Source organism: Hetaerina americana, unplaced genomic scaffold (genome assembly GCF_022747635.1).
Source record: "Hetaerina americana unplaced genomic scaffold, ioHetAmer1.1.p SCAF_45, whole genome shotgun sequence".
Classification (NCBI taxonomy): Eukaryota; Metazoa; Arthropoda; class Insecta; order Odonata; family Calopterygidae; genus Hetaerina; species Hetaerina americana.
Genome location: NW_027287041.1, coordinates 2,867,906 through 2,939,994, shown reverse-complemented (window position 1 = coordinate 2,939,994; position 72,089 = coordinate 2,867,906). Strand labels below are relative to the sequence as shown.

The following is a 72,089-nucleotide window of genomic DNA, read 5'->3' as shown; positions in this document are numbered from 1 at the left end:
GAAACCAGATGACCTCTGAGCAAAAGACTCTAAAAGGTCAAATTAGTTAGAATAGGAACTTGGAATCTTAGGACAATGTAGAGGACAGGAAAATTGGAGAATATTAAGCGAGAGATTCTTGGAGTAATCTTTACAGAGTAATACACAGCGCACAGGACAAGAGCACACAACGGGTGGCCATGATATTGAATAGGCAGGACTAAGCTTAGTCTAAGCAAGATGTCCATGCAATTGCTTTGGTTGAGTGATGTCTTGGGTTGCGGGATCCTGGGTTGACTGGGTTGGAATATTCAAATGCCTGAAGCTGGTGTATCTCCTGTCTCCTTTCAATATTGTCTGTCCACATGCTCTGACAAAGAGTGAGACTATATCATAGCAAAGCTCTAGGTCTTGCTCCCGTACTCCAGCGCTTCCCCATTCCAGCTCTCCCAACCAGATACCAGAACCAGGGCCCCAAACATCAGTTACTTCTTCCCCTCCGTGACCACCGGATTGGGCCTCAGGTGATGCTTCAGTAGCTAGCATCCCTAGCAGTTCCCTTAATCGCAGCTGCAACCGTCAACCAGTCAAACCTTCCACACCTCACCTCACTCAAGAGGAGCAATCATGGAAATCCATGAATATTAGAAACCAATAATCCCTCCGAATGAAACCCTGGAAAGACTTGCCTTTAGAATGCTAAGGCTTATTTTAAACAACTGAAATCACATCATTCGAAAGACAGAACAATGGCTTTCCACGCAACCTCCTCAGTACAACAATGAATGCCTGCGAAAGGTAAACGAACACTCTTGAGAAATGTTTACCTCACTCTTGCAACTGAAGTTCCATCGCTACCACATTTCAACGCAGATTTCAAGGAGATGTAGGTGTACATTGGTGGAAAAGAGGATGTAACATCAACGTAAGTAAGCTTCCAGCAATTAGATCAATTAGGATTTCAGTTATTATGACATTAAGGATATACTTCACCCAAATTTGAACTTCCAGGATTAAACAGAACATGACAGCCAACTTCGTTACCCACCCATACACTATTCCTGCTGTTCATTTAAACTTCAATGATACTGCTGGAATTGCCTGACACTCCAAGGCGTTTACTGATTATTTCCTAATTGGATTGACAACAGTGGAAACAAACTTATATGCTGACCAGTGCATAGAATCCTCTGTTTTGAAACAAATTTTCAAGGTGTACAGACTGTTAGCCTGTCAATACCAATGAAATTAGAGTGTTTCTCTGCTTTAATTCATTCTTCAGGGAAGGATAGGCAAACCAGTGGAAGGAATGGTATTGCCCAAAGAGGCAGACCATTCTTACTCCATTCTTTTCAAATATTACGTCATACCGTTGATTTGTATTCATCAAACGCTATCTGCATTTCGCAGACAATACTGTCTTTGTGCGAGATACACATCCTTGGGTCAAGCTAAAAAAAATTTGTCCCACAGTTAAATTGAACCTGAACAAAAAGTTCTCAAATTTGCTGACACCGCAGAGGGATATTTCTCTTGATGAAAGACTCACGCTCTTTAGGTGTAGGCTGCTTACCGGGCAGAATGTTCACCTGAAAAGAGCTAGATTTGGTGGTAACCACCTTTACCCTCTGTGAGTCTAAGTCTGCATATATATATATGATCATCTATTATTTATACAATATAACTCTGCAATTAAATCCTGGTCTAATTGAATCTTGCCACACTTGGGATTGCTGGCCACGCAAAGAGTAATTAATATCAGAAACCGATCGTCCCTCCGCAACTTAACTGGAAACAAGTCGCCTTGGGAATGTTCACGGCTCCCCTACACACCCTCTATGCCAAACCACAACTTGAATGAACTGCACACACACCAAAGTGACTCAACCATGTCCCGGGGAAATGATTGATAGAGGAGACATGCCGTCAGTACCTCCAAGACAAGGAAGAGGATCAATTGAACAACCACCCCACGTCACTGTCGCTCTGAAACAAGGTCCCTGATCTTGATCCCCGGCAGCTTACAGACACAGGACCCCCGAAGTGGGCCCCTACTCGGTTGCCACTCCTCGTCCAGAACTCTGCCATTGTCCTCCAGAGGAGGGTTATGCCCTTAACGCAGTCACAAGCATCACTCCACTCCCAGTCTCTGCATCTCCCACTGACGCCTCCATGATGTCTCATACCTCGCCTGCAGATCATAGCGCCACTGGCCCATTCTCCTCTGGGGTCACCAAGGGCAAGGAAGGGCCTCCTCGCTGGTATATAGGTGGGACGAGGCCTGAGTTGGTCAGTCGGTCGAGAACTCTCAGAAGGGAAGGTAGTCCCAGATCTCCTGGCGACCTCAACGCCAGAACAGGACAGTAAATCTGGGACAGCAGATATCTTTCCGGGACAGCAGAACCACCAGCAAAGGTCAAGCACTTGAAAAATTAATACAGAAACACGACATCATTCGTCTGGATATTCCCACACCAACATTTGTGGGCAATGGCACTTCCTTTCCTGATCATCCACCAGTTTCACCGGACAAGGTACACCTCCTGGGCGACGTCACGGTCGATGATTGCCTCACATTCAACCACATACCATTCTCCTTTCCGTTCCGCCTTACCACATGGACACACGACGGATCTTACACACAAATAGATTACCTCGACGTCAGAACAGGACAGTAAATCTGGGACAGCAGATATCTTTCCGGGACAGCAGAACCACCAGCAAAGGTCAAGCACTTGAAAAATTAATACAGAAACACGACATCATTCGTCTGGATATTCCCACACCAACATTTGTGGGCAATGGCACTTCCTTTCCTGATCATCCACCAGTTTCACCGGACAAGGTACACCTCCTGGGCGACGTCACGGTCGATGATTGCCTCACATTCAACCACATACCATTCTCCTTTCCGTTCCGCCTTACCACATGGACACACGACGGATCTTACACACAAATAGATTACGCTAGGGTAGACTGGAATTCCTTCAATACAAAAATTGACCACACAACTGTAAACATTGACCCGAAAGCATTGACCTCCTCTCTCACTCCCAGCCAACACATTTATAAACCTTTCTCCGACACATCTCTCTCGAAAGAACTAGCACAACCTCTCCTTTCACTCCCACATCCCGGTTTTGTTGCTTTCTTTCACTGTTTTTGTTATTTCTATGAAAATTTATCTCTGATAACTGCTAATTACAGTCTTGTTGATGTTTGTGTCCGTATATGTTGCTGTTATACGTGTCACTATAAATTGGCAATCCTGCTGTATGTGCACAATTTTTTACTAAATAAAATAAATAAATAAATAAAACATTCCCAATCCAACATCAACCCTAGACATAGATAAAGCCATGCAAAAAAGTTCAAAGAAAAGCAGCAAGATATGTTTACTCGGAAGGTACAAAAGAACAGATAGTGTCACAGAAATGTTAGATATTCTGAAATGGGAGAGTTCGAATAAAATAGAAGGAAAAGGAGTAGGTTAGGCGCGATGTATAGAATTGTTAAAAATGACGAAAGGTGGGAAGATTTATGGGGAAAGAGATAGGAAAGCCTAACTTTAAAATGGGAATAAACGACCATAGTTTCAAAATAAAAATAAGAACGCATTAAAAACAAATAAGAAAAAATACTCTTTTTTTAAATAGAACTATAATTGATTGGAACCAGCTTCCTGGTGATCTATTTCAGCCCTTTCCATCCAATTTCAGAAGTTTTGAGTTGAAATGTAAAGCATCCATTGGGTAATAAACTTCATTGTAGTTATTAAAATATTGTTTGCATGTGATGTGGAAGTGTCATTGCATGTAAGACTATTTTGTCTCCTATCTAGTGCGTGTACGTATGTATTTTTCGCTGTAAGAGTGATCATTGACCATTGTCACCAGGACAATTACCCAATTGCAACAATATATTCTTATATAAATTAATTCCCCTCTTTGCCACCGCCTGCCATACTCCTCCCCCCTTCCTCAAAGAGGCATAAACATGAAGTAACACAAGTAGAATCTTGTCTCCTACCTGACGCTTGTTCCATAAACTGAAACACGTTGTACGTTACAAATAAATCAATGGAAAAGTGCACATTTTGCTTCTTTCCTAAGGATGCAATGTCCATCCTTACCGTCAAGTGTCCCTTGTCAACAAACAGTTTCCCTGGACACTAGATCCACAAGTATGACACAATATGTTTTGAAAACATTATACTATGGTTTATTCTACTCAAGTATGTCATATAGTATTGTAATATGGGGGGTCTTCCTCCCTTCTTAATAAAGTGTTCATCATCCAAAAGAAGCCAGTGAGAAGCATGGGCAAATTAAAGTATAGTGCTCATTGCCTAGCACACAACACATACCATTCTGGTAAACTAAACAACGCACATTATGTAATATTAAAAACACTCTCCCCTCTAACTAGGGCCAGGAAATTGATTATAAATCCTACAACATCAATCCATGGGGCATCAATTCACGTCTTGAACACACAGAGTGAGGAATACAAGACTGCCCTGCTAGAGAAATCAGCTCATCCGCCAGATATATCTCCCAAGTCCTTATCTGTCCCAGCTGGACACTCACTCTTTGGAAAGCCGACGGAAAAAGTAGCACGGCAACGATCTAGTTCGCGTTCTCCTCTTATGGTTACCAGCAGCTCATTGACCATCTATCTTGGAAGCAAGAACTTCATCTGGCCTGGCTAACACACACCTCCATCAGATATTCTGCAATGGGCACCAGCACTACAGCGACAGATGGCTGCTTTGACGTAATCCCAGTCCCAAGCAGAGCAATTTGTCCATACACCTCCAGTTTCCCCGCCAAAAACCTCGCCTTCCTGCAATTTGTGATCCTGGCTGCCATGACAATCGCATCCAATGGACGATCTGGAAGCCTGGTGCTTCCAGATTGACCGCCCAGATCCCCAAAGATATTATTATGTCTGGATCGCCCAGAGTAACCCTCCTGATGTCATTAACATCAGAAATTAGGCCCTGGAATCTATCCCCAACTAGACTCTGTGGAACTATTTCAAAATTATTCATCTAAAAATTATCAATAAGAAGTTAAAAGATGTTATTTGACCCCCAGCCTTTCAGAAAGATTTCCACAGAAAATAGAGTTCCTTGAGGAGAATTTATTTAGTGTGTAAAAGGAGGTGTTACGTTTGAATATTATCCAAAATCACATCACATCCTTTCCAGAAAGTCTGTAGCCAGAATAAGCAAGGCATCCTGTCCACAGATAAACCTCTTCCCTTCTTAAAGAATACAAGACGAATTGAAGGCCATTTACATTGAATGATCACTAGAATAGCATGTCATTACATACATAAATAACTGAGCAGCAATTTTACATACTATTAAATACATTTGGGTATTACAATCACTATTTCCACATTTCCTAATGATTAATCCCATTGTTTCTCCACTTCTTCTTCCAATGGATCTCCCGCCACGCACAGAGTAATTAATCTCAGAAACCGATCGTCCCTCCGCGACTTAACTGGAAACAAGTCGCCTTGGGAATGTTCACGGCTCCCCTCCCACACTCAATGCCAAACCACAACTCAAAGAAACCATACATACACACCAAAGGCACAACACCACTCAATGGGGAAACAACTGCTACTTCCTTGGACACTGATAATCAATGTTCACCTCAAGTAATGCAGAGTATCACCCTATTAGTTGCAATTGCTCTTGCACAATTCTGTATATATCAGATAACTAAACCATGCCAGATTGTAACATTTAAATGCTGGCATTAATTGTCCAAAATCACAATAATGGTTGCGTGAATGGAAGTCATACATTCAATTCCTTCTCCTCCAGAGAAACAGAAGCAATTTCTTCCTGCATGCTCACGGATTTCCAGGAAATGAAGTAGCATTTCGAAGGAATGAATGCCCGAGGGGACAAAGAGCAAACTGGTCAGCATTAAATCACTTCTGACGCTAGGTATTTCCATGGATGACTCCCATCACAGAACTTATTAAAACCTATTTCCAACTCCCAGTACAGAATAATATCTCCAATGGCCACGCACAGAGTAATTAATCTCAGAAACCAATCTTCCCTCCGCAACTTAACTGGAAACAAGTCACCTCGGGAATGTTCACGGCTTCAATGAGATCACACTCACTCTAATGCAGATTTATATGCAGGAGACGAAGGTGTATATTGAGGGAAAGGAGGATTTGCCATTAAAGTAAGCAGCCGGCAATTGGATCATTTCGGAATCCAGTCATTGCCAACGATGTACTTCAACATCTTCCAGACTCCCAGGACTAAGGAGAATCTGGTAAACTTTGAAACCAACCGTCTCCCCTCCCACCCTCAACGACGAGTGAGGGTCCCAGCTGGGACTTAAGGAGGTTTTGATGATGTACAGCCATCTTAAAGATTGTTCAGCTAATTTCTGTTTCGTTTTTGCTGATTCCTGCAATTATTATGCAAACTTTCCTATCAAAACTAAGAGTGGACTGAGATATGTCGATACTTTATTACAGGAGAGGTACACCAGAGACTCATATAGCAATTCGTCATAAACGAAGGGTGCCTCACAAAAGGTAACGTAATTTATTCAATTTTCACCTTGACCTTACTTTAAATTAATCAAGTTGCGGGATTTCAATCAAAATTATTAAACTATAATAAGCACCGCGATAAAAAAAGTATAAATAATTAGCAATTACAAGAATACCTTCTAGTATTTATTCACATCCATGTGAACAAATCTATATCGATACATTCATAATCTAATAATACAAGGAACAGTGATAAAATAGACATTCCCTATTTCAGATTAGCCAAGAACAGCAATTCTTTCAATATTCTAAAAATTCGTTTGTTTAATAGATTGCCCTCTGAGGCTAAAGTTGTGAGTGTGCCCGAGTTTAAGAAAGTTATCCGGAACTGGCTGACTAATAAAGCATTCTACTCAGTAAATGAGTTTTTTGATTCAAAAATTGTGTTTCCATGATAGACATACAATCATTTGTCTCACCAAATGTATTTTGAGAATTTTGATATTATTATATTAATATTTTGTATCTAAATATGTGTTTATGTAACCATAATCTCTAAACTATGTATCTCTATGACGAAGACTATTGCAAAACTATTTTGTTTAATGTCCAATAAAATTATTATTATTTTTTATTATTATTCATTAATATTACTACCATCCTTAGTTTTGTTTTTAAAAAGGGTAGAAGCTGATTCGAAATCATAGTTTTTTCCTTTTTCTAAATCTATTATTGAATAAGAGAGTTAACTTGGTTGACTAGCGAAGCTATGAAATTTAAATCCTGCACGAGAGGTGGAAAAACATACGGTGCGCAATGAATATCAAGCGCGAATCTTCAAATGGACATAAAAATAATAATAATGACATCGATCGACAAAAATCAGTCATTTACTACAATCAAGAGCGATCAACCTGTGCTTTCTAATGGAAATATTTCTTCATTGCAATCTTCGGAATACGTTCATTGAGTTCTTTCCTTCATGGTGGCGAGACATGTAATTTGACAGAAGCAAGAAGGATTCCCTATATTACTGCCCTTGCAAGAGGACTCAGCTCATCAGCCAGATATATCTCCCAAGTCGGTATATGTCCCGGCTGGACCCTCACTCTTCGGAAAGCGGACGGAAAAAGTAGACCGGAACCGATCTAATTCACGTTCTCCTCTTAAGGTTACCAGCTGCTCATTGACCATCTATCTTGGAAGCAAGAACATCATCTGGCCTGGCTAACACACACCTCCATCAGATATTCTGCAATGGGCACCAGCACTACAGCGACAGATGGCTGCGTTGACGTAATCCCAGTCCCAAGCGCAGCAATTTATCCGTACAAGTCCAGTTTCCCAACCAAAAACCTCGCCTTACTGCAATTTGTGATCCTGGCTGCCATGACAATTGCATCCGATGGACGATCTGGAAGCCTGGTGCTTCCAGATCGTCCATAACTATTTAGAAATAACAGTGAATATTAAGAAAAGCGTGTTATCACCATCCTGTCACATGCAATACCTAGGCGTGCATATTGACACCAACACAATGCAATTAAGGCTAACAAAATACGCGCTCAAACGTATACGAAATATTATAGACATTATAACCCGAATCAGAGCCCGGGACATCCCTGAAGGAACGGGATACATGGCATGGGTGATGTATATCCTGAAGTTGCCCCTATTCTTAATACAAGACACGGTAAGAAGAGAGACCAAGTGGCTACAGAGACTGTGGGAAGATGGAGTGTGGGCAGCACCTAGACAATTCTCTAATTTCAGATACATTCTCGACTTTTACTGGGACGCATAGTGGATATATAAGTGGGATGCCTGAGTTGGCCAGTCGGTCGAAAACGGTCAAGCAGGGAGTGTGCCTCCAGATCTCTCCAGAGCAGGAGACCGCCCAGATCCCCAAAGATATTATTATGTCTGGATCGCCCAGAGTAACCCTCCTGAATGTGATTAACATCAGAAATGGGAATGTTTAAGGCTCCCCTCCCACACTCAATGCCAAACCACAACACAAATAAACCGCACACACACCAAAAGCACTCGACCACCACCAACATAGAGGCGAGAACTCAAGAATTGACATTTACATTGGCTTTCCGATCTTTCAAAATTCCCACCCTTAACCGCCATCTTTAATTTCCCTCCCAGCATTCCCTGCATTTCACCTCCCCTCCCCTGCCAAAGGCCCTTACCGCTCTCCAGTAAATTTTCAGTCTTACTTGAAGAAGGCCAAAAGCTTAAACAATTTACCATGAGATTGTCCTTTTAAGCGTTGCTATTTCATTTGTGTTCTATTGTGCCGTCCTAATATTATATGTATTCATAAACATACATGTCCTCTGTCTCCTTCAGTTCTACAGTTTCCTCCTCCTAAATCACCTTCCTGGATGTAAATTTAACATTAATAGACCAAATATTTCACACTTCTGTACATATAAAACACACTAATAAACAGCAATACTTATATTATGATAGTCCCCACCCATATCACACCACACGCTCCATTCCTTATTCCCTGTCCATAAGAGGACACAGAATTTGCAATGACCCTGACTGCCTTGATAATTTCCTTTCAATTCTACACTGTTCCCTCCTCAAACGAGGTTATCCCGAATCCCTCCTGAACAAAAGGATCCAAAAACATGCCTACACTTCCAAACTTTCCTCCACCGCGGAACTCCACCCTCTCTCAATTTGCACAACATACTTCCCGGGCTTAGAATCTCTGCGATCAATCCTAAAAGACCTCTACCCTATCCTCAGAAGTCATAATGCCACTGCCAACCTTTTTCCCAAATGTCCCTCTGTTACTTTCAAATGCCCCAGCCAACCTATCCGATCTCCTCAAATCAACCAATCCACTCCTTAAATTCCCACCCCGTCCCAAAACCACTCCCACGCTATGCAATAAACCCAGATGCAAAACATTCCCTATTTTCAAAACCAAAATCCCATCCCTCTCCCACCCGCTTCTGAACTCTCTCCCACCAATTCCCTCCTTTACTTGCACGTTTATCGATGCAGTATACCAGCTGAAGTGACAACTTTGCCCTACCTATTATATTGGGCAACATACCACACCCCTTAACATTAGAATTAACAACCACCGGGCCTCATCCAAGAATTCTTCCCTGATTGATATGCTCCCTATCCCCAAACACGCCTCCGAACACAACACTCCCTTTGATAAATGCTATAGTGTGTCCATCTGAGCATCCCTCCCACCCTCTGATCCTCCACTCAAAACAATAGAGCAGGCATTTATCTGGCTCCTTAATACCTGGTAAGAACCAGGTATTAATATTAGGTATTAATTACCCTGCTCCAAACATATTTTCACTTCCCCTCCAAACACAACGCTCCCTTTGATAAATGCTATGGTGTATCCATCATAGCATCCCTCCCGCCCTTCTTGATCCTCCACTGAAACTGAAAACATTAGAGCAATCCTTCATCTGGTTCTTGGAGTCCTGGAATTGGCCAAGATTCAATATTAGGCATTAATTTCCCTGCTCCAAACATATTTTCATCCCCCCTCAACCCCCATCACCTTCTACATCTTCCCCACCCTTCTAATGCTTCCCCTCATAACTCTGCCCTTTGGAAACCTGTCCCACCTTCCACTTCCATCCATTGTTCCAGCCATTATCTTTGTTGGCTGTTTTTACCGTCCCCCAAGCAGTGATATCTCGGTTCTCGAAAACTGTCTTGATTCTGTGTTTAAAACTATTAATCTTGGTGCAATTATTTTAGTTGGTGACTTTAATTTATCCATTCAATGGGACACCCCAACGCATGGTACCCCTCTCAATGGTCACGACGAATTCTTCATTGAACATTTTATAAGTGCTCTACAACTTTCGCAATACTGCACCCAACGCACCCGAAACCTGGCAACCCTGGACCTTCTCCTCTCGTCCGTTCCCCCTGAGGCTCTTACCCCGGGAAGGAATATTTTCAACTCTGACCACGAGTCTCTGGATGCAGTTTTCCGCATTAGAGGTTCCCGGAAACTCCGCGGGGATTCCCCCTGCCCCTATGAAGCCTGTCCCTGCCTGGTCGAAGGTCCGCTGGGAGGACGTTAATCGCTGCCTCGACCTTCTCCCCTGGGGTGTGCTTACCGCTTTGTCTCCTGAAGAAGGGGTGGACTTCCTTTACCTTGTTATTGAAAGTGTGATAAAAGATTTCGTCCCTCTTGTGAAACCCAAGTCAAAGAAATTCCCGTCGTGGCTTAAGCCGGACACTGTGCACCTTCTGGGTAACAAAAATCGCGCTTGGTACCTGTATAAATATTTTCCAAACGAGAACACTCAGCGTTCTTTCATCGAATTACGTCGCTTTTCCATATCTCTCATCCGTCGCGGAAACAGGAAACTCCAGCGGACCCATTACTCCTGGGCGAATGGCATCATTTACGAATGTTTACTGCTATCGTTTCCCCACTTTTCCTTCCAATGGATCTCTCGCCATACTGGGGGATAGCTGGCCACGCACAGAGTAATTAATCTTAGAAACCGACCGTCCCTCCGCAACTTAACTGGAAACAAGTCACCTTGGGAATGTTCACGGCTCCCCTACACACCCTCAACACCAAACCACAACTCAGGGCAACCACACACACACCAAAGGCACTCAAACACAGAACAGGAAAACATTTAAATACTCCCTTGAACGCTGGTAATTGGAGTTGGCCACCAAGTATTCAGAACTAGTCCTCCGAGGAAGAGATTTAACTTTTATAATCGCGTATTAATATAACAAATGCCACATTAATCACTGATTAATCACAGTGTCTCAATTCTTCTACAACTTTTCCTCCTTCAATTCTACCATCAAGTATCTATGACATTTCTCAATAATTATAGCAATTACATATATTCCATTAATTACTTCTCAAAATACTGTGTCACCCTGAGGATTACTGGCCCCACATGGAGTAAATAAACTTAGAAACCGATCCGCCCTCTGCTACTTAGCTGGAAACAATTCGCCTTGGGAATGTTCAAGGCTCCCTTACACACCCTCTATGCCAAATCACAACCCATTATATATAAATACTATAATTATTGATTCAGGAGATGTGCTCGGAGTAATTTAAGGGTATTATTACATTAAGCAGTCCCATGGAAGCTAATAATTTGGATGGACCAGAAAAGTTTGAGACAGAGGTCACTTATTCAGTGGGCACTGTTCTGAATTGGATGGCTCTCAGGGATGCCTCGGGCAGCGTTAAGAGTAGATCCATGTTTCAGAGGATTGGGACAGATTAGGGAGCGGTCTTTCCGATGATGAAAATGCATGTAGCATTTCCAGTACCCAGCCTTTCAAAATCTTTGAGTGTCCTTTCGTTCGGCTCCAAAACAGTAAATAATGGTTTTTATACCAAGCGTAATAACACCGAGAGCAAATGAAGGGAAATACGTTTCTCAAAACATTAAAGCCCCTTATCACGTAATTCAAATCGATCCATATGCATAGGAATTTATAGATATATTTGTAAACCCAATGCACCTGTAAAATTGATAGAGGAAGTGGATTCAATACCTCAACTTCCTTGCTGAACGTTTAATGGGAAATCGACAAGAAGGCATGTTTCAGATTATTCTCTTCAATCGTACAGCAATCAAATGTATGCAATAATGAGTCATCATAATATATCTATTATTTATTAATAATTAAACTAACTCCAAATGATGCTGGAACCACTGACATGTTCAGGGAAATGTGGGAGGAAGAGGCTATATGGGCTGATTCGTAGTATCTATGAGGAAGGAATCTGGCATTGGAAGACCAGTTTTGTGAGATCAGTTTTAGTTCCTATTCCGAAAAAGGTAAAGGCTACATCATGTGAGGACTACAGAACGATAATTTTGATATCCCACGCAGCTTAAGTCGTTCTCAGGATCATCAACAAAAGGTTAGAGAGTAGGGCAAATGATTAATCCTTAGGAGATGATCAGTTTGGGTTCAGGAAGGGGAGAGACACAAAAGCAGGGGTTTGGGCTCATCGAAGGAATGTTTCCATAATGACATGGCACGTTTACATGTGTCACAAGTGTAATGTGTGTGAAAACGATCTTTGAGGACCCATTCCTAGCATTGATGACAAAGGAATCTGGCTGGAAGACTCGTGAGACAAGCATTGACCCCAAAAGAAGACCTCCGATCAACATTCCATTCTGCTCAACTTCAATATAACATCACAATATGACTCCTTCAGTCGTTGAGGGATTACCGCACGTCTGATGCCTCAACCGTTGCCCCACAGATGACACACTTCCAACACCTACATGGTGGGATTGCTTGACCAGATGACCCCTTTGTCATCACGGAACTCCCGCCACTCTGGGGATAGCTGGCCACGAACAGAGTAATTAATCTCAGAAACCGATCGTCCCTCCGCAACTTAACTGGAAACGAGTTGCCTTGGGAATGCTCACGGCTCCCCTCCCACCCTCAATGCCAAACCACAACACAACAAAACCACACACACAACAAAGGCACTCGACCACATAATGGGGAAATGATTGCTAGAGATATGCCCTCAATGCCTCTTAGATACCAACAGGGATAAATTGAACAAGCACCCCACACCACCATCACTCTCAAACAAGGTCCCTGATCTTGATCCCCAGTAGCTCGCAGACAGAGGACCCTCCTCGGGGCCCTTCCTCGGTTGCCGCTTCTCGTCCAGAACGGTGCCATTGTCATCCAGAAGCAGTCTATGCCCTTAACGCAGTCACAAGCATCACTCCAATCCTAGTCTCCCCATCTTCCACTGATGCCTCCATGGCATCTCATGCTTCCCCTGCAGATCATAGCACCACTGGCCCAGGGCCTCTTCCTCTGGGAAGGGTCTCCTGGCAGCCTGCCCCTTCCTGATCACCACCGATGTTGACAGAGTTTCACCTGTTTATAAGCCATGTTTTTCATTTCTAAATTTGCCCTTTCAAGCGGTAAATACTTGGGAATGAGATAATCAAAAATAACAGCGATCTTCCTCGTGTATGTCTCTGTGATCGGAATGTCCAAGTGTACGGTGGACATCCGCAAACAAACGACTGTGAAAAGTGTGGATTATAACTACCAATCAAGGAGGAGTATTCCCACAAGCTGGAGAGGCAAGGGTTCCACAATCGTCATCTCACGAAATGCCTTGCAAAAGGAAATCTAACGATATCTGAGCAAAAGACACTAAAAGGTCAAATTAGTTAGAATAGGAACTTGGAATCTTAGGACAATGTAGAGGACAGGAAAATTGGAGAATATTAAGCGAGAGATTCTTGGAGTAATCTTTACAGAGTAATACACAGCGCACAGGACAAGAGCACACAACGGGTGGCCATGATATTGAATAGGCAGGACTAAGCTTAGTCTAAGCAAGATGTCCATGCAATTGCTTTGGTTGAGTGATGTCTTGGGTTGCAGGATCCTGGGTTGACTGGTTTGGAATATTCAAATGTCTGAAGCTGCTGTATCTCCAGTCTCCTTTCAATATTGTCCGTCCACATGCTCTGCCAAAGAGTGAGACTAAATCAGAGCAAAGCTCTAGGTCTCACTGCCGTAGCTCAGAGCTCCCCCATTTCAGTTCTCACAACCAGATACCAGAACCGGGGCCCCAAACATCAGTTACTTCTTCCCCTCCGTGACCACCCAATTGGGCCTTGGGTGATGCTGCAGCAGCTAGAATCCCTAGCAGTTCCCCTAATCGCAGCTGCAACCGTCAACCAGTCAAACCATGCACACCTCACCTCACTAAAGAGGAGCAATCATGGAAATCCATGAAAATTCGAAACCATTAATCCCTCCGAATGAAACCCTGGAAAGACTTGCCTTCAGAATGCTTAGGCTTATTTTAAACAACAGAAATCACATCATTCGAAAGACAGAACAATGGCTTTCAATGCAACCTCCTCAGTACAACAATGAATGCCTGCGAAAGGTAAACGAACACTCTTGAGAAATGTTTATCTCACTCTTGCAACTGAAGTTCCATCGCTACCACATTTCAACGCAGATTTCAAGGAGATGTATGCCTACATTGATGGAAAAGATGACGTAACATCAACGTAAGTAAGCTTCCAGCAATTAGATCAATTAGGATTTCAGTTATTACGACATTAAGGATATACTTCACCCTAATTTGAACTTCCAGGATTAAACAGAACATGGCCAACCTCATTACCCACCCTTACACCATTCCTCCTGTTTCATTTAAACTTCAATGATACTGCTGGAATTCTTCGACACTCCAAGGCATTTATTGATTATTACCTAATTGGATTCATAACCGTGGAACCAACTTATATGCTGACCAGTGCATAGAATCCCGTTTTGAAACAAATTTTCAAGGTGTAAAGACAGTTAGCCTGGCAATACCAATGAAATTAAAGTGTTTTTCTGCTTTAAAACGTTCTTCAGGAAATTATAGGAAAACCAGTGGAAGAATGGTTTTGGTCAAAGAGGAAGACCGTTCTTTTCAAATATTATGACAAACCGTTGATTTGTAATCATCAAACACTATCTGCATTTCGCGGACAATACTGTCTTTGTGCGAGATACACATCCTTGGGTCAAGCTAAAAAAAATTTGTCCCACAGTTAAATTGAACCTGAACAAAAAGTTCTCAAATTTGCTGACACCGCAGAGGGATATTTCTATTGATGAAAGTCTCACGCTCTTTAGGTGTAGGCTGCTTACCGGACAGAATATTCGCCTGAAAAGAGCTAGATTTGGTGGTAACCACCTTTACCCTCTGTGAGTCTAAGTCTGCATATATATATATGATCATCTATTATTTATACAATATAACTCTGCAATTAAATCCTGGTCTAATTGAATCTTGCCACACTTGGGATTGCTGGCCACGCAAAGAGTAATTAATATCAGAAACCGATCGTCCCTCCGCAACTTAACTGGAAACAAGTCGCCTTGGGAATGTTCACGGCTTCCCTCCCAACCCCAACACCACACGCCCACTCAAAGCAACCGCAAAAACCATATTCAAGTACAAAAGATTGTGTAGACATAAATATCTTCCATAAACGGCTTGCCTCCCACCCGCAACGCCAAACCGTAACTCCAAGCAAACGAACAACACCATAATTACCTCACCACGGTCAGGGGGAAACCATTCATACGTCCCCAAAAATGTATTAACCAATGTTTATCTATATGAATTAACAACCACCAGTGGTCACCATTTTAAGAGTGTCATATTAATAGGCTTGAAAAGGTTCAAAGACGCTTTATTAGGCTATGCATGCGCAAACTTGGTGTTGACATGTACAATATTTCGTACCCGGATGCATACAAGGACCTGGGGATCTCAGTTTTATCTTCATCACGGCAGACATGATGTTCCAACACAAATTGTTGAATAATAATAGCGTGTCCAGTCCTGAACTTTTGAAATTGGTCTCTTTACAAACGCCTTCTTATGCTACCAGAAGCAAGTTATTATTTCAAAGAGAATTTTATAGACGCAACTATATGTACCACAGCCCAATAGCTAGGATTCTGAGGGAAGGAAATGAACTACCTCCCGAAATTGATTTCTTTGCTATGAATGCTATGCAGTTTAAGCGATGTTTGAGATGCAATTTGTAATTGTGAAGATATTTCTTTTTCTTTTTATATATATATATTCTTAAATTTCAATTTGGTAATTGCCCGTGTATGTGCAATACATGTATTTATGTATGTTGTGTTGCGCAATAAATAAATAAATCTATTTTGGGTGGCATGGAAATAAGAAAAATAGGTAACCCAAGAAAATAAATGAGGTAATTTCCCACACGGGAGAATCCCTGCAACAACGGACAGCATCCCCATACATTCATCCTTGACCTGAGGACGCCAGCAGGATAACTGGCGAAACTGTTGTACATTTAAACGACATACGCGGACGCAGCCCGAAAAATGTGGAAATCTCCCCATACATTAGTTTCGTTACCTTCCCAAATTATGGACAGTTTCATGAAGAGATTCCTTGAAACCAGATTCATCTCTCACCATATCATTGGCCCTGTTTTACAAACAGCCAAGGAGTATTTAAGAATCAGAGACACAACAGCCAACATCTTCAAATTCTTATCAAGAATTCATCCTTAGAATGGAATTAGAATTAATCAGCTCACATCAATCCAACACTAAAATTAAATCTTGGTCTTATTGAATCCTGCCAAACTGGGAATAGCTGGCCACGCACAGAATAATTAATCTCAGAAACTGATCGTCCCTCCGCAACTTAACTGGAAACAAGTCACCTTGGGAATGTTCACGGCTCCCATCCCACACTCCATGCCATACCACAACAGAAAACAACCGGCCACATGCCATAGACTCAGCATCACAAAACAATGAGAACAATTGCTACTCCCTCCAACACCGTAAATTGTAGTTTCCCACTACACATTCATAACTAATCCAAAGGGCAAATGGCAATATTTGTACCTTGGCTTTATTCCACTGTAAATTAACCAATTAGGAAATCAGGTGCATAATTTAGGGTAATTTCTGGGTAATTCTACGTTAAGTATTCCCACGTAAGCTGATAATTTGGTGGCAAGAGCAACAGTTGAGATGGAGTCTCCTTATTCAGTGGGAAATGGCCTGAATTGGATGGCCGCTAATAATTACAACTAATTGGAGATTCACGACACAACATGGCGCGATTGATTGACCTGATAATCTCTTTGTTATTACTGATCACACTGGGGATAGCCGACTGTAATTATTCTTAGGAACCGATCGTCCCTCCGCAACTTAACTGGAAACAAGTCGCCTTGGGAATGTTCACGGCCCCCCTCCCAACACCACCGCCAAACTACAACACAGAACAACCGCACAAACCACGTTGAAGAATAAAAGATTTTGTAGAAATTATAAATCTCTGTCATAAAAGCGGCTTCCCTCCCACCCGCAACGCCAAACCGTAACTCCAAGTAAACAAACTATCACCATAGTTACCTCACCACGGTCAGGGGAAAGCAATCCTACATCTCCAAAACTGTTTTAATAAATGTTTATCTATACGAATTAACCACACCCTATTGGCCATAGCCTTTTAAGCACACTTCAGAATATCACCCTAACCTAACACCCTCCGCCACACGCCTTGCGGGGTATTAAGTAGGTATAGATACCCTCGACCGACAATTCTCCTTGAGATCGTGGTGTTCCGGGAGCACCAACAGAGCCTATTCCGCCACTCGAAGCAAGCGCAAACGCACCAAAGGCACTCAACCACGCAACGGGGATACAATTGCTAATTCCTGAGTAAATTATAAATGGTATTGGATGACTGCTAATAATTACAACAAATCGGAGATTCACAGATGTCACGCATTTCGTCAAAGCACCTTTACATCGACTATGACACTGCTAATTAACGTTTGTCTCAACGAATTAATAACAGCACCCTATTGTTCTTAGCAGATTCGGCACAATTCAGAATATCGGATACCTCTTCCAATAAAAACAACTTCAGATTAATACATTCCAATCGTGGTATTCTGATGACCACGTTGGCTATACCGGTGGAATGCATTGATATCCTACAATGGGGAGGACAAATAAACGCATTACAAGTAAACCTTTTAAAACCCTTACATACGTAGACTGGTGGGTCTTCTACAAAGATGAGCTGTTTGACTTCACACAATCATACTTGACACCCAATCCTCCTGTGGCCTCGCAAGCTTAAATCACCACATATATCCTCAAACCGGCGACACTAGACTTCTTGTTGGTCCCAGGAATAATAAGGAGCTTGAAAAGCAAAAATTCTGGACCCTTGGGGCATAATTTTCAAAAAAGCTCTTGACACGATGTTCCTATCGTAAGGTTTTAACTATTAAAATGAAAACCAACCATGACAATTAGCTTGTATCGTAGTGCTAATGCGCGAGGGTGCTATTATGTCTACATGGTGCAAACGTAATAATCTGGTTCTCAATGTTGAAAAAACTCATGCAGTGGTCTTCTCATCTCTGCACAGCACAATTGATAACTCTTTTTCAACATATGGTAGTAATTTAAATTTTGTAAGTAATTTTAAGTTCCTAGGACTTCATGTAGACTGTAACCTCAAATGGAATTTCCACGTTTTGAACTTAATTAAAAAGTTAAATTCTGTGTACTACTTACTCTCCATAATAAGACACACTGTAAGTCAAAATGTGTTGATTATGTTGTACTATGGATTATTTCATTCAAGAATTTCATATGGAATTGTATTGTGGGGACTGCCATCTCACCTTCTCAGTGTTCTAAAGATACAGAAAAAGATGGTGAGAATTATGTGTAATGAAAATTATTATGCACACTGTCGACCTCTCTTTAGAAAGTTAAAATTGTTAACTGCTCCCTGTGTATATATCTATCAATCTATAATGCTTGTTAAAAATTATAGTGCAGATTTTGAAACGAACAATAGCATTCACCTGTACAATACAAGACAATGCAACAACCTGCATGTAAAATCAACAAACTTAACCATGACTGCAAATGGTCCTAAGTCAATGTGTATAAAATTATATAATAATCTACCTATATGTATTAAAAAAGAAGAGCGTGAACCAGTATTCAAGAAAATGGTCCGAGAATACCTCTCTGATAAGTGTTTTTACAGCATCAAAGAATACCTGAGACCTAATTCATAAATGTTCATTCCTTCCTTTTATCCTTGTAACACTTGTTTCTTGTAATACTTTCTATTTTTGTAAACCATGGCATGTCCTATACACTTGCTAGAGCTAGTACTATGCACTGTGTCTCTTGGATGAATAAATATTATTATTATTATTATTTGAAGGTTTTTAGTAATTTTTGGCCCTATCTCCATAGAATATCTCTTCATGAACTTTTGGACCTCTCCGGCTTAATTCTCAGACATATCTGGTACATTATTTCGAAATGAGATTAGCGGCGCAATGTAAATTTCTGTTGCCATGCAGTTGGTTCGCGCCAATATTTCAACTGTTCCACGTTCAGGAAATCACCACAAGAGGTCACGGCTTCCAAGCAGAAGTGATCATGGGCGGCAATTTCCTCAGTCCACAACAAGCCGGTCACAAAGTCTTTCCGATCAACTGAATTCTATGCAATAAATACCTTTTGGGAAACTGGTTTGTAATTCCAGAAAGGGGATTTACTACACTGCTAACAAGCTTGGGGGGATTTACCCCCTCGCAAGAAACGCCTCATCGTATTAAATATCATTTTTTCGTTTTACGAATGTTACCCTTGAAGACGATTTGAAGACCTCATTATAACAAGGTTGCACAGGCATTGACTGTTCATACCTTACACATAAAATCGTCTCCAATCGCACACCATTACGCGTGTGCAACTCCTTTTCTTCTCCGATCGATGGCCTCGTTTTGCTGGTGACACGCAAATGAGCGGCCACATGCTTCCTCTTGTTTGGCATTAACATGTACCAAACCTTGTGTCCCACGCAAAAACGGTGGTATCCCCTGTATCCGTGCTTGGAAATTGCACTGCTGCTGAACAGGTGATCCGAATTTCGGCCCTCTCCCATCTCCGTAATAGTCGCCTTGATGCTACCGTTCACGGACTTCGCAGCCTATTCAGAGGTGACAAGGAAAAACTTTTAATTTACACACAAAAAACAGACAACAACGAAGTATTATCAACTCACTCACTCAAGTTTAACTCTTCAATTATCCACGGATTGTCCATGCCATAATCTTCCCCGCAACTGAAAATTAAAATCTTAAAGATAATTAAAAGCTTTAAAAACTTGGGTTGCACATTTGAAAAGAATACGAGTTTGAAAAATCTCGGCTTCCTCGTTAAGTTTTCGCTTTTGATGCCAGATATCACACTTCATCAATAGCATTTAATATTACATTTTTGTGCCATCTGTCCCTTCCAATAATTCTTTCCATCAATCATCGATTGTAACAGGCTATCTGCAGAATTAATAGAGCCCTTCCCAAACAATGCAAATATACATTTAATTAAAAGACGCAAACAATTTACGTGATCATTGGATGACTGTGTGAAATTAAGCATAAAATTACGCTGAATGTATGTCAACGCCTGGAAAACTTTCAACTTGTAACATGCGGTTATACTTAATAGTGCACAGATAAAGCAATAATATCTCCATTAAATGTACTTTAAGAGCATTTAAAATTATTTGAGTAGTTTTATAGTTCCTGTGATGCAAGTCATTAATTTGTAAATTTGACCTACGAAATATTTCTTCAAGGAAAGAGGAAAATCACATGAGACCTGACATGATAGCAAACAGGGAATACTTATTGAAAAAAAGTAATGATTACTCAAATTATTGTCTAATATGAAGCTTCCAGTAGCTATCAACAATGCAAGTTATCAGAATTTTTGTACCTATATGAACTCCAGCTACCGCCGACAGTCAGAAGTTCTCGTAAGATCTCTTGTCATCTGCCTCAACTGAAATAAAAATAGTAATTAAGAACTCAGGCGCATTTTCTGCTATCATTATGACTATCTTCGCCACATTTAAACAAATCTACCCACAGAATGCAAAAAGACTTATTTTCCTGCAAGGTTCCAAATTACGTAATTTATCTCGAGCAAATCGCAGCAACGACACTCTAAGTCGTATTCAATCTCCCCTACGTTGAAAACAACTACACAATTCATTGGATTCAAACTTTAACGGACTCAAACAATATTAAATACTGCTTACAATCACGGCACATAAGCCAAGACATTAATCACATGTCCTTCGGAAAGCATGGCGTCTAGTTGATGGGTGGCGCGCAAACAAAGGAAGTCAGATATGCTTGGAGCGAACCCTTGGACTTATTTGAAACGGAAAATTATTTTTGTAAACCGCTATGAATGTAACCTTCCATTATTACAACCTTATTAATCCAATATTTTCCATGCAATGACAAGATTGACGGGTCTCTACAAATTCGTTCATATATATGATAAATTCTGCCTGGAATTGCACTTTGAAATATCTGCGATCATGTTGAAGGCCCTGAATCTGATCATTGCTTCTTTGTATCGCTCCCCAAATGCTGTATTTGAACATTTATGCAATCAACTGGAACAAGCACTATCCCTATTCTTGACTCTGAAAGACAATATCTTAATTTGTAGAGATCTCAACATTGACATAACACTAAAACTATTTGGTTAATGACATACGAAATAACGCCGACTTTAATACCACAAAAGTAAGTGACCAATATATACTAACATCCTATTAATTTTCCTGAAAAGTTAAGCCAGTGATGAAAAAGGCTATGCATATGGACTTGAAATCATTAAAATCTCTCTAGTATTGATAGCATATTGTCGGAAAAAGGTCATAGTCTCTAATTACCTAAAGAAAAAAAGTCCTAAATGATTATGTACATATACAAGAGACATCATAGCATTAATATATACCGTTAAGTCCTCCATTTACTCTAAGAGCAATTAAAACTATGATAAGTTTAATACTTTTACTGATATGCGTCGTGCAAAACAGTGAACTTTTATATTGGACCTCGGAATATTTCTTCAAAATAGAAAAAGCCGATGCCCTCTACGTTGATAGTTAACAGGGAATATGCATAAAGAAATGAAAGTGAATATCACCAAAATCAATGCCTAAAATAAAACTTCCAAAGCGACCCTACGATAAAAGGTCTCAGGATTTCATCTGTATTAACACCTGAAAAATTCGAAAACCTAGAAGTCACTGGAACTTGGAAAATGTTTCATTTAGGAAATAAATCAAGGAAAACTAAGCAACGAAATATGAAATCAATATAACTAAATAACAGCAAACGCCGTTTCGACCCTCAGACGTTCTAGCATGATCTAGAATCATGGCTAACCGACAGCCGCAAATGAATTGAAAATATTAATATAATTTACCCTTTCAGGTTTAACTGCGTGGAATTGTGTGAGATCCATATTAAAGGAGTTAGGAGATGAGCAATTTGTACCAGTATCTTCACCAAATTCACACACATCATGCCATGCGTCTCGTTTTGCCGGGAAGTAATAAGTTATTGAACGAAATTCTATCTCGCATTCCGCATTTCTTTTGTTTAAATTTGCCCAAACTGATTCAAATACCCAATATATTTGTTATAATAAGTATAATATAAGTTGTCATTTATTGAGTAATCTGGTAGAGTGAAATTCAGATGAATTAGATCATATAACAATAAACGATTTCTGGTTATTTCATGTATGAGACATTGAAAATAGTTACTCTAGAATCACCTGTGGAATAATGCGCAATGGTTATATGGCGGCGAATTCGGTTGCCACATACGTAAAAATATTTCATTTAGAAATAAATCATTTAATAACTTGACAGCAATCATGACGAGAGAAGAAATGTCTACCTTATTTTAAACCTATGTCTGAAACAGTTAATACCATTCCAACAAACACCAAAACCACTCCTGAGCCAGAGCATTGAGTAGACTCCAAAAAAATAGAACTTCAAACAAGTTATTGTGAATAAAAGTACAAGAAACTGCATGCATACATTTATATATACTTAAAAATAAAGTTCAAAACTCAACAAAACTTTCTCTCATCTGAGATATTTGCTCCTTTAGTCCAAGTTTAAATATCCTAAACAATCTTTATCATGCAAATTTTCACTCCCGATAATTATAATTATATTCTGGGGTCGCTCAAAAGCAATTGCCAAAAGATTTTTCCCAGTGCATAAAAAGATAATGAGAACTATCTTAAACTTACCATTCAGACAATCCCGCAGGTTTTTTAAATGGCGTGCAAATTATTACATTGGCTGCCCTTTATGTGTACAACCTAATTTTATTACCGTATGTTCCCTTCGATAACGCGCACACGGATCTTTGTAGTCATCATGAATTTGTATAGCCCAGGTCTTCTTAGTTATCTTGAACTTGTATAAATGCCGAGCATATGTATTAACATATGTAACTACTCCGCAAGAGATATCATATCTAATATTATTACTAATTATAGATTGTCATCAACTTACGACACATTTCATATTATGAACATGCATAACTATCTGCTTACTCAGTTGAAATCAGACGATATCCAGAGTTTCAAGAATAGGGTATATACCTGGTTACTTGCTCACCCACTTTACTCATTTGATGAATTCTTTTGCGACAATCTTCATAACATTTGAGAACTTAAGTTTATATATTGAATAATATTTATAATGACGACATTTAATATGGTTGTACCATTTTCAAAATGAATAAAGTATTATATATATATATGCGCATAAAAATTATATATAGCGTGTGTAAAAATACGTCTTTATCGGACGAGTGCGCGTAAAAATACTAGTATGTTCGGATTTTTTCAATATTTCATTACATAACGCGCATCGTCATTTCTTTCGATTATCTGAACATTTTTGTAAGATAACGCGCACGTAAATCTATGAGGAAATACGGTAGTTAAGAATAACATGTATATATAAGAACAAAACCTGAATATTCTTCATCGTGATGAAATCATCTCCTTACAATACTTTCAAACTTAATCTCAAAGCATAATGGCTCTTTATACCTTCGAAATCAGTGGATTAATTTATGGTTGATCTAAGGAAAGAATAAAATGTTCTTGCTAAAATATCACTATGTGATACTTATACCGTATTTTCCCATCGATAACGCTCACCTATTGTATAACCCGCACCAAGAAATCAGTAATTCTCATGAATTTGTATAGATACCCTGTGCGCCCAAGGCTTCATAGGTATTTTGAACGTGTATATATGCCACGGATCTTTATATGTATATATATATATATATATATACACACACACACACATATATTTAGGGTCGTAAGGAGAAGATTTGCGCTAGTCAAATAGGCTTTCACACAAGGAGGGAATTAAGATGGCAGGTACGTTGAGTAAGGATATTAAGAGAAGACTCGTAAAAACTTTGATTTGGAGCGTAGCTATGTACGGCGCGGGATGGTAGTCATTGAAGCAGGAGGATAGACTTAGACTGGAGGTGTGGAGAAGAATGGAGAAGGTGAAATGGACCGAAAGAAGGAAAACAAATGAGGAATTACTTGGTATGATGAGAGGCGAAGAGAGGGGTTGGTTGGGAGCAATCCTATGGAGGCAGGAAAAGTTGCTGAAGGGGGTATCGACCGGCAGCGGGATGTTGAAGACTGTGATAGAGGGGAAAATGTTGGGCAAAAGAGGAAAGGGAAGGAATAGGATAGGGATGTTGGACGGGATGAAGAAAGTACTCAGAGATGAAGAGGGACCTGATATAGAGTAGGATGATGGATTTTGTGTTTTTTGAGGAGTCACAAAATATTTATTTCGTAGCTGTGTCCATCCAAAAACCTACCTTAACCAGTAGATTACCTAATAACATATATATATATACATACATACATACCTACACACACACACATATATATATACATACATATATATAATATATATATTCATATAGTATATAATATATATATATGTATAAATTGTATTTATTTTGTGTAAAAATAAGTCTATGCTTGGATTGATTCAATTTTCATTAGATTACGCGTATCGTAACTTTTTAGATCAAACGAACATATTTGTAAAGATAACTCGTGCCTTATTGATGTGAAAATACGGTAACCATTTTTTCATGTTGAGTTAACTAAAAAATATTGTTGCACAGGTTTATGATGACAGGTTGAACAGACCTATGTAGACTGATGATAAAATGTAAGCTTACTTTGATACGGCATCTGCTACGAAGGAAAATAAGATAAACTACGATGCAAAATAAAACTCATTTTGCTCAAATAACCAAAATAAATACACACACATTTTATTTCTATCGTGAAATTTCATCAGAAATGATAACAAAGCATAATAACAAATACTTAAACATTGACTACAAAAGCATTGTGAGAGACAGAAAAGTACATCCAAACCATAGATTGGTCCACCAGAAATAAAATGGTTTACAATATAACTTAACTAATGTTAATAATAATATTGTCATGAACCTGGTGCTTAGTTTATATCAATAATAATTTGCAAAATAGGTCCCAAAAAGGGAAAATGCAAACTCAGAATGTTTTTTTGATTAAGATGCACATTTTATATAAGTGAATATTATACACAATCGTTATTTTATGGTTTGAAAACTGCTGGATGCTATCCATTTAAGAAGGAAGTAAACAGACCTTCAGAACACATCTGGTATATGATTTCCATACTACGTACGTGCTTCAATTGTGAAAGCTTTATAAAAACACACACCTTACAAATTTAAAAAAACGTACTTCATACATACAAATGCATAAGTAATACTTTTATAGGAATAAAGTCACAATCACACAGTAGACAAATTTGTGTTCAACTGACTAATCACAGGATTATCAGTACAGATTCAAATTCCATCTTAACAATAATCAAAATCAACGAGGTGTTATAATAATAATAATAATAATACATTTATTTGTCCGGAGATTTGTTGCATATTCATACATACACAAATATAGGACACGTCAAATATAATTTTCACAATTTCACAATAGAAGAGATACAAAATATATATATATATATATATATATATATATATATATATATATATATATATATATATATATATATATATAAATATATATATATATATATATATATACATACCAATACACTAGTATAATTACATATCAATTGTTTAAGCCGGAATTGATGCATTGCGACAATTCAAGGTATTCGTTTACAGAATAGAACATATTATTTTTTAAAAGGTTAAACAAATAAATAGATAAAGAACGTACTACGGCCGAGTGCATGGAAAGAAAGTAATTTATTTATTTATATGTACTAGGGAGTGGTAGGCAGCGAATTTGTGTGTTTTGTGATCGAAAGAAGATTCGTGTATGTAATTGTTGGCGTGGGTTGGTTTCCTGTAGATGTTGAATGAGAGGTGGTTGGAGGGGGTTCTGGATATCTTAAGATCAAGAAAGGGGAGGGACCGATCTGTTTCAGATTCGACTGTGACCTTGATTGAGGGGTATTGGCTGTTAAGTTGGTTTTGGAATGCTTCTAAAGAGCATGAGTTGGTATCAAAGACTGCGAATATATCATCTACATATCTAAACCAAACTTTTGGGAAGTAGGTAAATTTTCCTTGACATTGCTCTTCAAAGCGGGACATGAACAGGTTTGCTAGAAATGGAGAAAGGGAATTTCCCATCGTGGTGCCGAATGTACGGCTTTGGGTTTTACTTTCTTTCCAAGGTTAAACAGCTTTTTCTTGAAAACAGGTACTTTTGTTTCATATTTGATTTCATGGGGAAGTTTATTGAATAACCTTAAGCCCATTGCTTTGGGCCCATGGGCAGTATTGTATGTCCTGACAAATAACATCTGTATGCCAATCAACGTGAACAAAAGAGAACACTTTGCAGACAACACACCAACAATAACATTTACCACACAGTACCAAAGAAAAATAGAGAGTTTGACCTAAAACTTAAGTAAAACTATTTTTCCTGGTGAAGCGGACAATTGGAATGGGATGATTTGTCGCGAGAATAATGAAGAGAGATCTTGGGAAAGCAACACAACCCACTTAAGATGTCCGCTGGCCATTACAGTCTGCGGATCACTGCTAGACACGACCCCTGTTCCACAGTCACATCACCTATTCACAATGCCACATTCCTTAGGCGAATGATATGTATTTAAATTATCTGTTTAACTCAGGAAATCGGGTTTGGACACCCTGACAATCGTTAATGATGCTTATATGGAGATGGAGAAATGTCCCAAAGTTTTCCCAAATGATGGTTTTCTGCTTCCGCATGTAATGGATGTCTCTGGGAGGGTAGAGAGGAGTTTTGCGATGAGGAACAATGCCCATTAACAACACAGCAGTCTGTGAATCTTTGTTAAAAAGGCAGAAATATATAAATGCCACAATATTTGACTCAGAATGACTCCTAACTTGACCTGTGGCATTTGTGTTTGGAATAAATCATTTCTTTGTGTGGAGTTCTCTGATAAATGCCAGTTCTTTCACATAAAAGAACTAATATACTTGTTTTTGCCATCCATATACTCCATCCTAGGTCTTCAATCTATTCTCGAATGCTGCTAATCTTCCCCAATTAGATTCACACGCAATCTCAATGCCTTATGAGGTGTCCTTCTGTCCTACTGCTTCTACTTTGGTCAACTTTGTACCCTTCCCTCACTCTGTTGACGTGTTCTTCATCGCTTGTTCATCCAGAGTATCATGAGCTTAGCAATGGCAACATTCAGACATTCATATTTCCTCTCCTTTCTCGAGAATTGCCCCCGTATTAACCCTGTACAGCACTACAACTAACACAAAGGCTCATACAGTTCGTAGACCATGAACATGGTTAAGGATGCTTATATGGAGATGGAGAAATGTCCCAAGAGATGGTTTTCTGCTTCTGCATGTGATGGATGTCTCTGGGAGGGTAGAGAGGAGTTTGATGATGAGTTATAATGCCTATTAATCGAACCAGCAGTCTGTGGGATAGGAAGAGAAGAGAGTGAGGAAGAATTGCAGGAGTACCGGTGATTGTACATTCGAATGGATAAGGGATAACGTATTCCCCTATGTTAAATGAAGTACATTGTTTCCATGACAAAAGATAAGTAATGTTTTTTGAGAGGCAATTAGCGTGGAAACGAGGTAATAAGTAGACATGTTTTACACACCAAGGGTTGGTGGATCTCAGAAGGTTTTTAAGATTGGCAGGTCGTCTGCATGCGATAGATGGGCATTGGGGTAGTAAGGATGAGGTTACGTAACTGTCATGTAAAATAGGAAACAGTTCTTTAAGGAAAATTTTCAGTCTGTATGATCCAGGGAAATAGTTGGTGCAAAGGTTGAGTCCTGCGTCAGATGTGGGCTTGCTTTTATGTGGTGGGTGTGGTCGGGTGGAACGGTGGATTTTATTTTGTAGGAGCTTTTCTGGGTAACCGCATTTGAAGAGTGCAAGGTGTAGATTGTCAAGGTATTTGTTGAGAGTGGCTCTGGTGTTGCAAATTCTGTGTCCGTGGATAGAGAGAGAGTTAGGAATCGAGTGTTTCGTGTGTTGAGGATGACAGCTTGTGTGGTGTAGGTATTGCTGATGGTTAGTGGCTTTGATGTGAACCGAAGTGGTGAATTTGTTGTTTTGAAGTGAGATGTCTGTGTTAAGAAAGGTGATGGTGGAGTCTGAAATGGAAGAGGTGAATTTAACAGTGAAAGACGAATTTAAGACCGATAAGAATTTATTGAGAGACTCCGGGCCATGAGTCTAGAGAATAAAAATGTCGTCTATGTAGCGGACCCAGGAAAGAGGTTGGAAGGGTTGCTTTGAGGGGAAAGTCTCTTCGACATGGCCCATGACGAGATTATCGTATGATGGTGCCATCCTCGTTCCCATCGCTGTGCCTTTGGTCTGTAGGCGAAAACAATTTTGGAACAAGAATGCATTTTTAGTCAGGATGAAAGTGGCAAGATTGAGGAGAAATTCAGTCGATTGGCACTGGGTTAGGGGGCGTAGAGAAAGATAATGCCAAAGGGAGGAAAACCCTTCTGCATGGGGAATATAGGTATGGAGGGTAGCCATGAGTAAAACAATTTTGGAAATACCAAGAAGTAAGTGTTATCTATTTTATTAGTGTTCTATTGTGTCATTCAAATGTTATATATATGTAGTTTTGATGTTTGGACAGCACGACCATCTTCATCAGATTCTGATATATATATATATATATATATATATATATATATATATATATATATATATAAAATATCTTCAAAATGGAACGCTCTTCGGCGACACACAAATATATAAAAACACCGATGTAGATTTTTAGAATATAGAGACACAAAGAAAGGACACTCACAATTTGTTATTTTACGTTTCGACAGCACGGCTGTCGTCTTCAGAACGACAGAAGTATATATATATGTATATATATATATATATATATATATATATATATACATATATATAATAAATACACCCATATTTATAAATATATATAAATATACATATTATATATATATATATATATATATATATAGTACAATACACAGTAACACATAATATAGAAACACAAAAAAAGAGAACACTCACACGTATTTTCTTGATATTTCGACGGAAACAATCCGTCTTCCTCTGAAGATATAGAAGTAATTACTATTAAGAAGTAATAGAAGATATAGAAGTAATTATTATTACTTCTATATCTTCAGAGGAAGACGGATTGTTTCCGTCGAAATATCAAGAAAATACGTGGGAGTGTTCTCTTTTTTTTGTGTTTCTATTTTGTGTGTTACTGTGTATTGTACTATTCGGCACTTCCGTGTTACGTCTATGAAAGCATATATATATATATATATATATATATATATATATATATATATATATATATATATATCTCGAACACATTAAATGTTGTGGGTCGGCCCCAACGTCAAAACTACAAATGTGAGTGTCCTTTCTTTGGGTTCCTATGTTTTAAAAATCTACATGTTTTTTATGTAATTAAATATATATATATATATATATATATATATATACATATACATATATATATGTGTGTATATATATATATATATATATATATATACACATATATATATATATATTTATATGTATGTACAGCCTGTATTTTAAGGCTACCACATACAGTCAAGTTTGGCACATTTGTGCAGACCGTAGCATTGGAAAGGTGCTGCCAATCCTCCATTATGGCATACCCTCATTCAGTCTGGTCTCTCCCCAGTCTACGATACAACCTCAAAGGGTACATCCTTGGCATGACAACTCTCGTGGGCCACAAGGTCCTTCCTCGTTGTGAACTTAATATTGCAAATCTTACACACGTGGTTTTTGCCAATAATGTGCCGCTTTATGTGATGGGACAGCAATTCCTTCAACATAAACGTTTTCCCACATTCCAGACACACGTGACCACCATCACGTAAACCCTCAATCTTATGTTCCACCACATGCTTCTCCAGTTCGACGGCGTTTTGGAATCTCTTTCCGCAGAGCTTACAATTCTTTTTAATGTGAGTTTTCCTATGCTGAAGGTAATCTGTGTACGATGAGAAGTTCAGGGCACAAGTTGAACATGTGTGTGAAGTCCAATGAACATTCATATGGCTTCCCAGTCCACCAGACGAACGGAAGCTCTTACTGCAAACCGTACAAACGTATCTTGGTTCCGTTTCAGGGTAGGCTGGCCCAACATCGGAACAATTCGGTACGGAGGCTTCCAACAGTGAATGTTCGGGGGGATTTGCCTCGGGACTGTAACCATCAGACTGATCCATCACATTCTCGTAAGACAAACCGTAATGCTCGGGATTCAACGCCGGGCTGAAGGAGAGGCTGCCGTTTCTCCGTACAGCAGATGATTCCAAATGAGGAGTCTGAAATGGAAACATAATATAGAATGAGTGTAGGCTAAAGCTAATTCAAACACTTGCCTATAGACCACAAACAGAATGAACTTCAGAAGCACTCCTGGTGGCATGTGGAAGTAACATTCCCCCTCAACACGCATTTGAAGGTTTCAGTTCATTCCATTCATCCAGTGTATATTCAGATGTGGAATTATGGAGACCTGCTTTGGTGCTACAAACAAAATGAACTTCAGAAGAACTCCTGGTGGCATGTGGAAGTAACATTCCCCTGACCATGTTATGTTCAGGTTTGAAATCATTAAAAACATCCAGTGTATTTAGAGAAGCAGAAGTATGGAGACATGTTTTAGTACTACACACAAAATGACCTTCAGCAGCACTCCTAGTGTGGCACATGGAAGTAACATTCCCCCTCAACACTCATGCGCCCATTTGAGGTAATTATATTCATCCAGTGTATTTGAGAAGCGGAAGTATGGAGATGTGCTCTATTGCTACAAAAAAATGAACTTCAGAAGCACTCCTGGTGGCGTGTGGAAGTAACATTCCCCCTGAACATGTATGTTTAGGTTTGAAGCCGTTAAAAACATCCAGTATATTTTGAGATGTGGATTTTTGGAGACATGTTCTAGTACTACAATCAAAATGACCTCCAGAAACAACCCTGGTGGCATGTGGAAGTAACATTCCCCTCAACACACATTTGCAGATTTCAGGTCATTCCATTCATCCAGTGTATTTTAAGAAGCGGAAGTATGGAGGCGTGTTCTAGTACTACAAACCAAAGGACCTTCATAAGCACTCCTGGTGGCATGTGGAAGTAACATTCCCTTCAACACGTATTCGCAGTTTTGAGGTCATTCCATTCATCCAGTGTATTTAGAGAAGCGGGAGTATGGAGACGTGTTCCAGTAATGCAAACAAAATGACTTTCCAAAGCACTCCTGGTCTTGGCATGTGGAAGTAACATTTCCCCTCAAAAAGCACGACATGCTTTGAGGTCCTTACATTCATCGTGTGTATCCCATCCCCAAAGTGTTGCTTGTGAAGGGATTATTCCTTTGGAGGATGGGCTAAGGTGGCAGCCTCAATTGATAGCACAAACGGATTGAAATCATCTAGGCTAGAGGAACCTCTTAGGGAAGGCGACTCAAAATGGGGAGAGAAAGGGTTTAACAGGGAATAACTAGGCCAAGCCATGACGGTAAACAGTATCACTCAACACTGAAATATGAAAATGAATAAGGGTTAAACTAATTTAGCCAGAGCAATTGGTTCAAATGAGGTACACGAAAATGAAACACAAAATTATTGGTAGACAAGATTACAGCATTCTGATGAGTAATTGAAAAATTATCTTGGAATGTTAATGAACCGCTTGGGGGATTAACTTTTAAGTTACCGTTTAAAGACTCAAAATTTCTGTGCTACCCTACACCTGAGACCAGAATAATGTCACGTGGTTGGTGGCCACGACATCATTGGCGGGAGCATAGCACAGAATGAGAGAGTCGTATTCAGCTAATGCGTCTTTCACTTAACCCTTTAAGCAATGGGGCTCAGGCATCGGGGTATAGGGACAAGGGAGTGGGGCAAGGCAGGGCATCTCTGGTGTGGTTGTAGGAGAATACGACCAATGGACTCAGAGACAGGGTGGCAGGTGAGGAATGGGGTTAAGGAATGGGGTCAGGAATCAGGAAGGGAATGGGGTTATGCTTCAGGAGTGTCTCACTTTATATAGCATCGCGCCTTCGGGGAAAGGGAGGGACTTCAAAGTGGCTACATAGTAGCAACATTGTAGCAACAAAGGAATTCGGTAGCAGACATTGTCTCGTCTTAGTTTCCGAGAAACCCGGGCTACATACATTATCTGGTATGCTTGGGAGAGTTGACCAATAGTGTGGGTTTCCGAGAAATCACACTACAACACTCCCACAATAAAGATTCATTCTTTCACCCCCCATGGTTTCGATTCCGCTCATTGTCATCAGGTAACGTACATCAACATTTTTCCACTCATATAGTCTGCCTCCAAGAGGGGAGAAGTTTATAAATCACTTTCATAAACTCAATTGTGTGGACTGCAACGTCAGTTACATTGGACCGACAGGGAGAGGACATTTGAGATTAGGATAAAAGAACACCGGATCATGCTTCAACAGAGAAAGACAACAGATCTCAATTCTCCAGACACCCCTTCAATAAAAATCACACCGGTAACTTCACAGCGGACATTCTTCAAACTGAAATGAAAGGATGCAGTTTGAATGCTTTGGAGGAGTTGGGAATTCGGCAAACCCTTCAGCAGTCTGACAAGGTTTGAGATGGTCAATGAAACATTACAACTCTCCCGTTTGCCCTCCTTAGAGGTCTTAAAAGACTCCCAATATCTTTCTGCACCCATCCTAACTTCCACCGAGACAGTGTTGACCATTGACAGTCCCTTAGTAAAGGTCAAACCATTGTAGAGACAAACCCCCCTGTTAATTAAAGAGACAAACCCCCCCCCGTTAATTAAATGTAGGGCAGAATGTGTTTGTTTTTTGGTTCCACTGCTATTTCTAAGAATGGTGGAGTGTTACATAGTGTGTTCTTCATTTAATGACCACTTAATTGATATAAACTTTCACAAAGTTACGTCGCCGCCCGAGGGCAGTTCAATAAGTACCCGTGGCGGCTCAAAGTACATGCTTTCGCTGACTACACGCCTTTCCCAAGGTTTCTTCCAACTCTCTAACCCTGCCTGGTAAGCCGCCTTATAGGGATTCTCTTCAGGTCTGGTGTACAATTAGTATTATGTCCGCAATAGAGTCGAATCGGCACCCTTTCAAGGTTGATTTTTACTTTGGAAACAAGAAAGAGTCTGATGGAGTAGGGTGGCTGCGGGATTATCGCAGTTCTGGTTCTGGTGAAAAACTCTGCCACGATCAGTGCCATGCGAGTCGGCACGGTATAGTGGTTTTGATATTATGCGCGTCATGCCGAAAATGCTTGTCAAAATTCTCTGATAGGATCCAAAACTGATGTTCACTTCCTCGGTTATCTCCCCAACAGTTAAACGGTGATTCTCCCGCACCAAATCGTCCACCACATTGACACGGTTTGGGTATGTCGAAGTGGAAGGCTGTTCCATTCGCAAATCTTCATCTGTCCTGAGGTTCTGCCCGATTTAAAATGACTGCACCACTCAAAACACTGGCTTCGACTCATAGCTTTGTCAACAAGGGCTTGCTCTTACTCCAATGGTGTAGATCCCACATTTATACATGGGCAAACATTAATTTTTGGTCTCTCGATAAGATTGTCAGAGACGGTTTTGAATTAACGGCATGGCTTCTTGCCTCCGTGTTTCCCGTTGAGTATACTGCCATACTCACCAATGGATATTCAACGGCAGACGTCATTTTGCTGGTGACATCTCGGCTGGGTTCTAGCGTCACTGAACCATTCTCTCCACAGCCAGCACCCTGTTTCCCTCTGTATGGGGAGACATCCTCCTCACGGCTAGGGGACACCAATCCCTCGACTTCCTTGTCATTTCCTTCCCATGTTGCACCACGGCTGTCAACAGGCCCAGTCACCTTAATCATAAGCAGAATAAGGAACCACACTTAGAGAAATATATCCAAGTAATTATAAATATTGGGAAACAATTAAAAAAAGGACGCTCACACGCATGCACTGATCTCTCAGTACAATACACATTTAAACAGAGTGGACTGAATTACTAGATGCACTCCGAAAGTAATGAAATTATTATTTTTTTTATAGTGTTACATTGAAAAAATTTGCATTAACTCTTAAAATTCTTCAAAGTACTCTCCACAGATTCGCTCAAACACTTAAAATTCTTCAAAGTACTGTCCACAGATTTGCACAAACACTTAACATTCTTCAAAGTATTGTCCACAGATTTGTACAAACACTTAAAATGCTTCAAAGTACTCTCCACAGATTTTCACAAACACTTAAAATTCTTCAAAGTACTGTCTACAGATTCATACAAACACTTAAAATTCATCAAAGCACTGTCCACAGATTTGCACAAACACTTAACATTCTTCAAAGTACTTTCCTTGGGACTCAAAACATTTTTTCCCAATGATTTTTTACAGGATGCGGAAAGAAAATTACGGGAAGGTAAAATTGTGTGGCCAATATTTTTCAGTACCTGAATAAGCCGTTGATGCATTTGAAAACCGTGTTTTTGGAAGGACCTCAATCCGTGAGGAGAAAATGTTATGAAAATTTGTTGGAGCACATTGCAAAAATGTATTGATTATCATGATGAATACTTCCAAAAAACGATAAAGCCATTTCCAACAATGAGATTAAATGTAATAAAAAACTTGACTAATTCAGTCCTGCAGATGTGATACGCCATTTTCCAGTACAACTTCCAATCAACACAGTATCAATTGTCACACTCCCTTGATATTGCTAGAGGGGATAGCTGCCAATACTGAGGTGTATATTTAACTAAGGATTTATGGTGGGGGCTAAAGGTGGAGTACATTTTTAAGAAAGCTTTCAAAACTCTTCATTGGGTGATGAGAAACCTCAAAGGGTGTGTTAGAGCAACTAAGGAGAAGGTGTGTAAGACCCTGGTAAGACCGGTTTTGGAGTACTCATCACTTCTATGGGATCCACATGAAGAAGGACGTAAAACTGATAAAGGTAGAAGAAAGGCTGCCCGATATGGTCTGGGGAAGCATAGGAGGATGGAGTGTGTGTCTGACATGTTAAAAACACTAGGCTAGAAACCTGTACAAAGTAGAAGGAAAATAAGCAGACTTTGTTGTGGAATATACCGCATTCTGAAGGGGAAGAAAGCTTGGGCAGATCTTAGGAATGGGGCGGGGAACCCAAATTTTATTTGGAGAATGACCACAAATTCAAATAACAAAGCCGGGGACAAAGAATTAATTTAAAGAAATGTTAATATCCTAACAAAACAATTGTTAATTGGAACAGTTTACCAACTAAACTATTCAAGCCCTTTCCTGAACAGGGAGAATACTTTTAAGAAAAGATATGTAAACATTTTATATAATAATTAGATTGATGTGTTGTGCAAAACTACACGTAACTGCTGTGTATAACTGTACCGGGAAGCATAGGATGATAAAGAGTGTGTCTGACGTGCTAAAAACGCTGGGCTACAAACCTCTACAAACTAGAAGGAAGCAGACTTTGTAGTGGCATGTTCTGCATTCTAAAAAGGGGAGAAAGCTTCGGCAGATCTTAGGAAAGAGGCGGGGAACCCAAATTTTAATAGGGAGAAATGACCACATATTTAAAGTGAAATGCCGGGCACGTAAAACTAATTTGAAGAAATTTTCTTTTCTAAATAAAACAATTGTTGATTGGAATACCTTACCTGAACAAATATTCAAGCCCTTTCCTTATACAGAGTGTATACTTTTAAGAAAAGATGCAAGGAATATATATATATATAATAATTTGATTGATGTGTGGTGTATTGTATTATATGTAACAGCTTATTTGTTCATTTTAATTTATCTTTTTCATCTCCTTGCTGATTGATTGATGTTAATGAGATGGGGATTTTCTTGCTTTGCGAAAGAGATTTGTGTTTCGAAGTTCCCTTTAAGAGTACTTTAGTTTCACAGACTTTTATCTATTATCTTTTGTGATTACTTGGGATTTGTGTGAGGGGGATCGAGATGGTGCGGCGGCTAACGTACTGGCTTCCCACCCAGAGGGCCCGGGTTCAAATCCCGGTGGTGTTGAATATTTTTCAGTGGTATCTCGATCCCTACTTGAGGTGCTTTGTGGAGGGCACATCGAGTGAGTACGCCGTCCGTCGGATGGGACGTTAAGCTGCGGACCCCTTGGCGCCTTTCGTAAAGAGCAGGCTAATGCCGACGCCGGGTTTCTCTCCACCCTTCATCCTTTCCTGTCCATCCCCTATGGCGCAAATGACCTCAGCTGTCGGTCGCCTCCCCTCAAAACTACTACTACTTGGGATTTGTGTGCCAGCTGACACTGTCTATCAGCACATGTGGATTTCTAATAATAACAATGAATATGGTATTTTCAATACTAGGCCAAAAAATACAAACAGCAACCCTCGTACCATTACATTTTTGCCCTACAAACCATTAAGTGTGGAAGATCAATCTTTATTGAAGACTTACGCAGAAATTATAAACCACAGATGAATTATTATGAAAATACATGCTTCGTCCGGAAAATAAGTGTACTGATTTTTTCCCGCCGCTCCAGGCACGCCCAGCACCGCTCTGACGGGCTGCGATTGGAGGGGGGTATGTTGGCAAGCGACGCTGAAAAAGGCAGTCGGCTCTGAGCTGTGGTGTAGTGAGGAGCTCTGTTAACGCGAACCTCCACGCTCGACCCACGTCACGGAATGCGATGCCGAAGTTTTTGGAGCAGCGTTATTCCATCAAATTTGCGGTAAATCTTGGGAAATCGTCTACCGAAACTGTCGGTATGATTAACCAGGCTTACGGGGAGTCAGCCATGTCCAGAAACATGATCTTTCGGTGGCACAAGATGTTCGTGGAGAGCAGAGAAGAGGTCAACGACGAACCACGGCCTGGACACCCATCAACGACACTCACCGACGAAAATGTGCGAAAACTTCGCGATGTACTGAACTCTGATCGTCGTCTTAGTGTTCGGATGATAGCAGAGCAGTGTAATGTGCCAAAAACAATAGTGCACGAGATTAAAAACATCTGGCGAGCGATCAAAAACATCTGGCGGCTGCATCACGACAATGCGCCGTCCCACACCGCGCTTGTCGTGTCGGACGGACTTCTTGGCCAAGCACAGCGTGGCAACGCTGCCGCACCCGCCCTACAGCCCGGACTTGGCACCACCGGACTTCTTTCTGTTCCCGAAGATAAAGAGGAGTTTGAAAGGAACGCGATACGGGACTTTGGACGCCGTCAAAGAGGCCGTGACGACGTGTCTTCGAGAGGTTCCCGATGATGCCTTCGCGGGAGCGTTCCAGGAATGGGAACGCCGCTGGAACAAGTGTATCGACTCACAAGGGTGCTATTTTGAGGAATATTAGCTTAAGATATGTAAAAGTGTAATAGATTTTTTTTCCTGAGCTCAGTACACTTATTTTCCGGACGAACCCTGTATATTTCCCAATCAATTATTCCTATATTGTTCAACCATTTTAATATAATTAACGAGGAAGGAATGTGCTCACTCACCTCTTCTCCATGTTTTCTCAGGTTATAGAGGTCAATCAGAGACTTAATACACATCACTTTGAAATCATTGAACTCAATCAGCTTCAACATGCATTTTTGACACACCGACGAAGGCAAACCATCTTCTTGTGACACCTTGACGGGAAGTGAGAAGAGAAATTGATGTTTCACATTTAGAACTTTGCTATTTCTAAAATTATTACAAAATAGCCCCTTTTATGAGTCAACAGGGTCCACAATACAACTAATGCACATTCTCTGGGAAAAATAAATTAATTGATCATTTCATTACAACAATTTCAGGGCATAATAATCATTCTCCTTCCAATCTGTCGCGAATTGGGGCTCTTGTCGGTGCAAAGCAATCAATTAGGCCCGAACCATGAGACTGAGGGACAGACGAACTCGTGTTCAGACACAGAAACGCAAGCAGGCATAACGCAAGTGAGTCGGCCGATGGGGTGGGTCGGAACCCACTAATTCCACGGACAATCTTGGCCAACACACGCATCGTGCGTATCAAGGTGTCAAATGAAAACAGTTGCCCAGTTCACACGCAACCAGAGCCCTAAGAACAACCCCGTGTCACTGTGAACATACACGAACCAAAGGGCAAATGTTTGGCTAAGAAAACATGGAATGGCCGCTCCCTCATCTGTCTTCATCTACATCTACATAATACCCCTCAAGCCGCCGCAAAGGCCCGTGGCGGGGGGTGTTAGGTCACCAACCGTAAAAAGGAACAATAACACATGCAAAACAACAACGTGAAAAATTACACCTACAGCACCGCACACACTCATGCAAAAATCCCTTCATCCAACACTCATGCAAACACATATACCGCAAACGACAACAAAACAGAGAGGGGCCTCTATAGAGTAGCTCGCGATCTAGTTGGCTCCTTATTTCCCTGTATACCACCGTGTCGTCAGCAAGTAAACCTCAGATTAGTACCAAAGTGTGTTCTTACCAAAGTGAGTCATTAATGTATATTTAGAACAGAAGAGGACCTATTACACTTCCCTGGGTGACGCCCAAAGTTACATCTCTATTGGTTGAGCACAACCCATCTATGGCTACTATTTGTTTGGATTAAAAAAAAAATTATGCGATTTTCATGGAAGAGAAAGGCTAAGCTTAAAATCAAAATAGGAGGACGAAAAATAGAACTGATGGAACATTGTAGGCATATCGTAAGTGTTCCCGACCAAAATGGTCAAAGTAGTAGGGACTTTAGGAGAAGAATTGCGTTAGGCAAACAGGCTTTCCCAAGGAGAAGGGAATTAACCCTCTTAGTGAGGTGGGGATTCCAGGGGTACTTAGTGAGAAGTGCAAAGGGTAATTTAAGAAAATGTATCACCTCAGGAAAAAAAAATTTATGAGGTTATTTATTTAGATATCCATGTGCAGTTTTTTTTATTTTAAAATAAAATAATGTAGTTAATAATGATGTAATACATTTACATCATCTGAAAAATAAATGTAATTATTACAGTATTATAAATTTAAATTTGCAAAAATATCAGGAAAAACATTATTATTCATTAAAATGTAATCTAATGCGTACGTAGACTCCTAAACATATCCAAAATGAATGCATAATAGTTTGAATTTGCATGAATATTGCAAGGCTATTCCAAAAAAGAGAGAAATCTGGCAGAAGTTGCAAAAAAATATCAACAAATACATTATTATTCCAGAAAATGTATTGTAACTCTCATTTAAAGATAAAGACTCCTAAACACTTTCAAAAGGCGTGCATAACTGTTTGAATTTTGTGCAAAAATTACCGGGCTATTTAAAAAAAGGAGAAATATGGAAAAATTTGCAAAAAGAATCTGCAAAAAAAATGATCATCCATGAAAATTCTGCGGGAGATTTTTCCAGTTATATAAGGAAACATAGTGGGTCACGGTAGTCCATTGGGTAGATAGCGTTGACAGGAGGGTCCCGGGTTCGATTCCCAGGCAAAGTACTCGGGGCACATGAATCTCCACCCAAGCTATTTCATCCAATGAATCTCCACCCAAGTACTCAGGAAACAGACTTCCAGCAGGCTTTTGACAAGTAGTAGACGCACCGAAGTAAGAGTGTATCGATGCAGGAGGAATGTATTTTGAAGATTATTAACCCTCTTAGTGCGGCGGGGATTCCAGGGGTACTAGTGAGAAGTGCGAAGGGTAATTTAAGAAAATGTATCACCTTAGGAAAAAAAAATAATGAAGTAATTTGTTTAGATATCCACATGCAGTTTTTTTATTTTAAAATAAAATAATGTAGTTAATAATGATATAATACATTTACATCATCTGATAAATAAATGATATTATTACAGTATTATAAATTTGAAGAATATTTTTTTAGTAATAATATTTCGATTTTTAGACACAATACTTATACTTTTTTTTAAACATTTTTCAATAAAACTACCATATTAAAATGTAAGAAAGAATCAAAAAGACATGTAGAAAAAATTAATAGAATAAAAAGAAAAACCAGTGAATCGCAAATTTTTTGTCAGCCTCTGCATGGTTCGATTTTGTTAAAAAGGCTGATCTCACTGAGTCAAATTGGGACTTTTTCCCCTTTCCTTGAGACTGTGGCAATAACTTACGATATAAAGGCAGAAATAATGAAGTTGTAACTCACAGAGAACTACTGACAATGTAATCCAATACACAAGGCACAAATGATTAATTCGATGGACGGCAAGAGAAACCAAAATATTTACAAAGCAGTGCTCTCATTTTCATCGTATCAACAAAGTCTGAATAAGTGGCTATATATCAACACCAAGACACCATAACACATTCAAGAGATTGCAGATGAAAACAGATTAGTAGCCTTTCAGTGGCTTTTCATAGTGTTAAGACCACTCAGAAAAAAACGAGCACACAATTAGGCTGAGCTTCCTGACATGTACAAAACTGAACCTAAAATTATAGTAAGAATTATACTTTTTGAAAAGCAATTAAAATTGCTAATAAAAAATTAAAAAATGTGTTATATAATTGTATGGAATTCACCCTATCGATAGCACAAAAACCATAAATTATTAGAGAAAAAACCATAAGGTACAGCGATTTAAACAATAGCCTACGCAAGAGCCGATATATCGGCCCGCCGCACTAAGAGGGTTAAGACCAGGGGCGTTGAATAAGAATATTTAGAAAAGACTCGCCGAAACTTTGATCTGCAGCGTCGTTATGTACTAAGAGGGAAACGTGCTTATTGAAGCAGGGTGACAAGATGCGTGGAGTGGATGGTGGTGAAATGTGGGTGTGGAGAAGAATGGAGAAGGTGAAATGGACCGAAAGGAAAAAAAATGGGGAAGTACTTGCTATGGTTGGCGAGGAGACGGGTTTGTTTGGAGAAATCCTAAGGAGACAGGAAAAGTGGATGAAGGGCATATTGATTGGCAGTGGGATGTGGAAGACTGTAATAGAGGGGAGAATATTTGGCAAACGAGGAAGCCAAGGCATAGGAGAGGGATGGTGGGCGGGATGAAGGAAGTATCCAGAGATGAAGAGGGACCTGATGTAGACTAGATAAGTAAAGTGACTTGTGTAGACTTGTTAAGTAAATTCCTAAATATTTGCAATTACTGCAATTAGGTATCATAAAATTTTAGCAATGACAGCTAACCAATCTTTTCTGGCATTCTGTAAGCAGCAACTGCAAAATAAGATATATTCATGCTAGTTTATTTTAAAGTTAACTTTTGAAAAGTGCACAATTATTTCCCCATTAAATGCTACTGTGAAATTTGACAAATGCGGTGAAGCCTGCTCGAGTAACTAAAGTGATTTTAATATTTCATTTATTTAACATTGTGAAATATAAAAATCTTTTTGGTGGAATTGTTAAGTTTCTCTTTACCCTCATAATGAAGGAATTCCTGTTAAGTTAAACCTGAAACTGTTCTGTTTTTAGTAGTAGTATTAGTATTTATGAGAGGCTGTGACCGACAGCTGAGGTCATTTGCGCCATAGGGGACGGACAGGAAAGGATAAAGGGTGGAGAGAAACCCGGCGTTGGCATTAGCCTACTCTTTACGAAAGTCCCCAAGGGGTCCACAGTTTAACGTCCCCTCCGACGGACGGTGTACTCACTCAAAGTGCCCTCCACAAGGCACCTCAAGTAGGGATCGGGATATCTCTGAAAAATATTCAACACCGCCGGGATTTGAACCCGGGCCCTCTGGGTGGGAATCCAGTATGATAGCCACCGCACCAATCCCGTTCACCTTATGTTTGTGAGGGAGTGAATTTAGAAGGAAGGAGAGGCGAAATATTGAAGGTGAGCATTGAGTGGGAGATATCCTAGGAATAGAAGCAGAGATGGAGAGGGGATTGGGTGTGGGTAGACCGAGCTGGTGTCCTGAAGTTGAAGAGAGAGAATAGTCGAGTTTGGGATGTTGTGGAAGAGTTTTAAATCAGCTTTAAGTCTGCGGTTTTGGGGACTAGAAATGTATAAAGAAGACAGAACAGCATTTGAGGACATATTGCGGAAATGTGGAAAAGCTTTGTGTATTGCTATGGTAAATGCTTCAATTTGAAAATGGCGACTCTGTAGGAAAATTTCTATGAGCATTTGTGAGCAACGTATATTAGAAGTAATTGCATGGGTTACATGTTATATTATATGAAATAATAGGTTGTCGAAAAGGAAGAGAAATTCCTCGTTGAGATTAAATTTTTATATTCATTTATGTTAAAACATTATTCACATAGCAGCAGCAGGGCCAATTCACGTTGAAAAATATAACGAAAACATTGAAAGAGGGCAAAATACCATGACTGTATAACAATTAACAACTAGAACCGTATATCAAGGCACTAAGTAATCAGGTTGACGATAATATTGAATGAAATGTTGATCAAAGCATAGTTTAGATAGACCTAGCGATTGATAGACTAATTAAAAATAGCAATTTTCCACAAAAATAAAATTTAATGCGACCGGTTTCAATGTTACTACATCATCATCACCTGATGATGATGTAGTAACATTGAAACCGGTCGCATTAAATTTTATTTTTGTGGAAAATTGCTATTTTTAATTAATCATGATATTCCACCATATCACGCCTGAAACGTCTCTTTTTATTGATAGACTGTTATTGGTGGAAGTACACACGGAACTGACACACTTGATCATTGTTCTAGTTACTTTGAAAGGCATATAACAATTAACAACTAGAACCGTAAGTGGACAGGGGACGTATTTAATTTGTTGAAAGATGGGATAAAGCTTGGGTTGTGAAATTGCTACACCATTAATAAAAAGGATGGGCAGTGTGAGGGAGTGAATTGAGAAGGGAGGAGAGCCCAAATATTGAAGGTGAGCGTTGAGTGGGAGAGATCCTAGGAATAGGAGCAGAGATGGAGTAGGGAGTGGGCGCGGGTGGGCCGAGTTGGTATCCTGAAGTTGAAGATTGGGAGCAGTTCAGTTCACGGCAGTCGATAGTCAAGTTTAGGGTGTCGCACAGGAGTTTTAAATCAGCTCCAAGCCTGCAGTTTTGGGGACTAGAAATGGATAAGGAAGACAGAACAGCATTTGAGGACATATTGCAGAAATGTGGGACTCTGTGTTTGACTATTTTGGTAAAAAAATGAGAGATGCAATATCGAGGGATTTAAGATTATTTGGGAATGAGTTGGATCAAATTAGGGAGCTCTATGATATACTATGTGGAAGGACAATTGTTGAGAAGTACGAATGGAGTGCCATTGGGACTTCAATATCTGTGACGTGGTAAAGAATAATAATAAACATATTTTATTGCTCTGGGAGCAAAGTCCCTTGGAGTAGAATACATGTTACATGAGGTTTTGAAACTTATGGAGTGAAACAGATTTACGTAATGCATAGAATAAGGTAATTAAACCAGTCACAAAACATAATTTAACAGCAGTTGAAGAAGGCCTAATAGGGAGTTTGCTTTATCTTTTACAGTCTGTATGTGGTCGGATTAATTTAGTTTATGGTCGGATTAAATCGCCCAAGGTCTTTAATGGTTGTTACTCCATTTAAGGGAGTTGAGTTAATTGAGTAGTTATACACCAGGGGTTTTTTGTTTCAAGGCATAAATATGGGTACCACCGTGTTTTTTGGTACAGATCAGCGGTAGAATAATGCCAAGCTAAAATCACTAATGTAATACACATTGAAATTCATTTCTTGTAATCCAATGTTCATTGAGACATAGTTCATTGTAGCCACCATGGTTGAAAACTTACTCTATTCATTAATTGAGGAACGCAATGTATCTTTCCACTGTTCTTTGTTTACGTACAACTACTTTCAACGCTCAAACGTCATCATCGGGTACCACATAGTTGAGCCGGGAACAATTGAACTGCTTCTATCAGAAGACAGAACAGCATTTGAGGACATATTGCGGACTCTTGACGGGAATGTCTCTCTCAGGAATGTTGTAACATGCTTTTGGATGTTTTCCACGGTCTCTTTCCAAACCTTGCTTACTTTCAGCTCTCACTAAGGAGAAATGTTTATTTAGATGATAGTATATGTATGCATGAACTGAAACACGTCGTAGGTTACATTAAATCTGTGGCAAAGTGCAAATTTGTTTATCATAATAAGGTAGGTTTTGGATGGACACAACTATTAAATAAATATTTTGTGACACCTAACAATCCAGCAACCTACTCTATATCAAGTCCATCTACATATCTGTGTAATTCCTTCCTCTCATCATCCCCTGTCTTAAGAAATCCCTATCCTGTTCCTGCCCTTTCCTCATTTGCCATTGATATTCTCCACTCTATTACAGTCTTCCAATTCCGATCAATATGCCCTTTATCCATTTATCATCTGCCTCCTTAGGATTTCTCCCAACAAACCCCTCTCCACACCCACCATACCAAGCACTTGCTGCATCCTGGGATACCATTGTTAGTTGGTGTATAGTGTACGTATTTTCGGGCGTATAAGTTGAATGGATTTTCGCACGAATGTATACGCCACTGTGGGTATGGGTTTGCAAGCACGTGTTGGTTTTAAATGTGGATTTATTCCCTTATACGGAAGGCGACCTAACACCCCCCGCCACACGCCCTTGCGGCGGCTTGCGGGATATAATGTAGATGAAAATATACTGCCAGATTCATGAACAAAATCTATAATCTTGCGCATATCATTAAACATATATAGTCTTGCTTCTATTTTAAAATAAGACCAACTATATCTACTCTAGTAGTAGTTTTTAAGGGGAGGCGACCGACAGCTTAAGTTCAATTGCGCCTGACGGGAAAGGGTGAAGGGTAGAGAGAAATCCGGCGTTGGCATCAGCCTACTATTAATGAAAAACGCCAAGGGGTCAAACAGGTTAACATCTCATCCGACGTACGGCGTATTAACTCAAAAGTGCCCTCCTCAAAGCACCTCAAGTCGGGATCGGGCACCACTGAAAAATATATGTCGCCGCCGGGATTCCAATTCTGGGTTAATCTATTGTAATAATCCGAAACAAACATTTTGATGATCAATGCTATAGACATAATAATATATTTATTTGTCCAAGAGACTCCATGTGTAGTATTGAGAATAGGTAGCAGGTATTTAGGACACGTCAATGGGAGATGGATCAAATTGTTCCCAAATAGAAATACTAAGTACACCTATGACAGGAAAATAATATATGTACACTTGAGTTTAACATATATTGATATTTGTGTAGGTACACTACAATTACACTCCGCATACAGACGTCCTTCTAGTTTCTTCTTGAATAGTGTAATCCTTGTCTAATTCTTTAAGGCAGGTTGTTACAAAAAGTTCGTGCGCAGTGATGTTTGCTAGTACTTGAACTGCCGTAGACTTGTTTCGTGTTTCCAAATGTATATCTTAACTACTTCTGGTATGTTCGCAATGATTACTGTTATTATTTGATTAAATATCGTTAGTTTTTCTTCTCTATTGTCATAGTAAAATTCCTAAATATTTACAAAGATCCGCTCAATATTCCCAACTGTTTAAAAAGAAATCGGAAATGCGCAGGCGAAAGTTGTTTACTTGCCATTTTTCCGTAAAGAAAAAATACTTCATCGTTTAACGAAGATGAGGTTCCCTCAATGTTAATTCCATAAAATGTTATAGTGAAACATTAGCATTGCATTTTTAAAAATATCCACACTGACAGTGTGTTATAAAACTGATAAATGGTAGGGTACTGGATTAATTTGCTTACATACCTCGGACATATGTTTGTGGCACTTAAGAAGAGGGTCGTCACGGGGTACGCAACACTAAATTATTTGAATTTTTCTACCAACATAATGCACACATTTTGCTTTTTAAGTTTAAATTATTAGACACGAATAATGTCTCGGAGAAAACTTCATATATATGCTACAATAATAATATTTATTTCCTTAGGATGAGCATTATGCTTGTCAAAATATGTCCAGTTAATTTAAAATGTTAAATAGTCAAAACTAAAAAATAGTCATTAAACGGCATAATCGATCTAGTTTACATAAAACACGCATTAAGGACACTTGTTCCAGAAGTAATTAGAGATGGAGAAGAATAACGTATCCAGAATTAATGCCTGTAGCCCAGATTTGGATAAACTTTCCGACTTGAGGATTGCATGCCAACTGACGGATTGATGTATATACCAATTTTTATTTCCCTACGACCAAATCTTGTGGTTCTCCGGAAAAAGTCACAGAACTGCAGTAGTCATCCGATAATATGCAGATTTCAGTGTAATGAATAGTGGTAACGTGTTCCGCTTTCTCCAGTTGCGTATGTGTTAATCACAGCATAATGCTATAAGGAACGCGAGAATAATTTAATCCATAATATTGAGCTAAAAGAACATTCAGCTAATTGTTTCACGTAGATGTCTGCCATGATAACGAGTGATCTAAGCTTTTTCGCGAAGGAATTCATGTGGAGTTCCCATGAAATTTTAAAACTTCGCACGATTCTAAGAAATTTTATCGAAGTAAACCATTCATAGGATTAATTATAAATATTTACAAGCGAATTCATCAAATAATAGGCGAGAGAATGAAATATCTGGGATTAATGAACATTTAAGTTTAGATAATTGGGCAGCGTAGTGGAATATAAGATAATTCTTATTCCACTACATCCATCAGGAAAAAAAATTTTCACTCACCGGAATTAGTAGAAGTTCCTGAATTACATCACACAACAATATGCCATCCTTCCGATTTGAATCAAATATATCAACATAAAACATGTCACACTTCTGACAAAGCCGACACAGTAACGATGTATCACCTTCAGACATATCAAACTGTTCTTGCCACTTCCTCAGCTGTGATATTAACTTTGATTTGGAGGACAATATAAAAAATAATACTGGAGATGTTATGGCATTATTTAGAAGAAAAACCCAGAAAATTACGCTGACCTCGACATACGCGATTCCTTTTGTTATCTAGTTTCTGCTTAATTACTTAATAGTGTTTCTATAGGTCGGATAGTCAGATGACGTGTTAAACATAGGGCCAATCATATGCAAGCTTACAAAGATTTTACCGGTCAGCTGCGCCAATTTAGGTCAACTGATTTTTCTACCTTCAGCTGAACCACGTGAAAGTGTTCCCCGGCTTCAGAATTTACAGTATAATGTACGGAAAGGCAGAAACACGTAGAAGGCGACGAACTCCCCATTTTGAGGTTAAGCGTCTTCCAGTAAGAGATCACTTTGCATTTCAAACTGAACATTGGTAAGCATAGTAGCTTTGGAAGAAAAGTTCTTTTCCTAGTAAAATTCCCTAATTCATTTGTGGAACATGATATTATTTTCGGATGCGAATCGAGAGGATTAACGCAATTCAATTTTAGTCGAGGATTGTTGAGATAATACTAAGTTGCGCAGTGAAATCCATGCCTAACGAAGCCTCGATAGGGGTTCATACGATAATTTTATTTGCATTAACTTCATTATGTGTCTAACATTTTCTCATGCTTGCTTATTGAACTGTGGGTTCATTTGTTTAAATTCATTTCATTAATCTTGGAGGTTACCTTTCACATAAAGCTTAAGAAAAGTATTTAAATACATTAAAATACTTACAAGACTTCATTTTAACATCATCATGTTTCGACATTGATCTCATGATTGACTATGTCTCACTTAATTCCTGGTTTGAATTTATTATTAGGCATGTGATGTAGTTGGTACCTACATCATATTTCAATTATATAGACTCGTATGTTCCCCGCCTCACTCCAGAAAACGTGTGCAAACAAAGCGTAGTTAGTTTAGTCGTCATGATGCTTGTTAGCCGGCAGGATATGCAGCCATTAGTTGAAAGATCTTGGCTTAGTTTAAGGTCTTGGCTTTATCATTATCCATTAATATATCTTTATTTTTTCGTTGCAGCTATTTCCGGCGTGGGTGGACTGGCCTGATTCCTGATGGACGTGGATTCTACTTGATTTCATGAATGGGAACCAGCACAAAAGAATGTAATTTGATAGTAAAAAATGGGAGTCCTTTTATGGTACAACGTAAATCAGCCCTTACCATTATCCAGCCATGGGAGTTCCTGGGAAGGAATAAGGTAAGTCACCCTCCCGAGTCGAACGGGATGTTTTTTTTATCATATCAGTGGTATGTGGGGGAACCCTGGTACAAGAAGCCTAAAGCCAGATCCTATCAAAACATTTTTTCAATGTTGTTTGGCAAATCTTAATCCACTACTTCTGGACTGCTTTGAAAGTGGCATTAATTAATTATTTAGTTTTCGGCCAGGTACAAGGAGCTATAATGCATGGTGGTTGTATTCTATCGAGTGAATTATCCTCTCATTTTCCATGATATGGAATCCATTCCAGAAGAACCGGTTTACGACTATTAACGGAGTTTATTTTAAGTGATGAGGGAAGTTCTATGCCTGCGTGTGTTATGTGTTGAGAAACCCTGAAAAAAGGGTTAATTTATTCCGGGATGCGGATTTATTTTCCTTTAGATGATGTGCAGAATGCTACCCGTTTTTAAGAACAAATTCTTTGCTCTATTGGCCGGGGCATTTCTGTAATTAGAAAGTGAATTGACTTGGAGGAAAAGAATAAACTGCGCTATAAAATGACCGCCATACTGAATTCAATTGTTTCTGCTAGTTTTTGAAATTCATTTGTTACTTTATCGGAGGGAAAAAGCACAAAAAAGGAAAGCCACAAACGAGGGTTAGTTCCACAATTATTTCTTAAAGATACTCGTTATACTTGATCATCAAACGCGTGTTATCTATGGGAAATTACGGTGGTTATCATTACGGTACTTTAAAAAATCAGTACGAGAGCATTTAAGGTACACATTTACTTTCGTAATATTTGCTTAAAATATTTACAGCTAACATAATTTTTTTTAAATTCAGCTCACTAAGATTCTCTCTACCTCATGTGTGAAATAGTCCATTGTTCGAGAGATCAATGTATTTAGATATTTATATACGGGAATAATCCTTTTACCAAAAGGAAGGCAAAAACATATATTAGTTCTGCAATTGTAAAAAAAACATTTACAATGTGGTACACAGTACTTAAAGTTGCATGCTCGTTATTGAGTATCAAAATATAATGCGGAATTAAAGAAGATTTTTCATTTGCAATTCCTAAGACGTTTTCAAATGGTATACAGGAATGCATACATGCCTAGTTAGGTTGATGGACGTAGACAAAATATCAATATTAAATAATATCCCAAATGGGAACAATGTTAGGAACGTAGTATTTGTCACAGGCCAGATGATCGAATGAAATTATAAATGTTAGCAATAGTTATTGACTAAACCTTGTGGTGTTGAAATAAAGTTTTCCCACTGGTAATTGGGAACAATTTACGGGGTCGCGCCCAAAAGTGGTGGGACTGATTTTCTCTGGCGCGAACGGAGTGGTGGAGGGGGAGCTGCCTGGCAGGGTAAGGTGGAGGGGGCTGTTAGCAACATAACGACACCAACCTCAGTCGCCTGCGGGCTGTCGTTGAGTGAGGACACCGTTTTTAGTGAAGCAAGTTTTTTGTCCGTGTCGAAAAACAAAATGAATCTGAATTTAGAGCAACGTTATTCCGTGAAGTTTTGTGCGAAACTCGGGAAGACGGCGACTGAGACCCTCGATATGATCAAGCAGGCTTATGGGGACACTGCCTTAAGCCGTTCCATAGTATTTGAGTGGCACAAGTTGTTTAAAAAGGGTAGGGAGCTCGTTGAAGACGACCATCGCTCCGGACGGCCGTCGACGGCAAGAACCGACACGAATGTGGACAGAGTGAGGACACTGCTGAACACAGACAGACGCGTAACGACGTATAGACGTGTACATATATCCACATAGCGATAATTAGCATTCTAAAATTCTCTGGATATTTTTTGAGTAACATTTTTTATAAGGGATCCTGGTGAGATAGAGAAATTAGGTGAATAGAATCCCAAAACTGTCGGCATCTCTCATAATCTGGCATATGGGTGTGTAATAAAATGTAATTTAGCGCATGTGATCTAATTTCAAAGAGTGCTTCATAGCTCGTGTTATGTAAAAGTACTCGGAAAGATATTTCCCCGCTTAGGAGTTCTAACAAATCAATCTTGTTATGTCTTAATTTATAAAGAAAAGTTTTGCCATTAGTTTTTCCGCGTTTATACTCCAAAGGAAGATTTAGTAGAGATAACATATGGTGACTACAAAGCTCTTTGTGAAGACTGAATTTGAGTGCAATTTTGTGTGTAAATGATCTTCGAAAACATTCGATTGTATGATTGAGTAATTAGTAAGTTGACCAAACAGGAGACCAGCATTCGCAGAGTGACCTAACTAATTAGATGAACAGAACTTAATATGGCTCTTTACATGAAAAGTTATTTTCCCCAATTGATAAATACAGAGAACGATACACAATATCATACATTATGTAATCGTTACATCAAAAAAGTGCACTCACTTAATTACTGGCCAGAAAAAAGATTTAATTAAAACCACACACACGATTTAAATTCAAAATTACTCAGCGTTTAAGTTGACTGTACTGGCATTTTTCATTTAAGTGCATAAACAATTTCTTGTTAGAAATAGACAGCGATTCCTCATTTTTTTAAACTTACGTGAAGCTTAAAAAAATTGATAGAATTGAGCTCTTATGGCTAGTAATATTGAATGAATGTAAAACTCCAACAGCCGTAAACATTTTACCTTTCTCAACAAAGTACAAATGAAATTAGTTGGCTAACGCCACAAGTCAAAGGATAGGGTAAAAGGTAAAAAGGAAAGGGATAAGAAAGGTGCCTTTTTAGCCAACTAATTTCATTTGTACTTTGTTTAGAAAGGTAAACTGTTTATTGCTATGGGAGTTTTACATTCATTCAACATTACAGGTAGCTTGTTGATCATTTTGATGTGCAGAGAACCAAGTCCCTTGGATGTCATCGTCAGGCTATAAGATACTGTGCATAGTTGATTTCTTGTCCTAGTATCATAGGTGTAAGTGTAAAATAGAGATTTGCGGTACTTTTTAAGATATCACTGTGTATATTGATGAAATTTTTATGTATTTAGGTGTAGATTAAAGTAATTTTTACATATTTCTCTGTGAATTGATGTAATTTTTAGATATTTCTCTGGATATCGATGTAATTTTGACGTATTTCTGTGCAGATTAATGTAATTTTAGCACTTATCTGCATTTAACGATGTGGTTTTCATAAAAAATATTCTAGTTCCCCTGGAAGCTTTGGGAATTGTCACCATAGGGAAGGCACATGATGGTTTTGCCATAGCTAAGATCTGTTTCTGAACTAAATCATTAATTGTAATGTCTCGGGTGTGACCCTATTTGGCTTAAATATAAGTGGTGCTGCTGAGGGCTTTGCCAAATTCGCTCCCACTCTGAAAATTGACCTGACGGATGGATTTTGGTTTGGGAAAGTTGAGTGACGGGGGAAACACAGGTACGTCACTAATCTGGCTCAACTTTTCTCCTGGTTCTAGCTGGCTGGGTGTGCCTGGAGATGCTGTTCTTGGCTACAGGGGCCGTCCTGGGGGAAACCAGGAGGTGTGGTTGTTCCTTCTGGGTGCGGATTGCCTCCTTCTGCATCCGCGGCCTCAAAAGGGTTGTTAGCAATGGTTTGGATTGCACTCGGAGGAAGGGTTGGTGCCGCGGGCTACTCTGGAACCGGTGTAGGCTGGTTGTTGTTGCATTATTATCATCAGCACCAGGATGACATTGGGCGCCAACCTGAGCTGTTGGTTTCCCTACTGTGCTCCGATACGCATGGGGGTTTCCCAGCCGTGCATCTGGACTATTGCTCACACTCCTAGTCTTGTTTTATTTACATTTAATCTCGTCCCAAACGTATCGCATCGCGCTTTCAATTCACTCGGCAATACTTTCAACCCCTAGGCTGACTTTCCAAATAGAACTTGCTCATCCAATCAGACCTGACTGATTTTATGTGTATTTCTGATCGACCTCCATTCTTATCTTCTGTTGTCCTCTTTTTTTATTGTGTGCTTGTTATCCCGTCTTCGCCTGGGGCGGTGTTCCTCTATTCTATATAGCATTTGGCACTTGGCTTGTCAGACATATTATTAAAATGCGATTCCCAAGTCAATGAAGCATCGAGGTGTAGCCCAAGATATTTCACACTACCCACCTGGGGAATTGGCTTTTGGTAATAGATTTGCTGGTGGGTCACAGCCATGTACTTGTGGATATAGTGTCCAGGGAAACTGTTTGTTGACAAGGGACACTTGACGGTAAGGATGTACATTGCATCCTTATGAAAGAAGCAAAATTTGCACTTTTCCATTGATTTATTCCTAACGTTCAACGTGTTTCAGTATATGGAACCAGCGTCAGGTAGGAGACAAGGTTCTACTTGTGTTACTTCATGTTTATGCCTCTTTGAGGAAGGGGGGAGGAGTATGGTAGGCGGTGGCAAAGAGGGGAAATTAATTTATATAAGAATTTATTGTTGCAATTGGGTAATTGTCCTGGTGACAATGGTCAATGATCACTCTTACAGCGAAAAATACATACGTACACACACTAGATTGGAGACAAAATAGTCTTACCTACAATGACACTTCCACATCACATGCAAACAATATTTTAATAACTACAATGAAGTTTATTACCCAATGGCTGCTTTACATTTCAACTCAAAACTTCTGAAATTGGATGGAAAGGGCTAAAATAGATCACCAGGAAGCTGGTTCCAATCAATTATAGTTCTATTTAAAAAAAGGAGTATTTTTTCTTATTTGTTTTTAATGCGTTCTTATTTTTATTTTGAAACTATGGTTGTTTTTTCCCCGCTTAAAGTTAGGCTTTCGTATCTCTTTCCCCATAAATCTTCCCACATTTCGTCATTTTTAACAATTCTATACATCGTGCCTAACCTACTCCTTTTCCTTCTATTTTATTCAAACTCTCCCATTTCAGAATATCTAACATTTCTGTGACACTATCTGTTATTTTGTACCTTCCGAGTAAACATCTTGCTGCTTTTCTTTGAACTTTTTTGTATGGCCGCAACAATGTCTAGGGTTGATGTTGGATTGGGAATGTTTTATTTATTTATTTTATTTAGTAAAAAATTGTGCATTTATAGCAGGATTGCCAATTTATAGTGACACGTATAACAGCAACATATAAGGACACAAACATCAACAAGACTATAATTAGCAGTTATTAGAGATAAATTTTCATAGAAATAACAAAAACAGTGAAAGAAAGCAACAAAACCGTGATGTGGGAGTGGAAGGAGAGGTTGTGCTAGTTCTTTCGAGAAGAATGTGTCGGAGAAAGGTTTATAAATGTGTTGGCTGGGTGTGAGAGAGGAGGTCAATGCTTTCGGGTCAATGTTTACAGTCGTGTGGTCAATTTTTGTATTGAAGGAATTCCAGTCTACCTTAGCGTAATCTATTTGTGTGTAAGATCCGTTGTGTGTCCATGTGGTAAGGCTAAGGAGAATGGTATGTGGTCGGATGTGAGGCAATCATCGACCGTGACGTCGCCAGGAGGTGTACCTTGTCCGGTGAAACTGGTGCATGATCAGGAAAGGAAGTGCCATTGCCCGCAAATGTTGGTGTGGGAATATCCAGACGAATGATGTCGTGTTTCTGTATTAATTGTTCAAGTGCTTGACCTTTACTGGTGGTTATGTTGTCCCGGAAAGATATCTGCTGCCCCAGATTTACTGTCCCGTTCTGGCGTTGAGGTCGCCAGGAGATCTGGGACTACCTTCCCTTCTGAGCGTTCTCGACCGACTGACCAACTCAGGCCTCGTCCCACCTATATACCAGCGAGGAGGCCCTTCCTCGCCCTTGGTGACCCCAGAGGAGAATGGGCCAGTGGCGCTATGATCTGCAGGCGAGGTATGAGACATCATGGAGGCGTCAGTGTAAGATGCAGAGACTGGGAGTGGAGTGATGCTTGTGACTGCATTAAAGGGCATAACCTTCCTCTGGAGGACAATGGCGTAGTTCTGGATGAGGAGCGGTAACCAAGTAGGGGCCCACTTCAGGGGTCCTTTGTCTGTAAGCTGCCGGGGATCAAGATCAGGGAGCTTGTTTGAGAGCGACAGTGACGTGGGGTGGTTGTTCAATTGATCCTCTTCCTTGTCTTGGAGGTACTGATGGCATATCTCCTCAATCAATCATTTCCCCGGGACATGGTTGAGTCACTTTGGTGTGTGTGCAGTTCATTCAAGGTGTGGTTTGGCATAGAGGGTGTGTAGAGGAGCCATGAACATTCCCAAGGCGACTTGTTTCCAGTTAAGTTGCGGAGGGACAATCGGATTCCAAGATTAATTACTCTGTGTGTGACCCGCAATCCCAAGTGTGGCAAGATTCATTAGACCAGGATTTAATTACAGTATTATTTTATAAATAATAGATGACCATATATGTACAGACTTAGACTCACAAAGGATAAAGGTAGTTACCACCAAATCTAGCTCTTTTCAGGCGAACGTTCTGTCCGGTAAGCAGCCTACACCAATAGAGCGTGAGACTTGTTAATCAATAGAAATATCCCTCTCAGGTGTCGGCAAATTTGAGAACTTTTTGTTCAGGTATTCAACTGCGGGCCAAATTTTTTTTAGCTTGACCAAAGGAAGTGTATCTCGCACAAAGACACTATTGTTGGCGAAATGTAGATAGCGTTTGATGAATACAAATCCATGGTATGTCATAATATTTGAAAAGAATGGCGTAAGAATGGTCTGCCTCTTTGAGTAATACCATACTTTCACTGGTTTGCCTATGTATTGCCGTGGATCTTCAGGATCGAATTAAAAAGCATTTTGCGCTTAACTTGTTAGATTATTGAAATGCGATTCCCAAGTCAATGAAGCATCGAGGTGTAGCCCAAGATACTTCACACTACCCACCTGAGGAATTGGCTTTGGGTTAACTTGGAACACTGATAGATTAGCTGGAGGGTCACAGCCATGTACTATTACTATTATTTATTTGCCCAGAGGACACAATATATCATGATACAATCTTTATACATGTATCTAGAGCACTTCATAGAAAAGAAAACAATTTCACAAAAAAAAAGAGATGACAATATCACAAAAGAAATGCTATAACCCACAGCTCAGATACACATTTACAATGTAAAGAAAACACTTCTCTATTAAGTATGCTAATACGGTTTTTTTAAAAAGATATAAATTTTCTATATTTTCAATATTCTGCGGGTAATTTACTGTACAATTTTGAACACATGACCTCAGGCCGTCTGGGGATGCCAGTGAGAGAGGTTTGTTATTTTGACATTAATGTCCTTGCATCTCCTGGTTTCATGTGTATGAAAGCTAATTGTTCCTAATAAAATTTGCCCGTATTCTTTTTTACATATATAACACTCTGATATATATATATATATACACACAAGGTACCGTGAGCAGTTCAAGTGATTTGAAATAAGGGCCAGACAATGAGCAGGATACGTTAATTTGCCCATGCTTCTCACTGGCTTCTTTTGGATGATGAACACTTTATTAAGAAGGGAGGAAGACCTCCCATATTACAATACAATATGACATACTTGAGTAGAATAAACCATAGTATAATGTTTTCAAAACATATTGTGTCATACTAGTGGATCTAGTGTCCAGGGAAACTGTTTGTTGACAAGGGACACTTGACGGTAAGGATGGACATTGCATCCTTATGAGAGAAACAAAATTTGCACTTTTCCATTGATTTATTTGTAACGTACTACGTGTTTCAGTTTATGGAATAAGTGTCAGGTAGGAGACAAGGTTCTACTTGTGTTACGTCATGTTTATGCCTCTTTGAGGAAGGGGGGAGGAGTATGGCAGGCGGTGGCAAAGAGGGGAAATTAATTTATTCAAGAATATATTGTTGCAATTGGGTAATTGTCCTGGTGACAACGGTCAATGATCACTCTTACAATGAAAAATACATACGTACACACACTAGATTGGAGACAAAATAGTCTTACCTACAATGACACTTCCACATCACATGCAAACAATATTTTAATAACTACAATGAAGTTTATTACCCAATGGCTGCTTTACATTTCAACTCAAAACTTCTGAAATTGGATGGAAAGGGCTAAAATAGATCACCAGGAAGCTGGTTCCAATCAATTATAGTTCTATTTAAAAAAAGGAGTATTTTTTCTTATTTGTTTTTAATGCGTTCTTATTTTTATTTTGAAACTATGGTTGTTTTTTCCCCGCTTAAAGTTAGGCTTTCGTATCTCTTTCCCCATAAATCTTCCCACATTTCGTCATTTTTAACAATTCTATACATCGTGCCTAACCTACTTCCTTTCCTTCTATTTTATTCAAACTCTCCCATTTCAGAATATCTAACATTTCTGTGACACTATCTGTTATTTTGTACCTTCCGAGTAAACATCTTGCTGCTTTTCTTTGAACTTTTTTGTATGGCCGCAACAATGTCTAGGGTTGATGTTGGATTGGGAATGTTTTATTTATTTATTTTATTTAGTAAAAAATTGTGCATTTATAGCAGGATTGCCAATTTATAGTGACACGTATAACAGCAACATATAAGGACACAAACATCAACAAGACTATAATTAGCAGTTATTAGAGATAAATTTTCATAGAAATAACAAAAACAGTGAAAGAAAGGAACAAAACCGGGATGTGGGAGAAAGAAAGGAACAAAACCGGGATGTGGGAGTGAAAGGAGAGATTGTGCTAGTTCTTTCGAGAAGAATGTGTCGGAGAAAAGTTTATAAATGTGTTGGCTGGGAGTGAGAGAGGAGGTCAATGCTTTCGGGTCAATGTTTACAGTTGTGTGGTCAATTTTTGTATTGAAGGAATTCCAGTCTACCTTAGCGTAATCTATTTGTGTGCAAGATCCGTCGTGTGTCCATGTGGTAAGGCGGAACGGAAGGGAGAATGGTATGTGGTTGGATGTGAGGCAATCATCGACCGTGACATCACCCAGGAGGTGTACCTTGTCTGGTGAAACTGGTGCATGATCAGGAAAGGAAGTGCCATTGCTCACAAATGTTGGTGTGGGAATATCCAGACGAATGATGTCGTGTTTCTGTATTAATTGTTCAAGTGCTTGAACTTTGCTGGTGGTTCTGCTGTCCCGGAAAGATATCTGCTGTCCCAGATTTACTGTCCTGTTCTGGCGTTGAGGTCGCCAGGAGATCTGGGACTACCTTCCCTTCTGTGCGTTCTAGACCGACTGACCAACTCAGGCCTCGTCCCACCTATATACCAGCGAGGAGGCCCTTCCTCGCCCTTGGTGACCCCAGAGGAGAATGGGCCAGTGGCGCTATGATCTGCAGACAAGGCATGAGATGTCACGGAGGCGTCAGTGTGAGATGCAGAGACTGGGAGTGGAGTGATGCTTGTGACTGCGTTAAGGGCATAACCTTCCTCTTGAGGACAATGGCAGAGTTCTGGACGAGGAGTGGCAACCGAGTAGGGGCCCACTTCGGGGGTCCTGTGTCTGCGAGCTACCGGGGATCAAGATCAGGGACCTTGTTTGAGAATGACAGTGGTGTGTGGGTGCTTGTTCAATTGATCCTCTTCCTTGTCTTGGAGGTACTGACAGCATGTCTCCTCTATCAATCATTTCCCCGTTACATGGTTGAGTCACTTTGGTGTGTGTGCAGTTCATTCAAGTTGTGGTTTGGCATAGAGGGTGTGTAGGGGAGCCGTGAACATTCCCAAGGCGACTTGTTTCCAGTTAAGTTGCGGAGGGATGATCGGTTTCTGAGATTAATTACTCTGTGCGTGGCCAGCTATCCCAAGTGTGTCAAGAGATCCATAATAACAAGGAGATTATCTGGACAATCAATCGCACCATGTTGTGTTGTGAATCTCCACTTAGTTGCAATTATTAGCGGCCATCCAATTCAGGCCAGTGGCCACTGAATAAGGGGACTCAATCTCAACTGTTGCCCTTGCCATCAAATTATTAACATCCTGTTGCAAGGGGCGTTCCTATGGTGCGACACAAAGGGTATCGGGGAAAGTCAGAATAACTACACCGAGTCTTACCCAAACAGTCGTTTATTATACAACATACAGTTATAATGCACCATTTACAAAGGTATACGCAACTTATGGATGGCTAGACCCTCAGTAAACCAACGCGCGTCTATCGGGAAGGAAGGGAGTATGGCAGGGCGGACGCGGTCACGACACGCATAACCTAGGCAGAGCCCTCTTCCGTCGGGAAGGAAGGGAGTATGGCAGGGCGGACGCGGTCATGACACGCATAACCTAGGCAGAGCCCTCGTCCGTCGGGAAGGAAGGGAGTATGGCAGGGCGGACGCGGTCATGACACGCATAACCTAGGCAGAGCCCTCGTCCGTCGGGAAGGAAGGGAGTATGGCAGGGCGGACGCGGTCACGACACGCATAACCTAGGCAGAGCCCTCGTCCCAAGTTGAGTCAGCAATAGGACACGCTGTCGCGACAAGCGCAACACAGCCGAAGCATCTGCCCTACCAGTCACCGCCAGATAACCAACATTCCTCTTTTCGCCCCGCGATCAGGGCTTTTATACCCAATTTAGGAGCCGGGGGAGGAATACTCTTGAAACATTGTCTTTGGTCACGTGGGAGTTTTGGAGGAACCAGGGAAGGAATACCATGCTGCATACTTGCAACATTGTGATTTTGATCGCTTTGGACATTCGGAGGAGCCAGGAAAGGGATATTATGTTACATACTTGCAACATTGTCTTTGATCGCTTGGGGTGGGTATTCGGAGGAGCCAGGAAGGGAGTACCATGTCTCATACTTGCGACAATCCATTGGTATACCTAATGTGATATTACCTTGAAATTTCTTTAAATTATGCACCTGAATCCCTAATTAAATTATTTATATTCTAGCTACGACTAGCCCAAGGCTCGAATATAGCATTTTGCCCTTGGCTTTTGGAATAGTTATGAATATGTAGCGGGAAACGCCAATTACCAGTGTTGGAGGGTGTAGCCAATGTTCTCCTTGTTATGTGATGAAGTGTTTTTGGTGTGTGTGTGTGAGGTTGTTTTGTCTTTTGGCGTTGAGTGTGGGAGGGGAGCTGTGAACATTCCCAAGGCGACTTGTTTCCAGTTAAGTTGCGGAGGGACGATTGGTTTCTAAGATTAATTACTCTGTTCGTGGCCAGCTATCCCCAGGGTGGCAGGGGATCCATTGGAAGGAGAAGAAGTGTAAAAGCAGTGTCTTTGAGGAGTAATCAGTGGAATAATTGGACTAATATAGATGTTAAAGTATGATTTATATATTGGGAATAAGGAGAAAATTACTCTTATTCCCATTTTGTTGAAAATTGCAAGTATCTTGCAAATTATTTCAATATAAACTCTTAATAGAGTGCTAATATCTAATGGAGTGACAAGACAAGTTTAACATGACCCAGTCAAGCGTCGTCTGGTGTCTTAATTTATTATTTAACTCTTTGTACTCCCTTCTGCTTCAACTCTTGTGTTTACATTCTTCCATTTTCTTCTCTCGTCTATCTTCCTAATCACCTCAAATGTGATCCATGGTTTACTTGTCCTTTTCCTTTCAATCATTCCCATAGTTCCTCTTGTGGGTTTCGATATTCCCTTTTTTGATATATTTCCATTTTTCCTCGATATTCTCTGTATTGTCCATCATGTTAATCTTGGGAATGATAATTGAGATGTGGTTTCCCATTGTTTTCCTCAATAGTGTTTTTAACGTGATGCCATCACTAAATTGCCAGTGGCCCCACTTGGGTCCCTTCACCTGAGTTCTCTCCACAAAGTTGTATAAGGGCTCTGAAAGGGTTATTTGTAATGCGTTTTGTGTGCGTCCCCATTGTAGGTAATCAATGCGTCCCGCCAGCACAGCCAACGTTGTCATCTAAGCAAAGAATACCCCCATTGCAATGGATTAGTCTGAAGTCGTTTTATTGGTATAGGTGTCTGATATTCTGAATTGTGCTTAATCGGCCACGACCAATAGGGTCCTGTTGTTAATTCGTTGAGACAAACATTGATTAATACAGTTTGGGGAAATACCAATGGTTTCCCCTGACAGTTGTGGATTAACTCTGGTGTTAGTTTGTTTGTTTGGAGTTGCAGTTTGGCATTGAGGGTGTGAGGGAAGCCGTAAATAAAAGAGATTTATAATTTCTACTCAATCTTTTGTAATTGAATGTGGTTAGTGCGGTTGTTTCGTGTTGTGGTTTGGCGTTGAGGGTGGGAGGGGAGCCGTGAACATTCCCAAGGCGACTTGTTTCCAGTTAAGTTGCGGAGGGACGATCGGTTTCTAAGATTAACTGCTATTATTGGCGTGAGGGAAGCTCTGTGGGTGGTCACCTATCCCCAGAGTGGCAGAGGATCCATTGAAAGGAGAAGTAAGTAAGTAAGTAATTTTATTTGCCCAGCAGATTTGTACAATCTTAAAAAAACAAGGACAGATATAGGAGACGTCAATGTTATATAAAGAAATGATAAATACTAAGTACGTGTTTAAATACAAAGAAACTCATGGGACAAGAAGTTCATTAATAGAATAAAACATTTTACAGAGTAAATATTTCTGAAGGTTGAGCTTAAATATAGGCAGCTTATGTTGTGCTTTCAGTTCTTCAGGAAGTTAATTAAAAATTATGAGGCCCATATGTTTAGATATGTTTTGCTATTGTTATTGAACAATGTCATAGATATTTTGAATGACTCTCGTGGAACATTTGGTCTTAAGACACAATGACCACGAGGATGTAGTTCTGTGTTTCATTCTTGAATTTCTAGTGCGTGGGTTGTTGGGAGAGGTCTGTTAGTTTGTGTATTTGGTTGCAGTTTGTGTATTATAATGATCTGCCATTACCATTGTCCAAGGAAGTAGCAATTGTTCTCTTTGTTATGTGACGGAGTGCCTTTGGTGTGTGTGCAGTTCATTCAAGTTGTGGTTTGGTGTTGGGGGTGTGTAGGGGAGCCGTGAACATTCCCAAGGCGACTTGTTTCCAGTTAAGTTGCGGAGGGACGTTCGGTTTCTGAGATAAATTACTCTGTGCGTGGCCAGCTATCCCCAGAGTGGAGGGAGATCCATTTTAAAGAAGAAGTGGAAATGCCATGTCTTTAAGGAGTAATTAGTGGAATAATTAGACTAATTTAGATGTTATAGTATGAAGTATTTATTGGGAATAAGGAGGTAATTACTCTTTATTTCCATTTTGTTGAAAATTGCAAGTATTGTGCAAATTATTCCAATATTAATTCTTAATAGAATACTAGTATCTAATGGCGTGACATGTCACATCCCCTCTGTAGGAAGATTCAATGAGACCAGGGTTTTAATGGGAGGGTTATGTTGGTGTCTGCCGTTAATTCTTCTTCCATTATAGCAATTACTTCAGGACTTGATGGACCTGGGCTACAAAGTGCGACAAGATAAGAAGTGGCGTTGATATCACGTGCTGTTGAAAATGAGTTCAAGGTGATGCCTGTGTTGTGTGTTCTGATTGGCCGCCAGGGAAAGGAGGTTGGTGGCTTCATGGAGATCCCGGGATGTCTGTGGATTCTGGTGTTGGTCCAGAGAAAGTAGAAGAGGTTGAAACATTGGTGGTGATCAGGAAGGGGCAGGCTGCCAGGAGGCCCTTCCCGGGGGTAGCCCTGGGCGGCCCCAGAGGAGGATGGGCCAGTGGTGTTATGATCTGCAGGCGAGGCATGGAGAGGTCAGTGTGAAATGCAGAGACTGGGAGTGGAGTGATGTTTGTTACTGCGTTAAGGGCGAAACCTGCCCCTGGATGACAATGGCAGAGTTCTGGATGAGGAGAAGCAACCGAGGAGGGGCCCACTTCAGGGGTCCTGTGTCTACAAGCTACTGGGGATCAAGATCAGGGACCTTGTTTGAGAGTGATGGGGGGTGTGGGGGTGCTTGTTCAATTGATCCTTGTTGGTATCTAAGAGGCATTGAGGGCAATCTCCTCAAGCAATCATTTCCCCATTACGTGGTCTAGTGCCTTTGGTGTTTGTTGTGGTTATTTCAAGTTGTGGTTTGGCGTTGAGGGTGGGAGGGGAGCCGTGAACATTCCCAAGGCAACTCGTTTCCAGTTAAGTTGCGGAGGTACGATCGGTTACTGAGATAAATTACTCTGTGCGTGGCCGGCGTTTCCCAGTGTGGCGGGAGATCCATTGGAAGGAGGAGTGGAGAAACGATAGCAGTAAATGATGCCATTCGCCCAGGAATAATGGGTCCGCTGGAGTTACCTGAAAGGTCTTGGTATACATCACAGTAATCGAAATGGGGTATGAGAAGAGGGGGACACAAGAAGCATCTTTGAGAAAGAATTGGTTCTGGTTCATGGTTAGTAGAACTGGAAGGGGGAAGCGCTGGGAGTATGGGAGCAAGACCTAGGTCTGTGCTATGATTCAGTCTCACTCTTTGTCAGAGCATGTGGAATGATAATATTTGAAAGGAGACTGGAGATACAGCAGATTCAGGCATTTGAATATTCCAACCCAGGATCCCACGTTCCAAGACATCACTCAACCAAAGCAATTGCGTAGACATCTTGCTTAGACTAAGCTTAGTCCTGCATATTCAATATCATGGCCACCCGTTGTGTGCTCTTGTCCTGTCCGCTGTGTATTACTCTATAACGATTACTCCAAGAATCTCTTGCTTAATATTCTCTAATTATTCTGTATTCAACATTGTCCTAAGATTCCAAGTTCCTATTCTAACTAATTTGACCTTTTAGTGTCTTTTGCTCAGAGGTCGTCTGGTTTCCTTTTGCAAGGCATTTCGTGAGATGACGATCGTGGAACCCTTGCCTCTCCAGCTGGCAGGAATGTACACCTACATCTCCTTGAAATCTGCATTAAAATATATTAGCAATGAAACTCCCAATAGCAAGAGAGGGTATTATCTCATCCAAGCACAGGAGCGGCAGAAACTACCTTTCGTCCGGCTCTTATTCTTAATTCTGTCGGTGCATCCACTTGCCAAAAGTGATTGCCTTTGCGTGTGTTTCCATGGCGTGGCGATGTCTCTCCCGAGGCCATAACGTGTGTGCACTCTCTGTGTGGGTTCAAGATATTAATTGATGCACCATGGGTTGATATTGTTGGATTTGTAATCAATTTCCTGGTCCTAGCATGGAGGTGAGATTATTGTTCATGTTACTTAACGTGCAGTGTTTAGTCTCCCAGAATGGTATGTGTTGTGTGTGTCCAATACCTCCACTTGCGTTGTGTAACACTCATCGAAATTCATCGTCAATTAAGTGAGGGACAAGCGTGGATGGATGTCAATGATGTATTCCTAAACAGTTGGAAGTGTTGGACAGTGGTCAAGTATACCATTGGACAGTGTCGGCAAGAAGCCTCTTGTCTGTGTTATCCATGGTTCATTTGTGGTTTCAATGCAGTGATGTCCGTAGAGACTTTTGCAGGGTTAGGAATTATAAAAGTTAGATCTCTCCCTCGGAGGACTAGTTCTGAATATGTAGTGTCAAACGAAAATCACCAGTGTCCAAGGAAGTATTTAAAAGTTTACTCGTTAGGTGGTTGAGTTCATTTAATGGGTGTGCGGTTGGCCTTAGTTGTGGTTTGGTGTGAGGTTGGGAGGGGAGCCGTGAACATTCCCAAGGCAACTCGTTTCCAGTTAAGTTGCGGAGGGACGATCAGTTTCTGAGATTAATTACTCTGTGCATGGCCAGCTATGCTCCAGTCTGGCGAGATATCCGTAATAACAAAGAGATTATCTGGACAATCTAATGCACCATGTTGTGTTGTGAATCTCCACTTAGTTGCAATTATTAGCGGCCATCCAATTCAGGCCAGTTCCAACTGAATAAGGGGACTCCATCTCAACTGTTGCCCTGGCCGCCAAATTATCAGCTTCCGTGGGAATTCTTAACATGGTATTACCCTGAAATTTCTTAAAATTATGCACTTAAATCCCTAGTTAAATTATTTATATTGGAGCTACGATAAGCCCAAGGCTCGAAAATTGCAGTTTGCCCTTCTCTTTTGGACTAGTTATGAATATTTAGAGGGAAACTCCAGTTACCACTGTTGGAGGGAGTGGTAATTGCTCTCTTTGTAATGTGTATTTGTTTTGAGTGGTGGTTTGGCGTTGAGGGTGGGGAAGGGAGCCGTGAACATTCCCAAGGTGACTTGGAAATGAAAAAAATAACTTTGTGATTCCATATGATTTTTATTGTGATACAACCTGGGTTTCGACGTTCAACGTCATCTTCAGGTAACAACTCTACAAACATCCATCTATATATACAACATTTTGGTGACGCCGGAAACCATTAACTACCCAAGGTGACTTGTTTCCAGTTAAGTTGCAGAGGGACGATCGGTTTGTTTTTATTTGCCATAAGTCGATACAACAGAAATATATAAAAGTACAGATATGGACATAAATGGCAAATACCCGTTATAGGCCCGGAGCCTCTTCGGGTTTTCTCTTTAAGGGTCTCAGGGCTCTCCTTATATCCGGGCCCGGGCGGTAGCCAATGGGTGCGTGCTTAGGGGCCCCGGGGGAGGGGAAAAGTGAAAGGCACTTTTTCTCCCCCTTTTCGCATCGGAGCGGGGGGTGGAGGGGAAGTTTCTCCATTACCCTGAGAGATTTGAATTTTCCTTCGCTCTGCGGAGCGGGCTTTGGGCACAGTAGGCGTACATCAGAAGGATCCAGTGGTTCTTGGTTGGTTTGTACGTATACCGTGGTTCTTGTACCAGGAATGTGTCAACGGCTAGTTGCTCCCTTACCATTCTGATTTCATCAGTTGGTGTTTTAGCCCGTTGAAGATTTATTTGAGCTATATTCGAGCAGTTTTCCCAAGGCGACTTGTTTCCAGTTAAGTTGCGGAGGGACAGTCAGTTTCCGAGATTAATTACTCTGTGCGTGGCCGGCAATTCCCAGTTTGGCAGGATTCAAGAAGACGAAGATTTAATTGGGGATTATATTGGTTATGTTCCATTAATCCTCCTTCCATTCCGTCAATAAATTCAGGAGTTGTTGGACCTCTGAGACAAAGTGTGTGAAGATAGGACATGGCAGTGTTACTTGTCTGTTTTCCTCTCTTTTCTGGGTGGCTACAATGCTGGAAAATGACCGGGTTTCTACTGATTTAGGGAGGCGTAACACTTAATTCCTCTCTGATAATTCCCATAATTAAGTCACAGTTATTTTTGGTAGAGTTTTCATTGGCTACAAGTTTACCCAACGTTCTCTGATGTGTGTCCATTAATTTCTCAAACAAATTTACGGGCTGGATAATTTCATCCGTAACTTCACCTAGCTTTAATGAGCTAATTTTCTCGTTACCAATTATGCAGCGAACGGTTTCACTTACAGTACTAAATTCGTCGCCTTTGGGCAGAAGTTCCGTCTCCCCAGATGGGGAGAGTGGGTTGTCAATCATCTCTGGAGGTGTTGGTTACAATCTTCAGCGTCACATAGAGAGGAAGTCGCGCAAAGTCTAGACAAAGAATCAAGGAACAATCATTAAAATTAACAATTATAGCAATTGGCTATGCTGAAGGTATCTGTTATCATGTTCAGCGTCACATTGGTAGAAATTCACGCAAAATGTATGCAAAGAATTTAGGAACAATATCTAAAATTAATGTCTTATGCAATGGCAAAGCAGTCGAGAAAATGGTCACTTCCAGTTGGAACCTTGTGTTCCGATTATCGAGAGTAAGTCTCTTGATTGGCACCGAATTCACACGGATCCAACTCAACATTTTGAGGAAAAATCTCACAAAAAGGAATGTCAATTGGGCCAAATTAGGTCAGGAAAACAAGCACTCCTTGTTTCGATCACGTGTACCGGTTATCGATCACAGAACCGATTTCCACCAAAAACGCACCAGAGACTCATGTTCTATCTTGGCACCAATATCCCTGGTGACGTTTCCCAATTCATTGGTGGCACCATAAAGATATGGAGCACGTCCTGTTGCCAGCCAAATTTAACTAAGAATAATGAATAACTGATTGAAGCACTTTTCCACTTGATAATATTTTTTATTTTACGACCGGAATTCGATGTTTTACATCATCATGAGGTAACAAACTGAAGTTGTGTGTTGTCTTATATACATTTACGAATCGGAAAGGAAAGTGGAGGACGTGGTAGGAAACAATAGGGGGAAGACAGGGGAGATGTTCCGAGGAATAACGGAAAAACACGTTTCGGTCTTGTTAGAAACGGTACATATAGTCATAGTGTGCAAAGTGGTTCTCTTGGGTGAATGGCAGCAGTCTCCAATAAACCATCGGTACCCGGGACGATGCCAGTAAGCGGGCCGTGGTGTGGAAGCCAAGGGGATAAGGCCCTTCTGGAAGGGTGGCGTTGGAATACCCCACACTTAACTCACGCACCGAAAATTATGACATTATGATGTTTATCACTGAATGAAAACGGAATAGCCAGGACCGTAAACATGATTGGCACAAGGTTGGAAAGGAGGTTAAATATATTTAATTTTTAGACCCATTTGAGCAATGGTTTCCTGGGTCCAGTTTTTATTTTACTTCAGTTAGTTGGGGATTCCTTTAAATCTTAGTTCCCCTCTTTACAAACAATTACCAGACGTAAGGAAAACAACATAAGTTATTCTTAAATTTTAACATCCACAGGTTCTTATATATGTTAGGATTTAAACTAATGATAAACAATTGAAGAGAAAAAGAAATCACTCTGTAGACAAATAGGAGAAACCATTGCTACAGTTTATACAAAATATTTTTCAGTTAGTTTACTTGTTGTGGTTCAGTATTTGCCATTTTTCTTATTGCAAATTTTTCAAGCAGCTAATTCTAGTTATTTAGGCAGAATGTAATCATTTCTCTAATGCTTGTTAGAATCTCTTTCATACTGTTCCAGAAGGGTTGTCGCTCTGTCTCATAGAATACACAATCCTCCACTCTATGTTCTGCTGTGTCTTCTTTTCCACAGTTACACAGAGGAGTAAAACATTTCCCTACGAAGTGTAAGAAGGAGTTGAAGGTCCCATGTCCAGTTAACACTTGTCTGCTGGCTGAGGAGTGTTTAATATTTAATGTTATCCGGTTAATTTTTAATCGCAAGAGTTGTTATTATCTCATCCAAGCACAGAGGAGGCAGAAACTACCTTTTGTGCTCTGTAGTCTCCATCATTTTAATTGTGCGTCTACCTACCAAAAGTGATTGCCTTTGCGTGTGTTTCCATGGCGTGGCGGTTTCTCTCCCGAGGCCAAAACGTGTGCGAACTCTCCATGGTTTCAAGATGTGAATTGATGCACCATGGATTGATATTGTAGGATTTATAATTAATTTCCTGGTGCTAGCATGGAGGGGAGAGTATTCTTCATGTTGCATTATGTGCGTTGTTTAGTTTCCCAGAATGGTATGTGGTGTGTGTCCAATAAATACTTCCACTCACGTTGTCTTACACTCGTCAAAATTCATCGTCAATTAAGTGAGGGACAAGCGTGGATGGATGTCAATGATGTATGCCTAAACGGTTGGAAGTGTTGGACGGTGGTCAAGTATACCATTGGACAGTGGTGGCAAGAAGCCTCTTGTCTGTGGTATCCATGGTTCATTTATGGTTTCACTGCAGTGATTTCCTTAGATAGGGGTTTTCAGCAGTGGGAATTATAAAAGTTAAATCTCTCCATCGAAGGACTACTTCTGAATATGTAGTGTAAAACAAAAATCACCAGTGTCCAAGGAAGTATTTAAATGTTTTCCCGGAATGTGGTTGAGTGCCTTTGTTGTGTGTGTGGTTGCTTCGAGTTGTGGTTTGGCATAGAGGGTGTTGGAGGGGAGCCGTGAACATTCCCAAGGCGACTCGTTTCCAGTTAAGTTGCGGAGGGACGATCAGTTTCCAAGATTAATTGATCTGTGCATGGCCAGCTATCCCAAGAGTGGCGGGAGATCCATTTTAAAGAAGAAGAAGAAGTGGAAATGCCGTGTCTTTAAGGAGTAATTATTGGAATAATTAGACTTCGGTTTCTGAGATTTATTATTTATTATGGCGTGGCTAGCTATCTCAAGTGTGGGGGAGTTCCGTGGCGACAAAGGGGTCATTTGGTCAAGCAATGCCGCCATGTAGGTGTTGGAAGTGTGGCACCTGTGGGGTAACGGTAGAGGCATCTGATGTGTGGTAAACCCTGAACGACTGAAGGAGTCATGTTGTGATGTTATATTGAAGTTGAGCAGAATGGAATATTGATTAGAGGTCTTCTTTTGTGGTCAATGCTTGTCTCACGAGTCTTCCGGCCAGATTCCTTTGTCATCAATGCTAGGAATGGGTCCTCAAAGATCGTTTTCACACATATGACACTTGTGACACATGTAAACGTGCCATGTCATTATGGGAACACTCCTTCGATGAGCCCACCCCTGCTCCCCTTTGTGCCTCTCCCCTTCCTGAACCCAAACTGATCATCCCCTAAGGATTAATCATTTGCCCTACTCTCTCTATCCTTTGGTTGATGATCCTAAGAACAACTTTAGCTGTGTGGGATATCAAACTTATCGTTCTGTAGTCCTCACATGATGTAGCCTTTACCTTTTTCGGAATCGGAACTTAACCTGATCTCACAAAGTCTTCCGGCCAGATTCCCTCCTCATAAATACTACGGATCAGCCCATATAGCCTCTTCCTCCAACATTTTCCCATGCATTTCAATAGTTCCCCTAAGGGAATGTTATCCACCCCCACGGCCTTATTTAGTTTCATCTCCCTTAATGCCCTTTCTATCTCATCGTCAAGTACGCCTGGACCTAAGCTATCTTCCTCTAGGTCATGTTCCTTTCCTATGTCTAACTTTGTTGGTCTAAGTTCTTTACCAAACAGTTCTTCTGTATATTCCTGCCATCTCACTTGGATCTTTCCTGCGTCAACTATTACCTTACCCGCCTTATCTCTAACTGTTAGCATAGATCTTTCCTTTTTTCATTCCGATAGTGATAAAGCCTTGCTGTACAGCGCACCAATTCCACCCTTCCTCTGCAAACTTTCCTTATCCTCACACTGCGTCTTCTTACATGCTTTTTTCAATTTTTTCACACCTCAGTTTATTAATGAACTTGACTAAGAAGTTACTTCACCATAATCGCATTAAATGCAACTTTTCTATGTGACTGCACCACTGCCATTGTGCAAAGTCGGTTGTAAATGGACAGCCGGGGACAACAGGCATCCGGGAGCAGCTCCCAGCTCGCCGCCACAGAGAGGAGCGTGTTGACCTCATGTAGGTCCCTCCTGGAAAGCTTACCATTTTGTCTCTTATCCATAATGGACTAGAATAACTGTAGGCATTCTTCCTCAGGGGGGGGGGGAGAGGAATGTGGTAGCTTGGGTTCCGGGAGCTTTTAAGTCTGCAAAGTGGGGGCTGCAAGATAGGTTGTGGTTCTGCCTGGGAGAGTCCTCCTGAATTTCGAATTACCTCTTGGCTGAGTGTAAGCACGGTATTCTTCAGCTCTATTGCCCACAGTGGTTCCTCTCCCGTGGACATCATCGTAGTGAGGGGTGATGATGTTTGGCCTTGTGGTGATGGAGAGGGTGACCTGCTGGGTTCCGCACCCCTGAATGTGGATGCTGTGGCAGCTGTGGAAGTGGACGGCCTGGTTGCTGCATGCTGTTTTGGTCTGCGCCTTGTGTGTCGGGGAGATTTCAGTAGAAATTAGCTAGCTAGCTAGCTAATTTCAGCTAGCTAGCTTGAAACTCCAGATTTCTGTGATGTCCTCCGTGGGGATCACCCACGCTGCCTGAAATGGAGTCGCGTCTGTGTATACGTCTAGGGATGTTGTCCAAACACTGAATCGTCGCTTCTTATGCCATACTCCGGCTTCCCATAGATCTAAGGCCCATTCTGTTTGTCGTCGTGCTAAGTCCGACATCAAGAAGTAGGGAAGCCAGAGTATGTAGGCACAGCATGAAATAAATCCCAGGGCCTTGGGGAAGTCAATTCGCCGTAATCTGGAGATTATGTTAATAATATATTCTGCTCGCTGGAGACTGCCCTTAGTTGGGGAGAGCTCTCTTGTCCCCGTGTCGATGTTCACTCCTAGATATTTAAGTTTTTGTGTGGCTCGGAGGACACTCTTTTCTATATTGATAGAGATACCCAACTCCTGTTGCAGGAATCTTAAGGATCTGCTACACTTTACGTTACATTACATGCACCTTGTGTGTCGGGGAGATTTCAGTATGTGGCTGCTCATTGGAGAGAGATCTGGAGGCTGGTCCACACACTCTATGGATTTCTTTTTGCCAGCCATGCCCAGGATGGAATGCCACCATTTCCCAGGTTGGCGGGAGATTCATTGGAAGGAGAAGTGGAAACGCAGTGTCTTTGGGAAGTAATTAATGGTGTGGTAGCTTGGTTGGTGGCCAGGACATAACAGTTGGGTTGCCTGTTTCCTTTCTGGTGTGGTCGTAGGCTTGGCAGATGGACTCCGAGGCAGGGTAACAGGGAATGAATGTGGAAAGGGAATGATAACTGCTCGAATATTGTCTCTATATATAAGTCATGGAGATAGTGCTGCCATTGCTCTTTCTGGAGGAGGGCGGATGACTTCATAGTAGCAGAAAGGGTGGAATTTGTTAGCGGACATTGTCTTGTTTGCTGGGGGCTACTCCTCCTTGGTAGAAGTGATCAGTAGTGAAGGTTTCTGAGAAACCCAAATACAAAATAATCAGACTGTTATAGATATTGCATATTATTTATTTATTTATTTAACAACCAGCATTACAAGTAGGCGATAGCCTGGTGGTAATGGTCTTGATTACGAGTCATAAACCACTTAATCCATTCACTACACATTAAAACATACAAGGAAGTACATACGGGTTTATCATGTACATTTCTCACTCACACGTTACAGTTAATTATTTTAAGGAGAGCATACATCTAGTTTTATAATTATTTAATGAAAAAGGGAAGGACTTAAAGAGATCCTCAGGTAACTCATTCCATTCTTTTATTCCACGATTGAGGAAGGAGTTTTTTTTTATGTTTGTTTCGTGCCCTCTATGTTTTATTTTGAACTGATGGTCGTTCCGCCCAATGTAATTAGGATTGTCTATTCTTTCTGAGAGCTCCTCCCACCCCCTCTCTTTATTTACTATCTTGAACATCCCACATAACCCATTCAGCTTCCTTCTGAGTCAGAGTGGTGTCCATCCTAGTGACTCTTAACATTTCTGTCACACTATCTGTCCTGTTATGTCTTCCTAGAGTGTACCTAGCTGCCTTTCTCTGTACTTTCTCAAGCTTATTTAAATGCACCTTTACCATAGGGTCCCATATTGTTGTTGCGTACTCCATTATTGGTCTTACAATGATATGGTATGATGTAGATATTTGATGTAAGAAGGGAGTAACTCTTTAATTTCCATTTCTGTTGAAATTTGCAAGTGTACTGCAACTTATTTCACTGATAGACCTTAATAGAATACTAATA

General features: G+C 40.3%; 1 protein-coding gene and 2 long non-coding RNA genes across 3 annotated transcripts; 1 reads left to right on the top strand and 2 right to left on the bottom strand.

Annotated features, from left to right (window-relative positions):
- Positions 1–19,850: 19,850 nt before the first annotated feature.
- LOC139693243 (uncharacterized) lies at positions 19,851–21,208 on the bottom strand. The gene is made up of 4 exons (XR_011702029.1): positions 21,058–21,208; positions 20,905–20,970; positions 20,193–20,248; positions 19,851–20,113 (listed from the first exon to the last, which is right to left on the bottom strand). It is a non-coding gene; the product is annotated as an uncharacterized lncRNA (long non-coding RNA).
- Positions 21,209–30,174: 8,966 nt separating this feature from the next.
- On the bottom strand, positions 30,175–47,589 carry LOC139693239 (zinc finger protein 672-like). The gene is made up of 3 exons (XM_071591346.1): positions 47,301–47,589; positions 38,141–38,275; positions 30,175–30,935 (listed from the first exon to the last, which is right to left on the bottom strand). The coding sequence occupies exons 1-3, from the start codon at positions 47,433–47,435 to the stop codon at positions 30,285–30,287; spliced, it is 921 nt and encodes a 306-aa protein (XP_071447447.1). The 5' UTR covers positions 47,436–47,589; the 3' UTR covers positions 30,175–30,284.
- A 157-nt stretch (positions 47,590–47,746) lies between these two features.
- On the top strand, positions 47,747–52,221 carry LOC139693244 (uncharacterized). Its single transcript, XR_011702030.1, has 3 exons — positions 47,747–47,877; positions 48,537–48,717; positions 52,136–52,221. It is a non-coding gene; the product is annotated as an uncharacterized lncRNA (long non-coding RNA).
- The last annotated feature ends 19,868 nt before the right edge of the window (positions 52,222–72,089 follow it).

Coding starts and splice junctions, on each gene's coding strand:
- LOC139693239 (XM_071591346.1), bottom strand. CDS start 47,435: ATGTCTGAAGGTGATACATCGTTACTGTGTCGGCTTTGTCAGAAGTGT. Junction 38,276..47,300: donor AGGAACTTCTACTAATTCCG/GTGAGTGAAAAT, acceptor CTTCCCGTCAAG/GTGTCACAAGAAGATGGTTT. Junction 30,936..38,140: donor TGAGAAAACATGGAGAAGAG/GTGAGTGAGCAC, acceptor TTTCCATTTCAG/ACTCCTCATTTGGAATCATC.